At 42.7% G+C, this 72,089-nt stretch overlaps 1 protein-coding gene and 1 pseudogene across 1 annotated transcript; one reads left to right on the forward strand and one right to left on the reverse strand.

The window, feature by feature from the left end:
* Positions 1 to 23,282: 23,282 nt before the first annotated feature.
* Stx11 (syntaxin 11) lies at positions 23,283 to 55,911 on the forward strand. The gene is made up of 2 exons (XM_075948901.1): positions 23,283 to 23,633; positions 49,015 to 55,911. Exon 2 carries the CDS (start codon positions 49,020 to 49,022, stop codon positions 49,881 to 49,883), a length of 864 nt encoding a protein of 287 aa, XP_075805016.1. The 5' UTR covers positions 23,283 to 23,633; positions 49,015 to 49,019; the 3' UTR covers positions 49,884 to 55,911.
* LOC142842576 (small ribosomal subunit protein eS12-like) lies at positions 42,121 to 42,626 on the reverse strand (annotated as a pseudogene).
* Positions 55,912 to 72,089: the final 16,178 nt, after the last annotated feature.

Raw genomic sequence — 72,089 nt, forward strand, 5'->3', positions numbered from 1 at the left:
AGAGCTATGGGACAGGAAGGGACAGAGAAACCTCTGTTTACAAGTTACTGTTATTTTTCTTGATAAGCATTTTGACCTCTATAGCTCTGTACTAACATAGTGTGTAGACAAACATGCAAACAGCACATCCATACACATAACAGAAAGAAAGGAAGAAATGAGAACGAAAGAAAAAAAGAAAGAAAGGAAGGAAGGAAGGAAGAAAAGAAAAAAGAAAGGAAGAAAGAAAGAAGTCACAGAGGGAGAAGGAGAAGAAGGGCCTGGGACAAGATAACCTGAAGAATCCACCCCTACCCCACCCCCAGTTACTTAATCCCTCCAGCCAGGTGCTATTTCCTAAATTTTCTGGAGTCTCCCAAAATAGTGATAGCAAGTGGGGCCAAGCATACAAAGCCCAACTGTGGGAGACATTTCATATTCAAACCATAGCAGTGGTATGTAGAACTTGTCTTTCTTTTCTTTCCTCTTTTTCTTTCTCACTCTCCCTCCTGTAAAGTTTTTGTGACCCAACAAACCTCTCCACCAATGCAATAATCCAAATTAGACCAAATCAAGCCAAACAAGAAAAAATCCAGGTTTAATGGATGCCAGCGCTACCCGTTGGCCCTCAGGGAAAACTCGGAGGAGGAGGGAAAGAAGAACCAAAAAGAGCATGTGTTCATTCTCGGGGGGGGGGGTAGCATAAATAGCCTGTGGGAGAGGTCTTGACCCTTCCTGGGGAGGGGGGTTACTGTTTGGTGGGCTTTCTCAGAGGTGGTGTTTGGACTGCAGCAACTCCCAGGGGAGGGAGCTTGAAATGGAACTTTCCACCAAATATTCCAAAATGGGTGCCTTGGGCTCGGGTGATACTTCCAAACAAACATCCTAGACTCCTTGGATAAAGGGGTGCCAGGGAACTGAAATGATACTTCCAACCAAACACCTTCCTCCCTCTTCCCTCCCTTCCTCCCTCCCTTCCTCCCTCCCTTCCTTCCTCCCTTCCTCCCTCTATTCCTTTCTTTCTTTTTTTCTTTCCAAGGTTTTTTTGAGACAGGCATTTCTCTGTGTAACTGTCCTGGAACTCTCTCTGTAGACCAATCTGGTCTTGAACTCAAAAATCTGTCTGCCTCTGCCTCCCAAGTGCTAGAATTAAAGGCAGTGCCACCACCACCCAGCCTTTTTAATTTATGTATCTATTTATTTATTTTTAGATTTATTTATTCATAGAACATAATAGTCTACAGTGTTCTGCTTGCATGTCTGCCTGCACGCCAGAAGAGGGCACTAGATCACATTATAGATGGCTGTGAACCACCATATGGGTGCTGGAAATTGAACTCAGGACCTCTGGAAGAGCAACCAGTGCTCTTAGAGTCTGAGCCATCTCTCCAGCCCCTGACTTTCAGTCTTGGCTTTAATTTGCAGATCAGTGTATTAGGATCTTGAATTTTCTTTCCACCTTTAACGAGCAGCATGTAGCAATAGACCCCCAATTATAAGTCCATGGTTGCTGTCTCCCCCACAATTCTCAAACAGTGAGGTATGCACTGGCTGGTGTATCTCTGTCCAGATGCCATCAAATTCAGCACAGACAAAACTCCCAGCAAGCTCATTCTTACAGCGTGGAGAGGCTGCCAGCCCCAACCTTACTACCAGTGACAAGATCCTCATTGTACCACACTTGTTACCAGTGACTGCGATCTGAACTGAGTGAACAGAATTCAAGTCCTACCCTGTCCTGCCCCTGTTCTGGTAGCATCTGTTTAGGATTACTTCCTGGCCCTGTCGTCTTAGGTTGAAACTTCCAGCAGCAAAACTTAAGACAGGACTATTTTGTAGAGACCGTGTACTCTCAGAACATAAGGCGTGTGGAAAACTTAGGCAGTGCTTCTCAACCTTACCAATGATGCAACCCTTTAATACAGTTCCTCATGTGGTGGTGACCCCCAGTGATAAAATTATTTCCATTGCTGCTTCATAACAGTAACTTTGCTACTGTTATGAATCATAGAGTAAATATTTTTGGAGATAGAAATTTGTCAAGGGGGTCAATTTTTGCTACTGTTATGAATCAGAGAGTAAATATTTTTGGAGATAGAAGTTTGTCAAGGGGGTCACGACCTATAGATTGAGAACTACAGGCTTAGGATTTACTTAGCAAGGAGGTAGGCTCAGCAGGAGATTCACTTTAACTTGTGACTCCAGTGGCATTTGAATTTGGGGCATAGTGGTGTCTCTTCAATTGGGGACAAGCAGAGACTGGTTGATTGCAACCAGGACTTTTAAAAGCAAAATCAGAGGAGATAGATACTGGGCTCCTTAGTGGGAAGAAGCAATCCTGACTATTGCTGGCCACAAGAACCCTCCTTCTACACAGTTGATATCAACACCTGGTTCTCAGATTCTTTTGCAAAGCAAATGAAGCTGGGTGACTGGCAGCTTGAATATAAATGGAATCCGCATAACCCAGGATGTCAGGAAATGGAAGCTATGTAAAGTCTGATGGGAAGTCATGGGGCTTCTGGGAAATAAGTTTCAACCATCAAGATCTACACATTGACCCATTCATTCATTTAGACAAGTATTTGTGCAAATATCATAGTGTTTATTATGTCTCAAACCTTTGCACACACACACGCACGCACACACACCTATGCCTCTGTGGAAAGCAACTCCCCAAAGTGATCCTCCTAAGAGGTAGGTCTTTAGGGAAGAGATCAGACCATGAAAATAGAGCCATCGCAAGTTCAGATCTTACCTCCTGCCTTAACCTCCTGAGTGCTAGGACTGCAAGCAGTGCAATACTAGACCTGGCCTAAAGAACAAATTATCTGTCTTCACTTGCTTCAGTTCTGGGGATCAAATTCGGGTCCTTCCTCATATCATGTAACAATGTTACACTGAACAACTTCCCCAAAGTTTTTAATTTGCATGTGTGTCTGTGCTTGTGTCTGTACATGTGTGTAAACTGTGCGTGTTCCTATTCATGTGTGCAAAAGAAGGAGCTGTGTTGCGGGATAATTGATCACACTGTGAAACTTCGAGACCATATTAATAAAATTAACTTTGGATCAGGGGGTGGAGGCAGCGACTGGTTGACAGGACTTAACCATAGAAAGGACAGAGGAGGCAGGAATGTGGCTATAGAGACACACAGGAAGGAGTAGGGAAGAGGCTCAGAGATTTGTGGTCTTTTCAGTTTGGGATGAGTGGAGAAAGAGTTTTCTTGCTGGGTCTCTGGCCAAAAAAGTAGGTCAGTTGGTTGCTTCTCTATTTCTCTGAACTAGCAGGTTTTCACCCCAACATCGTCACCCCAACCCACATCTTTCTTGGTAAATAGAATGATAGAGACTTAGCTAAAACCTACATTTGGCAGTTGCAGCCGAGCCAGAAATCCCTCAGGCCGAAGTCTGAGTGGCTAGATTCTGACTGCAGGCCATGGGGCACAGACAGGAGTTAAACACCAGTGGATGCAGGTGCGCTGCTAAGCTGACAGAATAACATGTGTGTGCCACAGTGTCCATGTGAACATCAGAGGGCCGTCACACACACAACCTCTGACACTGGTCCACACCTTCCCCTTGTTTGAGACTGGATCTCTTTGCTCTTTTCCTGCTGTGTGCACCAGGCCAGCTGGCCCAAAAGCTTCCACAGATCAGCCATCCCTACTTCCATCTCCCTGTGGGCACAGGAGAGCACTATCCCACTTTTTACATGAGTGCTGGCAATTTGCACTCAGGTCCTTACACTTAGCAACAAGCACTGAGCCATTTCACCCAGCTTCATCAAGGGACCCAATCCAGCCTTTGGTTTGTTCTTATCCTGACTCAGGCATTTATGGAGCTGGGACTCACCACATCTGGCTCACAAACCTCTTCTATTTTAGGGTTCAGCTGGAGGGATGCACTCCTGAACTCAGGTCCGTGTTCCAATTCTTGCCAAACAACAAACAGACACGTGCATAAGATCATTGTGTGGTCAGCTGAGAAGAAAGAACTGTGGATGCAGAAGCTGGAGAGGGAATGGCAGAAAGACTGCCTAAGGGACAAGGGACATAACATTACAAAGGGGTTGACAAGAAGCCCTACTTCTCAGGAGGGTGTGCCTTTACAAAGCCTATAATTTCTCCTTACCATTATTTTTTAAGTTTATGGGTGTATGGGTGTTTCGCCTGCATGTGTCTGCATGCATACCACTTGAATCTCCTGGTCCTGACTCTGACAGAGGGCAAAAGAGGGTATTGAACCCATGGAAAGTAGAGTTAGAAACACTATGTAAAAACTGGAATCATAGAAACCCCATGGTTCTGGAGGACTCAAACCGGGGTCCTCTGGAAGAGCAGCCAGTGCTCTTAACTACTGAGCCACCTCTCCAGCTCCAACTGCCAGTAAGTGCTTAATTGGAAGTTTATTATTTATTTCACTCACTGTAGCTATATTTTCCTGTCTGAACTTAATGAAGAGCTAATGAAACTGGCCAATATGTACAAAAGATGAATATAAAAAAGATCATGGTCATGTTTCAGCACACAGGCAATTCCATGTTCAAGTTATTTCCATGACTCCCTGCTATCACAATAAAATTCGCAACAATTGAAACTATTCTCTTTCTTTCTGGTTTTCATGCAGAGCTGAGAGGTTGAAATAGGATGTTAAGTAGCGTAAGTGATGGAGTAAACGTCCCGGCAAGTGTTTGACAGAGATAAGTTTTAACACGCCTGCTCAAAATTGAAAAACTGTCACTTCCGTGTTTGAGCTGGAAAATAGTCATTGCTTACAAGTTGTTCTTTCTGATGCAAATGTGCGTCACCCTTGGTGTGCTAATGCAGACATGCAAACATTCCCTGCGAATGCATGTGGCTTTAGAACCGTGTGATGGATGATGGCTCTCTGATCACACATTTCGTCTCCTTTAAATGAATGCTGCCACCCACCCCAGAGACCTGACTGGGTTCTGAACCTGAGGCTTCCATACTAATTCCCCTTAGTAAATATGTATGGTGCAAGTTTTAGCTAAAAATTCAGGGGCCAGACAGTCCCCAGGCTAGACAGGTGAAGGCAGGTGTGCTAAGTGAGGCGCAGAGGAGAATGTGATTGTGGTTGTGAATATGGTGGTTTCCTGGTGCAATCAGAGCAGGGGTGGATTCATTTTAATATATTTGACTAAAGAAAAATTGTTTATGAAATGACCTAATGTCGAGGTGGCTCACATCAGGAGGCTGCGAAACATAGAAAGATGACCAGGTAACAGGATTTTGACTCTCTGCCTCTTGGCTCCTCATTCCAGACCTAAACCCCTTCCCTCAGAAATGTCTTTAGAGGGAAATGAACACCTGTGCTGCTTAAGCGGCTGCCAATGGGGTGTCTGTCATTCCTCAACTGACATGCCACACGTTCACAAGCTGTGATAAAGAGGTATAAAATAAAGGGGACATTTATAAGATGATGTGGGATTCCCCTGTGTATGCTGTGAATACCATTGGTTAACAAAGCTCTGTCTTGGGCCTGGAAGGGCAGAATAGAGGTAGGCAGGGAAAACTAAACTGAATGCTGGGAGAAAGAAGGCTCAATCAGGAGATGCCATGTAGCTGCCGCCGGGAATAGGAGCCAGAACCTTGCCTGTAAGCCAGAGCCACATGGCGATACACAGATTAATAGAAATGGGATAAATTAAGATGTAAGAGATAGCCAATAAGAAACTAGAGCTAATAGGCCAAACAGTGATTTACTTAAAACAGTGTCTGTGTGGTTATTTCGGGGCTGAGCAGCCAGAAACAAACAAGTGGCCTTGCTACAACAATAAGAGGCCCTCATCACTTAGCATTTAGCTTCTGTTTTTCAACTGAGGAGGAGAGCAAACACCTGACATTAGCTTCTGGTTTCTACATGAATATGAACACATGTGCATCCACACATAAGCACACACAGGACCACATGCAAATAAATGAATATACCACACATCAAACACATGTTTGAATCTATCTCTCTGAGTGTGCACTTTCTTTTTCTTTATTTTTAACTACTATTAGTTTTTATTGAGACAGGGTTTCTCTGACTGTCTTGTAACACACTCTGTAGACCATGTGGTTCTCTAACTCAGCGATCCCCCTGCTGCTTCCTCTAGAGTGTGGGAATTAAAGACATGTACTACTGTGTCCAGTTCTTTTCCTTTCCTTTCCTTTTCTTTTTTCCTCCCCCCACCCCCTCACCTTTCTCTCTGTGCAATCCTGACTGTCCTGGAACTTGCTCTGAAGACCAGGCTGGCCTCAAACTCAAAGATCTTCTTGCTTCTGCCTCTCAAGTGCTGGAATTAAAGGCATGTGGTACCACTGACCAGCTCCTTTTCTTTTTTAAAATTCAATTAACCAAGAAATATTTTAGTGTATGTATATATGTGTGTGCACCTGAGTGTATTTGTGTGTGTACCTGAGTGTATGTATATGCACCACTTATATTCAGGTACCTGTAGGAGGAAGCAGCTTGTTTGTCCCGGCAGCCCGGCTAGCTTACACCCAAAATAATCACACAGAAACCGTATTAATTAAATCACTGCTTGGCCCATTAGCTCTAGCCTCTTATTGGCTAACTCTCACATCTTGATTTAACCCATTTCTATTAATCTGTATATTGCCATGTGGCAGTGGCTTACCAGCAAAGATTCTAACCAGCGTCTGTATCAGGCGGAGGATCCATGGTGTCTCTCTGACTCTGCTTTCTTCCTCCTAGAATTCAGTTCCATCTTCCCCGCCTACCTAAGTTCTGCCCTATCAACAAGCCAGGGCAGTTTCTTTACTCATTAACCAATGAAAGCAGCACATAGATAGAAGGACCCCCCCACACCAGGTGCCCATGAATATAAGGCCAGAAGAGGACATCAAACTGGTGGTCACCTGATGACTGTGCTGACAACCAAACCCAGATACTCTTCAAGAGCAACAAGTATTATTAACCATGGAGCCGTTTCTCCAGCTCACAATTTAATTGTATTTGTAATTCTTGTATGTATGAAGAAGCCCTCTCTCTCTCTCCCTGTGTGTGTGTGTGTGTGTGTGTGTGTGTGTGTGTGTGTGCATGAGAGAGAGAGAGAGAGAGAGAGAGAGAGAGAGAGAGAGAGAGAACATGGCCTGACATGCCACAGCTTAAGTGTGGAGAATAGAGAACAACATGTAGAAGTCATTTCTGTCCTGTTTAGCAAGGTATCTATCTCTTCTTTGTCCCCCTGCACTAAACATCTAGACTAAGGGCATCTTCTCAGCATCTGGATGATTCTCTTGCTTCTACCCTTCTAGCCCAGAAGTACTAGGGTTGTCGATGTGTGCTGCCTCATCCTGCTCTTTACACTGATGCTGGCTTAGAACTTAGACTATCAGGTTTATAGGGCAAGCACTCTGACAAGAATCATCCTTTAGGTCCACTCTCCTTTTATCATTAGTATTAATTATTATTCATTTCTGTGCATGGGAATTTTGCCTACATGTATGTTCGTGTACCATGTATGTGCTATGCCAAAGGGGGGTCAGAAGATTACACCAGATCTCCTAGAACTTGTGAACTGCCATGTAAGTGCTGGGATTTGAACTCGGGTTCTTTGAAGGAGTAGCTAGTACTCTTGCCTGCTAAGCCAACTTTATTCCCCACTCTCTTTTTCAACTTTGCTTTACACTGAATGTTGCTGAAGTTATTTTCTGTGATTTCTATCTAGATCTCAGTGGAGATCTCTGAGAACCCTTCACACAGCTTAGCAATGGATATGGACTTACATCTCCTGCTGTGGGAGACGGACCAAGGAAGGTGTTGATCAGGGAACCAAGGTTATCAATGTAAACTACTGCTAACTGTGCCAGGAAAAGGGGCAGAGGATGCAGATTTTAGGTGACACATCCAGAGGCCACTGTAGCAAGCTCAAGAGGTTTCCTAGTTTGCTCTTTTGTGACAGACACCATAACCTAAATCAACTTGTGGACGAAAGATTTAGTTCACTTCACAGTTGAGAGCCCAACATGCAGGGAAGTCAGGACAGAAACCTGTTTATAGGAACTGAAACAGTGGTCATGGAGGAACACTGCTAACTGGCTTATTCCCCTTGGCTTGCTTGGCCTTTCTTATACAACACGGGAGAACCACTTTGCCCAGGAGTGGGACTCTCTACAGTGGGCTGGATTCTCTGACATAAATCATTAAACAAGAAGATGCCCCATAGGCTTGCCTTTAGACCGAACTGATGGAGGCATTTTCTTATCTGAAGTTTCTTTTCCCCTAGATGATCCTGACTTATGTCAAGTTGACCAAAAACTAACCAGCACAAGAGGGAACCAGGGAAACAGGGCTGTGGGACAGATTGAAGAAATATGTGACATCTTTTCATAGGGATGCCCAGAGCCCTTGCAAGTCTCTGTCTCTGTCCTTCCTTTTCTCCCTCTTTTCCTTCTCTCCCTCCATGCTTTCTACTTCCTCCTATTAGACTGAGTTGCCTTGTAAAATTGCCAACATTCTCATAAAGACTGTTTCCCGCTAACAGTTTCTCTACTCTTCATTTCATCATATTATTGACAGAATTTCAATAAATGAAGCAGATGTGGCCTAGGGATGTAGCTCAGTCGGTCTAATGCTTAACTGATACACATGAAGTTTCCCCAGAACCACGCAGAATGAGAGTAGTGGTACATACCTATAATCCCAGAACTCATGAGAGTGGGCAAGAATCCCAACATTGTTCTTAACATTCTTGTCTACACCCCTCCCTCTTCTGCTACACGGATGTTAGCAGATGCAGTCTTCTGCAGGTCCTCTTCAGGCAACCACAGCTTCGGTGGGTTCATCATGCCAAGAAAAAACTACCATATATCCTTCGGCCCTGCCATTCTGATCCTTCTTCCTTGATGCTCCCTGAATCTTGAAGAAGATGATACCGATGTCCCATTTAGAGCTGTACCTATTCTTAGGCTTTTGACCAAGTAAGAATGAGTCTATGTGATTATCACTGCCCACTACAAAATAAAGCATCTCTAATCAAAGCTGACCCTAGCACTAGTCTATGGGTAAAGTCCCGATCACTTAGAAGGTAACTTGATGCACAAACCATGTCCATTTAGCAAACAATAGCTGTAGCTTCTCCACAAAGGCCTGAGAGCTGCCCAGCCATGAGTCTGTGCACCAGTTCACAGTACCCAACATGAATTCCCGGCTGTGGATTAGGCCTCAGATCCAACCCAAGGGTGGACAGTTATCCCCGGAATGCATTTGCCACTGCTGTATCATTGTGTTCATTTTGTCTGGCTGTTAGCAGGGACCACTCTGAATAAGACTGCAGATGGCAATTCTCCTGCAGTGTCTTCTGGCACTGTGAGGACTATCCACCAGAGACAAAGCTTCCAGTTTAGCTGTACTGTCTCCTCCGTGTCCTGTGCCTAGAGGTGGTAGTGTCTCCACCATGGAGTCTTCCCGTCTAGTTCTGGTGGGCAACGAACAGCAGTGACAATTGTCATGCATTATCAATAACTTACATGCATAGTTAGGTGTTCTAAGGTCAAGTGCAGTAATTACTTCTGAGGACATGTCTCTGTGATTGTACTTTCCTTTTAACTTAAAAAAAAACCTACAGACTCATAGATAGCTATGCAAATAGTTGAGACTCCGATGCATCCTTCTCCCCCATGATGGCAACTTATATAACTATACACTATCCAAACAGGAACTTGAGACTGGTAGGTCACTATCATCTAAACTACAGCTACTCACCCCTTCAACATGAACATGAAATTCCAATTCACTATTCCGTGTGCATCTGTGAGACGTCAGTGAACGTCTATTAAATGCACAAAGTGAGGTGAAGCAAACAGGAGGGAAACTGACGCTCTCCGGAACCATAGCAGGAAGTGTTCCTCATCCACGCTGTCCCCAGCAGAAGCTGCTATGGCCAAGGATATCACAGCTAGTGTCAGAAACCTGGTGCTATCTAGGGGAGTAGGGAGATCCCTGACTTTAACTCATTTTGTCCCTTAGTATTCTGTTAACGCCTACTAAGGCTCAGAGCAGCAGGCAGAGTGGCTAAGAATAGATCTGGGATGAGAGAGAACTTCTAAGCCAGCGCCAAGGTTAATGTCTAGTTCAGCCAAACTCTTTCATTTTTGTTAAGAGAGCCTAAAGTCACTATGTTGAAAATTAATCTGACCTGGGTTCATATGTTTCCTTGAAGTCTGTTCTTTGCACCGACATTGAAGCCTGATCGACACTCACGTGACAGATACTACTAATTTTCTGGGTTTTTTTTTTCTCAAAAAGAACAGTGCCATAGAAATGATTGTTTTAGCCAAAAAAAGGTCCAACTTTCAATAAAAGCAGTGTAAAGAAATCTGTCACGTTCTCACGCCGCTACGCATGCATTTTCTACGTATTAGTCAACCTCTGAAAGCATTCTGAGTCACCATCACGCAGGACCTGCTACTGGAAATGCAATTCAGCTGTTCCAGGAGGGAAATCAGACAATGGGTTAATTTGTTATGCAAGTAATAGCACAGAGAGACACCCAGCTCAACACAGTCAGTGCCCTTTTTCAAAAAATCAGTGGATTTTGACTCAAAGAGTCCAGGCCAAAACAAAACCCTCCCTGAGCACACTGCCGCCTTTCAGGATGATTTAAAATGTCAAGGGTGCATCTGGCTATTTAGAGTGGGTTTGGTCTCCTTTCTGCCCCTACACAAGTGTTTATGCCAACACTGCTCTAGGGCCTTGAGCTAAGCAAGCCCAGGGACTTGTTTGAACTTTGACCTTACACTGAGCATACTCAGTAAAGCACATCTTAAACAGCATGCTTGGGAATGTGTCGGTCCCCAAAAGTGTTCTCCTGTAGAGAATATGTAGGCTTCCTGAGTAAACCTCTGCTTCTTTTGTTTAAGGAGAGCCTTGCTTTCAGAAAACTCCAGGAAGGTTTCCTCACTCTGCTTCTGGCTGTCATCACTGTCTTTGCCCTCACCAAGTGATAAACCCATTGTATTCGGTTACAACTTACCCCTGCTCGGGAGACAAGAATGGCTGTTAGAATAACCCATACTTGAAAGGGTCCTTCCATTTCTGGGTTTGTTATGAGGCTTTTAGAGTCACAGGCACATGGAAGGGATTAGGAGATCTCAAATGATGCGAGTGTGGGAACAGAATGGACAGATATGAGAGAACGTACTGGCAGCAACTATGAGAGCTTGGGGACTCTTCAGGAGACTTCTGTATTCTTGATGTTTTTCCATAACCAATTTTTATTTAAATCCATTCCAGTTCTTTGCTTCATAGGTAGAAAACCCTGTTGAGAGAGACCGTGCACTTGTGACTATGATGGTGTGGTAGTTAAGACACTCGTAGAATTGACAGTTGTTACTACGTCCAGCGAAGTGCTCGCTCACTTCGCCTTCCACACAGCATAGGAATTAAGGAAATAAGGACTGCTTGGGAAAAGGCAAATTAAAGTCTTGTTTTATAGTGAAAGTTTTTGGTTATGAAAAGCAGAATCAAAAACCAATGATAATGACTTACTTACCTTCTAGGCTCTGCCCTAAGTGGTCTGTCTGCATTAGTTATCATGTTGAATTCTAGTTCCTACATATGGTGTATCTTATTGTTATAAATTTCATGTGTTGAACATTTGATTCCCACTGGTGTTCCCACACTTGTTCTTGTTTTGTTTGTTCTGGTTTTTAAAGACTTGAACCTTCTTTGAGAGGTAGAGCCTAGCTAGAGGAAGTAGATCATCGGTGGGTGGGCTTTGAGAGTTATTTCCTGGCCTACTTCTGGCCTGGGCCTTTTTGGCTTTCTGGTCTACTCAGATGTGGGCAAACAGTGGCCTCATAGCATGATGGACTGAATCCCTTCAAACCATGATCTAAAGTCAACTCTCTTGCTCTTTAGTTGTTTCTGTCGAGGATTTGGTCACAGTGGTAATAAAAATAGCCAACACACTACATTTATTTCCCACACATGATGACATTTCTAAAATCAGGATGCCTCTTCCCACTGCCAGCATAGTTCATGTGACAAGCTGTCTTGATGTTTAATTTCTTTTGAGACTGTGCTTTTAAAATTATATATTATTGTGTGAATGGATGGGTATGACCTCCCATGTTGTGGTGTGTGTATAGAGATCAAGAGATAATTTTGTTGAATTGGTTCTTGCCTGCCACCTTTATATGGGTTCCCAGGATCCAGCTCAGGTTGCCAGACTTTTGAGGAAAGGGCTGTTCCTTACCCACTGAGCCATCTCACCCGCCTCAGAGGGTGTGAGCTTATTTCAGATAACCGAATATCTAGCCTAAGCCCACTTTAACACAAGTTATATACTAAGGCTCTTTGTCCAGCATGGGTCAAGTGAACTCAAACCTTCCGCAACCCCTGAAGGGAAATTTTTCCTCCTCAAGTTAATACTGAGACACAAGTAGGGTTGTTAGTCGGGATTTTCCTCACCATGACAAAAATACCTGTGATAAACAACTTAAGTAAGGAAGCATTTATTTTTCTCATGATTTCAGGGGATTCAGTCCATGGTTGCTCAGGTCTGGTAGGACTTAGAGTTTCATGGCGGGGCGGGGAGCATGCAGCAGAGAAGACCACTCACTTCATGGCAGTTATGAAGTACAGAGGAAGACGGAAATGGCACAGGGTAAGATAAACTCTTAAGCATCCTCTTCTCCCTGCCACAGCCTACTTACTCCAAACCAAGCTTTATCTCCGTGGTTGAACTGCTTACTTTCCAAGATTCCATTCAAATTTTAAATCCACCCATGGGTCGAACCTTTGATTCAGTGTTACCATGACCTAACCCTCTCTGCACGCACCCTCGGAGACTCACCTGGAGCTGCAATTTCCTAGTCTTTGAGCTGTCTTTAGAGTTAACCAAATTGACAGCCGAGTTAATCATCCCATAGGGCTCAGATTGGGACCATATGGTGTTCCCAATTGGAAGATGTCAACAGACGAAACTAGGCATGCCTAGAAGCAGATTTGAGATAGAATTTCTCCTCCCAATGCCCCCCCCCAACTCCAACTGATAAGCATGTTGATCCACTTTGGAAGTAGCAAGCCCCGAATGTGTGACAGCAAACAGAGCTGTCTTGTAACATTTCTTTCAACCTCACACACAGATTTTTATTTGTGTGTCATGAGCACATGTCAGCTTCCTTTCCTGATGACTACAACCCCAAAGAAGAGCTTGCTTTTTGTCTGAGGGGAGAGTGATATGAGGACATTCCATACATACTTGAAACATGTCCTGCAACCAGATTCTGCGTACAGCTGTGACGACATTCAGGGCCAGAATGTGAAAGTCAGGTCAGAATAAATATGGGAGGTCCTCAGCAAGAGACTCATGACACACAAACTCTACACCTACCACCAAGCACCTGGGGTGACAGTATCAAAGAGTCAGCAGAAAGGGGGTCCCCTAAAGACACAATCCTGAGAGTCTGGGAATCAAAGAGAAATGTTATTATTGGCTTCATTAGTATTTAGAAAATGCAAAGTTGTCTATTCACTAGTATTTTATATAGTAACATAATAGTAATAAAATGTAGTTTCAAATTGAAAAGTCGTAAAACAAACAGGTTTCCTCACTATTCTTCCCTGTATCATGGGCTTTATTTTCCTCTCTCCTTCTATCCTCTGCATATAGAAGTCTGTCAGCGCCCTTCCATGGAGATTTATTTCCTTAATAGCATAAGCAGTAGAGGAACACCTTGCGATGAAAGATGCACATAGTTAAATAAAATGTATTAATATTCCCGTTTTACAGATTAGGGAACTGAAACACACAGTGGTCAGTTCACTTGGCCAAATCCTCAAAAGTATCAGGCTGTGGTATGGTTCCCCATCAACGGGATTCCCCATAAGCATGAGCTGAGAGAGTCTGAAATGAGCTGCTCACTAGGGATCATTACCCATGGACAGAACTATCGGAAGCAGGATTGGGCAGCGGCAGAAGACAAGCCATGGTCCAGACAAACTAGCACCTCTGTCTACCTGCCTAGGAGAGCTGAAGCTAACGGTGCTTGTTAGAGCATCTTTAAAAGCTGAAGTAGAGCAGGATACTGGCTGTCTGGGGATGGGGTCCTTGCAGGGGAGGTGACTCTCTGTGGCTGAAAGAGACCGCGAGTGCTAAAGCTGCCAGCTGATGCATTTCTAGCGGTCAGACACCAAGTTACCTCCTGGGGGTGGAGAAACGCAAGTGTAATACAACGTCTGTTTAAAGGAAAAAGTTGGATGGATGATTCGACTCAAGCAGTCAGGCTTCAGAGCTCACGCTCTTATGCATATGTGGTTTGTTAACGTTTTTTAAAGCACATGTTAATTATACAAAATAGTGGGTTTCGTTATGAGCCTGTGGAACATGTATATAGTGGCTTTTGATTACATTTGCTCCATCACCCTCTTTTGTTCCCCTCCGCCTCACGCTTGCTAATCCCCTCCATCTTCCCACCAGTCTCTCATCTCACCTGGCTCTCATCTCAACCTAGAAAAGTTCATCAGGGTTACTTCCAAACATAGGGAAGACTGAGAAGTGGCTGCATCATTGAGGAAAACGTCGCTCCTTCCACCAGTAACCACTGACTGTTTCTAAATATCCAGTTGAGATGGGGCCTTAGGAGTCCCTCTTTTTTCCATGATGGGTTGGTGATGGTCTCAACATTGTGCGAGTTTTGTGTAGGTAATTACAGCTGCTAAGAGTTCAAGAGGGCTGGCAGATCTTTGCTTCCAGCAGGAGCAGACCCTGGTGCGTCTTCAATGCCAGGCCGGAAACAGACACGGAATCAATCTCTCTTCCTCTACGCCACTCTTTTCCAGGTAGCACGGGCTGGCATTTCTCACTAGTGTTGATGTTTGCGGAGGTCTAAATGACCTACAAAACTGAGTTTCACTTTGCTATTTCATTAGACTAAACTCTTTTCTTTTAATTTTATTTTCAAGAGAGTTTTAGATTGACTCGTCAGTAAATCATGCATCTCTGATTAGAGATGAATATTGCCGAAGAAGAAGCCTCATCATAGTGATAACACAGAGTCTCTAAGTGAGTTGTCACTTGTGAGTGTCCACTGTCCTCAGAGTAAAGAGCCTCACATAGATAACACGTGAAAGGCCAAACTTTCTACCCTTAGAGTAAGGCTTTGTGATTTTATCAAAAAGACATTAAATCAGATCTGGTTTGGGGCAGGGAATACTCTTAACTTTTAAAGTGTGAGCTGGTTTGGATCTGATAGCTGTTAAACAGTCTGCAGCCATAAGGTGTTTATATCCATGCTCATGTTCAGTGACATTAAGTAACTTTATAGTAGAGAGAAATTATCTACACAGGGAGCTGTGTGTTTCTCTCCTTTGAGAAGGCCCATTCACTCGTCAAGTTAAAGAGATGTTATGTGGACCATAGAAATAATCTCACATGTTTAAATCAGAGCAGATATCCTACCTGCAGGGTGTTGGCTGTGGGCTCTGATCTGGACAGGGGCTTTTGTTTTGTAAATGTTTCTTTGTGAGTTCGGATGGAGAGTTGTGGGGCAATGTCCTGTTTCTTAACTCATCTTTGTTCATTGCCAACTCGTAGGACACGGAATTTGACGTAATTCGCTGCAGTCACCTGCTTTCAACACACGGCACTAGTGAAGCAAGGCCGGGGGTCCCCTACCACAGCATCCTTTTCAGCCTCCCACACTGAGTAAGGGAAGAAACTGCAGCCCAGGAGAGTGGCCGCCAGCTTCTCCTGGGCAAGAGCCTTATTAGCAAGGCCACACCCTCACTGGAAGAGCCCACCGCTTCCATCTGTGCGTTCACTGCACAGATTTCAATCTGTTTTCTGTGTGTGTGTGTGCGTGTGTGTGTGTGTGTGTGTGTGTGTGTGTGTGTGTGTGTGTGTTTTAAGTCAGAGTCTTCTAGAGCCTAGTTTGGCCTCAGAGTGACCGTGTTGTTAAGGATAACTTTAAATTTCGGATCATCCTGCTTCTAAGAGCCAGGATTGACAGGATTATGCTACCACACCCAGTCTTACTGGGTGCTGGGAATAGAATTTGGTGTTTTATGAATGCTAGGGAAGCGTTCTGAGATACCTTCAACTGTTCTACATCCCCAACCTCCACTCTGTTTTTATCTGATCATTTCATCATTAAATCAGTTCCTTATTTAAAACATTTTTGGGGTTTGTGGTGCCAATAGCCGGCTTTTGCATTTTATTTAGAGTCACAGGAAGGCAACTGCACGGCTGTGGTCCACAAGTTCAGGCGCTCTAAGCCCTCAGCAGAGAAGGGATCTTCTGATCTGAGGAGTGTGGGAAAGGAAAAAGTGAGACAACTAAGTTCACAGAATTGTAACAGCAGGGTGAAAGGGATGAGGGAAAGAAGGAAGAGAAGAAACCAGTGTTCAAAGCCAAAGTCAGGCTTTCTGGTGGAGAGGTGTATCGCCCCTGACCTGGAGGCAGCGCTTCATCTAGATGAGCAGAGGAAGCGAAAGGAAAGTTGTTTTGCTTATTTGTAGAAATGACACCAACTGAGAGTAAATTACTCCCATTCAAATCCACTTAAGAAAGATCTGACTTCTCTTTGCTGGCTGTAATTCTTGGATCCTTTATCTGTAAGAACATAAACTTCTGTGCTGACCCCAAAGTCCTGGCTTGTTCACTACACCGTGTCTGTGCTTTTCTATTCAGGTTTGAAAGTGTATATTAATTGTGCATGGCAATGGGTTTCATTATGACATTTCCATACAGGCGTATAATATGCTTTGATCATATGCCCCCTCACAAACCTACCCATCCTGTTTTGCTTTGATCAGTTCTAAAGAGGATGGCAGTATTGCAAAAAGAAGTTTCCAGAAATGAGCGTTGAGCAAGAGTCTCATCAAACCCTTCAGTATCATAGGCAGAGTCACCTCTGTGGAAAAATCCGTTTTTACTACGGGTCAATGAGCAGATATGCCACAATATCTCTAGGTGAGAATTTAAAAACTCATTCTCTCTTACTAAGAACTTTTGTTCCTTTTGTCTGCTGGAGCAAGCAGAACGTGTTCAACTTCAGGTATCTTACAATATGCAAATACACTGAGAAATTTTCATTTTTTGAAGTTTATGTTAAAATAAAAAATAAAATAGTATCATTTCCAGAACTGGCAAGGGTAAAATTCAACCAAAAACAACACAGCAAAATCCATAGACTTTGATAACATAACCTTGGAAAACCTGGTAGAAATGGATAAAAAAAAATAACTTACCAAAATTAAATCAAGAAGATTTAATTAAACATATCCACAAGCATCGAGACTAAAATACAATAAACTTAGACTACAATAAAAGGTCTAGCCATAAAAAAGCAAGAAAAATGTGAGGAAGAAAGAAAGAATGAATGAATCCTAGGACTGGCTTAAGAACTCTATTTCTTTTGCCACCCATTTTCTTCTCCCCACAGAAAGGGCTTTCATGCCAAATTTAAGGTGGCTAAGTCAGGGAAATGTGTCCAAATAGCATCATAAAACAAGGACACAGTTGGATACTTGGACCTAGAGATCTATCCTATCTAGTAGCCAAAGAACTTTCTGCAATAAAAGAAAACTCTAGTCTGCTCTAGTGGGTACCCATGCTGGCGACTACTGGTGAATGATGCTAAGTAAAGTGCTTGCATATGGCCATGGTAAGACATCAGATCTAGAGCAAGATAGGCTGGGATTCCCTGAACACAGGCTGCTTTCCTTAGCCTTGTTTCACTTCTCAACAGTTACTTGTTTTTGGATTTTGTTTGTTCTCTTTCAAATATCATCATCTACCCTTCAGTGTATCCAATAAAGAGAAATCAAAGATAGGCTACTGAAAGAATTACTGTTCGACTGGTGAGTCTACTTGGGAGGGTAGCTTCAGAAGAAATTAAAGCGGGGACTGAGAGGCATGTGTGTACAGCCATGTCTTAACATCCCTCTTCTCCTTTTCCTCTTCCTCTTCCTCCTCATCACTATCAGTGCTTGGATCCAAGTCCTCAAACTCCACGCAAGTGCTCTTCGGCTGATCTGTACTCCCTGGCCATAACAACATAATTCATAATAACTAAAGGGTAGAAGCAACCCAATGTATGAAACCCTGAGGAAAATCAGGTATAGGTGTACAGTGGACTCTTAGTGAGGTTTAAAAGGAATGGGATTTGGATGTATGCTATAGGACTGTGAACATTACAGGCATTATGCTAAGTAGAGTAAACCCGTCATAAAAGGACACTTCCACAGCAATAAAATATGATGGTGCTTGCTGAAGCCTGGGATAGAGAGTAGGAGCTCGTGTTCAATGTACAGTTTTAGTCGGGAAGGTGGAAAAGTTCTAGAGATGCACAGCCATTGGGTATGACACAAGAGTGTGAATGTATTTGATGTCGCTCAGCTGTAAATCTCAACATTGCTGCAGTATAAAGTTTGTGCTGTATATACTTTATCACAGTTATGGTGCGGGAGAATTGTCTGTATTCTGTCAATCATGTTTTAAATAAATGCTGATTGGACAGGCAGGAAGTATGGGTGGGTCAACCAGACAGGAAGTAGAGGTGGGATGATGAGAACAGGAGTATTCTGGGAAGAAGGAAGCTTTTCCCGGAGTCCAGCCCAGACCACTGAAGAAGCAACATGTGACATGCCCCACTGAAAAAGGTACTGAGCCACATGGTGAAAGACCCTCAGAGAGGACCTTCCCTCAGGAGAAGACCCCTGAACCCAAGGAACAATTCGAGACCACTGACTGCAAACTGCAAGAGGTTTTTTATTGAGAATACACAGGTACCTGCAGGCGTCAGAGTCTCTTTGGAAGACTTGCAGGCCCTCAGGCTGGGCAGGGGGTCTTTTATATGGAAATGGGCGGCAGAAGCATGCATGGTTACAGGGATTCCATTGATCAGTTCAGATGAGGCTATGGGTTCACTTGGGGACAAGCTCCTCGGGGACATGAAGATATGCTAATAGCTGACTTGGCTCTATCTAGGGCACATGTAGTTTTTCCCGGAACTTTTCGTTCCCCTCCTAGGCCTGATGTCTGACCATAGATATCCTGTTTGGCAGCCTAGGAGTACCGACTTTACCTTGAACTTATACTTGTTTGTGTGAAAGCCTTGCAAAATGGCATTACAATAGCTAAGCTGGGGTCTTTCAATGGCTAACATAGATAAGAACAATGCGTTAATATAAGCTACAAGAGCTAATAAGAAGCCTGAGCTAATGGGCCAATCAATTTATAAGTAATGCAGACTCTCTGTGTGATTTTCTTTGGGACTTGCCAGCTGTGAGGTACCAGGTGGGACAGAAACCCCAACAAGCAGGTCCTCATGTTACACAGTTATAAAATAAAGCCATAGATTTTCTTCAAGGAGTTCTAAAACCATCATGGAACAGAACGGAAGTTCACGATGACAGCATGGCGGAGAGGTGCAGAGTTGCCTCCGCCAAAGATTGTAGAGGTGTCCTGTGCAGTTTATACGGCTGGACCTGCTGTCCTTCAGCATCAGTGGGTCCATGAACCCATTAGACACACCAGCCGTATCTCAGACTCCTCTGATCAACTGCCTACTTGACAACTTGACAACCGGAAGGTGTCAAACATAGAATTCTTAGGCTGAAGATGTAGCTCAGTTGGTATAGGGGTTGGCTGGCACACATTGCTACTGGGAATTCACCAGAGACTGCTCAGATACGGGTTTCAAGCAATAGAAAATCTTTATTAGCCAGCTGGGGACTACACTGGGTGTTTGGCATCCCAGTGTAGGACTGGGCCTTTCTCAGGATAAGCTTTTCAACACGAAAATCATGTTCTGGGTTGACATACTTCAGTTAACAACAACAGTTAGCCAAAAGCAGAAACTACAGAAGCCAAAAAGCAAGGTTAGTACATTTAGGGACTTTCCCAGAACCACGCACATAGATGGATTAAGTCTTTATTGTAGTTCTGGCAGGTGGTGCTGTCTGCATGCTGAGTTTATAGCCTGAATGGCACTTCCATCATGGAGTCAGTTTGCTAAAGTCTGGAGGCCTACTAAAATCTGGGGCCCTGTTACATGCATGAAACTCTGAGATGGATTCCCCACATAGAACCAGGCATGGTGGTACATGCCTGTAATCCCAGCACACCAGGAAACTGCTTCAGAAAGATCAGAAGTTGAGGGTCAGTCTTGCTACACAGGAGGTTGAAGGTCAGTTTGTGCTACATGAGGCTTGTTCTCCAAAAGTGTGTGTGTGTGTTTCTGTTGGGGGACAAATTTTATATGGCTTTGTGTGGGCACATGAGTGTGGGTGCGCATAGGTGAAGACAGTGGGTATCTTCCTCCCTGACTTTCTACCTTGTTTTTTTCAGTCTTTTGCTGAACCCCTAGCTTATCAATTATCTAGGCTATCTGATGACCTGCAGGGATCCATCTGTCTCCACCTCCCATCCTCACCCAACTCCTCCATCCTCTGCTGGGTTTGCAGAAGCAAGCCATGGTGCTCACCTTCTTGCATGTATGTTGTGGATCCTCATGGTTTCCTGGAAGATAGTTTGTTGACTGAGCCATCTCTCGAAAGTCTGCCTCCTCCATCACACACACATACATACACACACACAAACTCACACCAAAATGGACTTTTTACACTCTAGCATTCTCTATTCCCACATTATTACAAATTTACTACATGCTCTGAGCAAAATTTTGACTCATTTTTGATTCCCTGTCTCATACCCAATATCCTTTTACCAGTGAGTCCTCTTCTTGTGAATATGGTCAGAATTTGATGGCTTCTCACTTGCTCCACCACCATGGTTTCCTGGGAGTCAGGATTTTCCCGAGAAACTGAACCAATACCAGATACAGACAGCTGTCCTATACATATGCCTGGTGCATTGTATGGAATTGGCTCATTTATTTATGGAAGTCCCTAGAGATGGAAGATTCAATAGACTGGAGACCCAGAAGATGCAATCATACAGTTCCACGCTGATCCTGAAGGCAGGAGGAGCATAGGAGCCAATAGGGGAGCTCCTGTCTGAGCCTAAATCCAAAACCAAGGGGATTCCAAGGTCTCATTTCAAAGACAGGCAGACAAAGGAACTGACTCTTAGCATTTTTATTTGATCCAGGCTTTCAGGAGTTGGTGTAAGGACCAGTTGCTTTGGGGAGAGCAATTTGCTTTACTGAAACTACCAATTCAAATTTAATTCCATTTAAAATTACCTAATGATCATGCCTAGAATAATATCTGGGTACTCTGTGACCCAGTTAAGTTGAGACATAAAATTAACTGCCAGTGCTTCCTAATGTATCCACACACTTCTCCTTGTCTTTATCTATCCTCAACAGAACCGTGGAGGGAGGAAAAGCCGTGTCATATCACCCGTCGGCTAGAAATTCATCAGTGTGTCACATCTCAGTGGAAGCCGGATTGGGACCATGAAGACCCGCCTGCCTCCTCTCCATCTTTAGCCCACCCTCGGTCACTCTACCCCTTGCACCCCACCTGTGTCGATGGTTCTCCCGGAAGGCAAGTACATTCCAGTTTCAGGAACTTCTTTACATCTTAACATCTGCACTGTCCTGAGTCCCAAAGGTCCTCATCAAAGTACTCACGGATACTGTTTCCTCCCTCAGAACACATAGCACCCATTATCCTTGTTCTCGTTCTTTTTCAGATAATGAGTGCTAGGGATTGTGAGTCACTGGTAAGACACTTGCCTTCCATACTTAAGGCCCTCTGTTTACACACCAGCACAAGTTTAAAACTGTTCTTGGAAGAATTTTAGATTTACACACACACACACACACACACACACACACAACTGATGCTGTCCCATATATTCTGCTCTTGGTTCCCCTTCTATTACAATCTTACATCAGCAGGCAGATTCCTCCTGGCTGATAAGCCAGCCTCCCTATTCATCGATAACCAGTGACCACACTCTAGTCACATTACCTTAGGGATTTTTTTCATTTCCAAAGATTTATTTCTTTTTATTTTATGTGTATGAATGTGTTGTTCTCATGGACTGTGTGTGGCTGGCACCCACAGAGGCTAGGAGAGGCATTTGGATGCCCTGGAACTGGAGTAAGGGAAGGTTGTGAGCCACCATGTTGGTGTTGCAGGCAGAACTTGGTTCCTCTGCAAGAGCATCAAGTGCAGGGCCAGTTTCTTTGTTTTTATTTAACTCTATCTCCCACCTCCCTTTCTCAGTCTTCCAGTCCCCTTCTTTTGTGGCAGGTTAATTTTCCCCCTTTGTTTGTGACCTTTCAACAGCTGTGGATAATATTGGTCAGGCATGCGTGGGTGAGTTGCAAGTGGACCTGGACTTGTGGAGGCCAGAGACAACCTCAGGTTCAGTCAGGACATTGTTTACCTCCTTTGAAACCAGGTCTCCGATTGGTGGGGAACTCATCAATGATTCAAGCCTGGCTGGCCCCTCCTTCCCAAAGTTTGGCATGGGTCAGCAGACCCAACATTTTTATGTGGGTTCTGGGGATTCTAACTTAGATCCTCAAGCTAAAGGGCTTTACCCCCCAGAGCCACCTCCCAGACCGGCCCGGAGCTAGAGAGATTTATTTAAAGGGACTTCATTTGGGTTGACCTTCATGACAAAACAGGGGTGAAGAGGTGAAAGGCCTCAGGAGGAAAGTTCCATCTCCACCAGCATTTTAAGAGCATGCATCAGTGTTCCTTCTGACCTTGAGCCCTGGATGAAGTGCATGCCAATTCTGTGTGGCGTAAGCTACCTCCCTCCAACCTACTATCCATGCTTGGGTGATAGTCCCTCTACACGGCCCATACTCAAGTTTCCACGGCCCAAGCTTCATTTCCAGGAGAATAGAGTTTCTTGAAATTGTTCTGCCTAGGAGATTGTCGTTCTGGCCTCTCCATTTGTGGATCTACTTCGTGTTATCTTGTCCCTCCTGTGCTATCTTGTCCCTCAAATTCTTCCGGCTTTGGGCACCCGAGCTCTTTGGTGGTTTCTTAGCGTCGATGCATAAATCATTTGTTGGTCAAGCTGTTTCCCACCTCCTCACCGAACACCCCTTTTCTGTTTCTGAGTTTCCAGTAAGGTGCCAAGAATACTCCTGTGGGTGCCCCCACTGAGAGGAGGCGGGAAGGGGCTGGTGGAAGGCGGGGCTCAGTGTCTCAGTGACCGGCAGCCACTGGTTCAGCCATCCCGCCTGTCCTCTCCGGCACAGCTCACCCACGCTCAGAAACGGTTTCTAGCATCCCAGCCTCGGAAATGCTCTGGACTGCAAATGTCATCTGCACCGACAGGGTTTCCCCGGGGGAAGTCCGGCGGATCCTGCCCTGCCCATCTCTCCATTCCAGGGCGCGCCAGGGAAGACAGAGGAAGTTCCCGGGTGATCCACGCCGCCCCTCGCAATATCTAGGGGCGGTTAGGCGGGGAAGGTGGCTCTTGCCTGGGTTCCGGGCGACAGGTGCCGGGGCGGGAAGCGGCGCGGCTAGCGGAGGACGTCCCCGGGGCGGGGCCTGGCGCCCAGCTGTGCGGTCTCAGAGCGGCGGGGGCGGGGCCAGAGGCGTCCAGCTGCGGTCTGGGTGGAGCAGAGCTCGCACCACGGCTGAGAAGCGCAGTGGGAGCCGGCGAGAAGCGCAGGGAGCAGGACGGCCGGGACACGCGGCCCCGGTTTCCTCCGGGCGTCCGGACGCCGGATCACGGTTTGTTTTGTCTCGGTAGTCCGCTTGGCTCCTTAACTTTTTTAGCATCGAGGACGCTGGGCGCAGGGCTTGGCTGGGTTGGGGGTCTTGTTGACCCAGGGCTAGGATGCTGAGCAACAGCAGGTGGGTTTGGGGTGTGGTTCTCTCTGAGCGTCTAGGTACCTTCAGGGGGAGGCTTTGGGTTTCTCACCTAGAGCCGAAAACTTTTTAAATGTTTGAGAATATAATGAACGCTTCATCAGAAGTGCTTCAAAAATTTACGAATGTAGACTGACTTTATAGAGCTACCCGAAGCAACATTTGTTTTCAGTCGCGATGCTGAGTTTTTTTTTTTTTTTTTTATTCTGCTTTATTGAATGGAGGTGCTCTTTTCGGTTTGGTCGCCACTTTCTCAAACACATCAGAAGGGGCATTTTCGACTTTAACTTGACAGTATGACTCAGGAGCCAGGAAATACAGAAACATAGTTATCGCCTTGAAACAGCTCCCACAAAAGACCTTCCGGAGTTGTGTTTAGGAGGGAGACCTGGTAGCTTTGCTCAGGGAACCACACCACGGAATTCTGTCCGCCTTTTGACTCCACGAACATCAGCTGAGACCCGAGTTTTACTTCCTGTGACTCTCTCACTTGTTCGAGCCATTTCTCAGTAGAGGGAGGAGCTGTTGATTTTACACGGGCATCCAAAAATGAGTCACGAGGCTGCTCTAATTGAGCGACTTATTAGAAGCCTTTGAAAAGTGGGGTTGGATCACCGGAGTTAGAATACAACCAGGGGATGAGACTGCTGTTGTCAAACTGGGGCAGGCGGTCTAGGGAGTAACTATTCAAGTTCTGGGTTTCCTAAAGCGTCTTGTGGGACAACATGCCAGCCAGGATCACTAGGCTGATCTGAGATAACCCTTAAAATCACGCGCTTTGACACAGAAGCTCAGTAGAAAAGGGATTTCGTTATCCAATAGTCATTTGATTGTCATTTTCACTACTTGGTAGGAACAGGACATTTAATGGGGTGATTGTAAGTCACTCTGGAATTAACAATATTTCAGATAGTTTTCTTTTTACCAAATTAGCGTTTTCGGAAACATACAGAAGCTTTTGAAGAAGGTAGATGGTTCCTGGAGCCAGATATTAAGATCAAAGTCTCACAGTGGCTGGATAATAGTTCTTAGAAAGGGACTTCACTGTCTAGAAGCTCAGTAGAGACAGGGATAACTGTCACCCTGGGTGAGCTGAGGTCAGCCCTAGACAGCAGCTACACGGCTCTGGTCTGTTCTGGCCTCTACATCAAGTTCCACGTATATAGTCATGGACACAGTGCTATCCCGGCAGCTAAGGCCATAGGTGAGCAGATTCTTAGGGAAATTCAGCATCACGGGAGGGGTGCTATGAGAAACCTAAACCCAAAGGAGTTACCTCAGTGTGTGTGTGTGTGTGTGTGTGTGTGTGTGTGTGTGTGTGTGTTGAAATCTTGAGATTCCGAATGTTCTGGATCATTGGTGGGTCAGCAAGGGGAAGTTGGAGGTCCAGTCCCCTGCTTGCCTTTGCACACAGCCTATTTTTCACTCAGCGTGTGATTTAAAGGTACATTAGTGATCCATGACTTTTAAGTGTTCGAATTAACCATGTTCCATGTTACGGAGTAGCTGTGTAAGGGTAAATGCAGTCTGTTTCTAACCCTGGGCAGTTGTGGGCACGCTTAGTAATGTGTCTTTTTAAGAACACCGTGACTAATGAGTGGTTCCTCTCTGTAGACCACTAGAACCAAGCAGCTGTCTGCTCGTTGGTTTAGATGGGTTTTGCTCCTCATTCTGAGGGTTGACCTCCATAACTTTAGTTACCTGAATTCTGATATATTAAATACAAGATTCCAGGAATAGTAATATACTTTGATTTACTTTATTTGAGACATGGTCTCATTGTGTAGCCCTGGCTGGGCTGGAATTCACTATGTAGACCAAGATGACCTAGGCCTGCTGAGTGTTCATCATAAAAGTGTATGCCACCACACCTGGCAGTAAGATACTTCAAGAGAGGGAATGTATTCATGCTGAATTAATCATGCCGTATTAATTGTTCTATTAATTCTTGTTCATCTCTTACTGTGAATAATTTATGAATTTAAACTTTATCTTAAATATGTGTGTACAGAGAGCCGCATAAATAGGAGTCAGGCTTTCACCAGAGTCTCTTGGGCAGGGTCTGTGAGGATTAAGGTGGACTAAACATCCCAGTTTTCTGAGGCACCTAGATAGTAAAGGACAACAGCTAACTTAAAACAACTTTAATTGCTATATTTCATCCCTCCCTTCACAGCACAGAGTCACGTCTTGTATAAGAAAGAAAAGATAAAGCATGGTAGGCATTGTGTTCCTGAGCTTTGGCTTGGGCTTGACACATGATGGTATGAAGACGCCTTAAACAATGAACCTGATTGTGGATGAGGGTTATCCAGGAACTGGAGGGGTGGTGTCCCAGCAGAAGGGACAGCAGCCATGCCGAGCACTGGAACAGTATTCTGTGGTCAGGAAACTCCAGCTTGATTGCTAGGAGTGGGCTGATGGGAGGGCAGAGAGATGAGAGTGGAAAGACAAGAGGACAGGATCACAAAGGTCCGAGTGCCGCATGGGCTCCAGGACTTTATCCTGTGGGGGCCTCTGAGGAAAGAAACAGCATCAGACACGTGACTAGAACAAAATGGTGCTGAGGAGATGGCTCAGGCAGCAGGGCGCTTGCCACACAAGCGCCAAGATTTGAGTCTGATCTCCAGCACCCATGTAAGGCAAACCGCTGTCACCTGTGATCTAAGCATTGGGTGAGCAGGGACAGAAGGGTCCCAGGACTTGCCAACCTTCTGGTGTACCTCCATCGATAAGTTCCAGATCTAATGAGAGAGCTAAGGCACCATGTCAACCTCTGACCTTAGGCATGCAGACACATGTGGACCTACACACACGTGAACACGTGCACCCCACACACACGTGAAGATGTGCACACATGTACGTGGATAAACACGAACACATACACACACTCTTAGAATAGATTGGCTGGGAGCTACATGGTCCTTGAGAGATTCCTGTAATATTGAGATGAGAGCATGAACAAGGCTAGAATAAAGTGGTACTGAGACAGGGAATTGAAGGAAGGCATTGATAGAACCCACATTGTATTAACATGCAGGATCCCGCTGCCTCTTGAGAGCTGGGCAGTGAGACAGAGGGGGAAGAGGTAAGAAGATGCCTATATTTCTCGTTAATGACTGGAATAGGAGCCTCCTACCCAATGGAAGAGTTGGTGTGAGCTGAAGGATGGTGAGGCGCTAAGACATTACTTGGCATGTAATTTTACATGCCTCGGGCAAAATTTGGACCAAATAATAACTGGGATTTTATGTCAGTTAGTTTTGTGAACTTGACACAAACTATAGTCATCTGGGAAGAGGGAGCTTCAACTGAGGAATTTCCCCCATCAGGTTGACCAGCAGGCATATCTGTGGGACATTTTCTTGATTAATAATTGATTTGAAAGGGCCCAGTCCACTGTGGGTAGCACCATTCCTGACAAGGTGGACTTGGGTTGTAGTTTAAAAGCAAGCTGAACAAGAAATGGAGAGCAAGCTAATAAGAAGCATTCCTTCATGGTCTCTGCTTCAGTTCCTGCTTTCGGGTTCCTTCCCCAAGCTCCTGTCTACCCATCAGTAATGGGTTATGTCCTAGGACATGTAAGCCAAACAAATCCTATTAAATTGTTCTTGGTCAGTGTTTTAGCATAGCAACAGAAACCAAACTACGGTCAATGTATTGAGTGCTTTTGTAGTCTAGGCATTATTCTAGGCTCAATAAATAAAGTATTTTATTCCTCACTGGACTCCTGTGATAAGTTCTCTAACTACTACAAGGAAAGATAATGATTGACAGTATTGGAAATTTATCCCAAGCACCTGATCCATAGTTTCTACATGCTGACTTGCTTTCTGAAGAAGCAGATGATTAAATAACTGCTTAGACTTCATACTAAACTCAAATTACCATCATTTTTTTTATCACAACAATTATTCCCTGAGCAGGAATAGCTCCAGTCATAATACGAACACTTCCTGGCCTCTGTTTTGCTGTGTAGCATCTTTCTCCTGCTTTCCTTTGAAGAAATATGTGATCCATCTAGGAATACAACCAGGGTTACCATAAATTGCTCCAGTGTGGTGGTCTGAGTGAGAATGTTCGTGTATTTGAATACCTGGTCCCAGTTGGTGGAATTACTTGGAAAGGATTAGAAGGTGTGGCTTATTGGAGAAGGAATGTCACTGAGGATGGGCTTTAAGGGTTCAAAAGCCTGCCTCCTTCCCAGTTCTCTCTCTCTCTCTCTCTCTCTCTCTCTCTCTCTCTCTCTCTCTCTCTCTCTCTGCCTCACAGTCATCGATCAAATATGAGTTCTCAGCTGCAGTTCCAGCTCCATGCCCGTCTACCTGCTTCCATGCTCCCCACCATGGATATAATGGACGAAACATCTTTATGGAGACTAAGAGCCTCTGAAGAGTCTCAGAGCTCTGGTCTCCAGAACTGTTTCTTAAGCACTGAATATTTATTCAGCATTTCCTTTTTTTCATTATCTTGGTCAGTAGAAAGGCTGGCCAGGGGCCCGGGTGCTAATCAATAGGTTGTGGGTCCCATGGTGAAAGAATCACTAACAAATGCAGTCAGGGACATAAGAACTCCAAATCTCACACTCGTGGCTTGTGATCTGCCTGTGGGTGCCTATTTCATCTTGGTTGGACAAGTACTTTCCTGCCCCTAACTTGAAGAACCTCATGCAGTGAGCAGACCCTGGTGTACCCTTATCCGCTTGACATTAACTTGACAGATGATTCAGTTATGGTCTCCTGAGATCCTGTTTTGTACTTGGGGCATTTGAGTCGATGCCATTGGTCCTAACACAGGTATTCTCACCAGCAAGCCACTCCCCACCAAGTCCATCCCCAACTCTACACCATTCTCATTGTTTGATGGCCTGATCTCCTCTGACTTGGGTAAATACTTTGGTTTTTGTTCAACACAGTATTGACCATTTTGACTTTGGGTCCTTTAAAGATACAGACATCAAGCTGATGCTGTGCACAAACTAAACCAAACTCACCAAGTCTAAAGCTCTAAAATGTTCCGATATATGAAACTTGGTGCTTTTCAATGTTTTCTTGCTCTGTGAATTAAATATCTTGACACTTGAGATTTACCGGGAAATCGATAGTCACCTGTTGTATGGAGGGCAACTTAGAGCCTTCATAGACAACTCAACCTACCTGTCTCTTTTAAATTTAGATGTCTGTTTAAATTCCTACGGCTGCCTATGGTTCATGAAGTCCTTCTCGCAATAGAAAGTGAAAGATTTGCATTACTATCTCATGTGGGTTTGTCTTGCTTCCTCAATTCTGCTGGGAGTTTCCTAAGAGAGGGTCACTGCTATGGTTGGCTTTGGCAGGTTTCCTCAGAGCCCCCCTCCGGCCCCACCTCTCTTCTAACCATTCTGTGACTTTTGCTGAAAACAAAAACATCTGTTATCATAAGCATTTGTGGTTCAGTCTCTAAGCCTATGGGTCTTGGAGACTAGTGTATGTCATTCAAGTTCTTTATAAGGCTTACCAAGTAGTAACTTTTAGTGTGAATTGGTTTGGGGGTTTGGACTCTCTAGTTGAGACAACGACGTGTCTTTAGCGTTCACTTAGGGTATTTTCCTTTTCAGTGGGTACCAAGATACTCGGGATAAAAGTCTCCCAATAAAGTATTTCTTTTTGTGTACTGGACTGTTCTACACCTCCCTCTGTTCAAAGATGTGAAGCAATATTCTTTACAGAACTTATTGGTTAATAGTGTGAATTTCAGCTTTTTGGAATAATGGAGGAAGTAGGACATGTTCTGGCTTCAGGGTCAGCTCTGAATGGCAGCAAGCCTGCCTCCTCTCCCAGCTTCCTTCCTCACTCTCTGCTCACACCCATTGGGCTAGTGACCCACAATGTGATTTTGGATAAAGTAGGATAGTTCATGAGATGAATTTTGTATTATCACTACACTGCCCACCTTGTAGCCTCTTTATTTACTATAGCAAACTACATGAAACAATGTCTTGTTGATATTTCATGGCTCTTTATTGTTGATAGAGTCCTTTCATATGGTGTAACAGCCTGGAAGGACAGAAAGGACAAATTGTATTATTACTGCTGTCATTGCCTCTCTCTCTCTCCCCAACACCTATCTAAAACCTTTTGAAAATCCTGAAACAGCCCAGTAAACTTCAGTGTGTAGCATGAAGGTTATGAATATCAGAATGAATTGCCTAGGCTATTTCAAAACAAAGAAACAACAACAACAAAAAAAACCCCAAAGAGGTGGAGCAAGAAGGAAGAAGAAGAAAAAGAGGAATGGAAGAAGGAAAGGAGGGAGGGAGGAAGAGAGAAAAGGAGGAAGGGAGAGAGAAAGGAAAGGAGAAAAAGAGAGGAAGGAAAGTTCTGTCTTGGCTTTCTCCCATCTCAGATGCAGAGACATCAAATTCCTTGAAAAGCTGTGCTTGAAGGAAGGTCCCCTTATAGGAATCAGTAACTCTGCAAGGACAGGAAGTTCCAGGAAGGCTTATGCAGAGCAAATGTCAAGGTGCTAGCTGTAAACCTTAATGACCCTCTAATAGCATGAAAGAGGTAGTTTGGGAAGAAAGATTAAACATTCATAGATGCAAGAAAACACATCGGTTGACTCACAGAAATGGGCAATCATTTTTCTTGGAAGGGGAAGGCACTTGAGAGCATATTGATTTGGAATCAGATCTTTGCAGGAAACAGTAGTCATCTGCAGAATAACCTGGTCAGTGGGGGCACTTCACTGTCTTCTTCATTCCGGAGAAGTCTGGCAGTTGTCATTTCTGTGCCCTCTGTGTGTGCTTCAGGCTTCTGTTCAAGTTATCTCTGCCTCAGTTTCCTCTCTGAGTAAGCCATTGGGAGTTACCTCCAGCCCTATGTTCTCTAAGAAAACTTCATGTTCTCAGAGTTTGACACTCTCCTCTGAGCACCACTGCCTGGTCTTCCTCTCTTTATTGTTGAGTTTATTGCCACTGGGAGGTCAAGGACCATCTTTCACCTGTGATTCATAAAAGTGACTAAAAAGAAGCATCCTAGTGACCTTATTTATTTGAGAACCATTTATCAAGGGTCCCCATGTTAGATAATCTAGAGAACATTACAAACACAGCAGGCACGGGCACAGGCACAATCCCCGACCCCATGGAGGTTGCGGACAAGCAGAACCCAAACAGCAAGAGACTGTGTTGTAAACTGCTCAGCAGGGGAACAAATGGTGAGTATTAGGAAAGAGGAAGCGTGGGGGGTGTCAGTTCATAGACCCAGTCGAAGGTCAGAGAAGAGGTCACATTCTCAAGAAACCCAATTCACACCAAAATCAAAGCCAGGAGGGTGGCTTTTGTTACAAGGGTCCCCTTTCCAGCAAAGGGAGATCTGCTGATTCTAGACCCAGATTGAGATTCCTTCCCATGTGTATGTGGGCATGCTAATGCCCACACATTTGTACCTGTGTATGCGTGTGTGCATGATTGTGTGTGTGTGTGCGCACGCGTGCACGTGCGTGTGCATGTGCATGTGCTGGGAGGGAGATGCTGCTAAAAGAGGAGAAAGTGATTCCTCCATTTGAAGAGTGAAATCAATAGGAAGGAACAGAGAAGGAACTTTCTGGGTGTTTCACGGAATCGGCACTCTGGTTAGAATTTGGTCTTCATATCCCAATGTGTATATATAGTGGCAAAAATCAAAATCAAAATCAAACAAATTTAAAGCTCCGAAATCCATTAATTCGTGTGGTAGACTTTTAAAAATTACTTTTAAGAGTACAGGGCTAGCAAGATGGCTCAGTGAGGAAGGGTATTTGTCACCAAGCCTAATAACCTGAGTTTGAAACCCAGGACCCACATGGTGATGAACACTGATACCCACAATCTTCACACAACATGAATAAATAAATGTGGGGCCTGGAGAAAGAGCCCCACGGTCAAAAGCACTTGCTGCTCTTGCAGGGGACCCAGATTTGGTTTCCAGCATCCACATGGCTACCCACAGCACAGCCATTTGTAATTCCAGTTCCAGGGGATCTGACACCCTCTTCTGCACCACTCAGGCACCAGGCATGCACGTGGTATACATACATACATGCAGACAAACACTCACGCACATACAATAAAAATAAATCTCTATATAAACGCAATAGAAATAGCTTTTAAAATAAATTTTTACAGTCACTATGCTTGGTCTAGGAGTGTCACCCTTGAGGTTTTGTTATAAATGTCCCAAAGGGTGAAGCGCATGCACTCAGAGCTGTGTCGATTCTGAATTCTCATCTGTGAACTTGGCTCCCACACAGGGGAGAGAGGTTGCAATACCTGTGTTGCAATTGGTAACCTCCTCCCAGCTTTGCAGCTCATGATGGCTCCTTCCTTTTTCTTCTCTTCTGGCCACTTGTTGATCTTATTATCCTGCTGACTTATTTTTCCTCTGCTTTTACAAACTTATCTGAGGACAAGAAAAGTGAATTTGTTATTTTTTTATTTATTTACTTTTTTAGCTATTAGGATTTAATATTTAAACTGCAAATCATTGTGTATTACTTACTTTTCTGTGGCTGTAATAAAACAACGAGATCAAGGGAAACTTGAGGAGAATTTATTTTGTCCTTGAGTTGCAGAGGGTTAGAGCCCAGGATAGCAGAGAAACTTGGCAGCAAGCAGCAAGTATGGTGGCTGGAACAGGAAGCTGAGAGTTCACAGCTTGAATCTTGAGCACACAACAGAGAGTGTGAATTAGTAGGAGGCAGGGCTTTTTACTCTCAAAACTCTCCCCCAGAGACATACTTCCTCCACCAAGGCGACATCACCTAGGCCTCCCTGAATGGTGGTGCCACCATCTGGGGATCAAGTGCTCAAATACCCAAAACTATGGGGGTCATTTCTCACTCAAATCATCACCACACATTGTTAGTATTATTTTGATCCATAAATCATATTTGTGAATTTGTGTGGTACCTTGTGACATTAAATATACATGTACCATGTGCATGATTAAATCAAGCTAGCTAATATGCCCAGCATTTTGTTTGCTTACCTCTATGACATAAAGCGTAGACATAAATTTTAAATTTAATTCCTTATTTTTTGAGTGGGTGGAGTCCAGAGAGAGACAGCATGTGTCTTCTACTGTTTATTCTCTACCTTAATTTTAAAATTTATTTCTTATTGTTGGGGGAGTTTCATACATAAATATGATATGTTTTATTTTTTTTCCGAAAAAATGAAATGCTTTTTAGATGATAAAATGTGCTCCTTAAGAAATCAAATTATAGGGCGGTGGTGGCGCACGCCTTTAATCCCAGCACTCGGGAGGCAGAGGCAGGCGGATCTCTGTGAGTTCGAGACCAGCCTGGTCTACAAGAGCTAGTTCCAGGACAGGCTCCAAAGCCACAGAGAAACCCTGTCTCGAAAAACCAAAAAAAAAAAAGAAAAGAAAAAAAGAAATCAAATTATAGGCACATCAGCTTGTCGTCAAAGGGTAACAGCTGAGAGTGAGAATGTTCTACCTAGTCAGCATGTTGTTGTTGATATCGATCTGGACAATTTCTCAAGTTATGAATTGCTCTTAACTGAATTTTGGGAGTGTGGACATTTGTGTATCTGGCTCGCTGACAATCACCTTATTCCACACTGCTGTCCTCAGCATAAACAAATGAACATTTTTTCATTTTCATTGCTTCAGTTTAGTCTTAGTGCTGAAAGCACAGACAAAGCTTGTATTTTTATTTCTCTCATTTTGAGCTAAGTTGCTAAGTCTAGCTAGCACCTTGTTATTCTCTTCCTGTTGTACGGAGATTTCCAGTTATATGTCCTTATACTTAATTTTCTTTCCCTCTGGGATTTCTCCAGACTGTTATCATTATTCTAATGGACAGATAAAGATTTATGATTTTTTTTTACTGGTGTTTCTTTTATTGATTTTGCATTTTTAAATCTATAATTTCCCGAGACATATTAGTGAGTTTATGGTAAAGTTACAGAGAATTCAGTATGTGCCAGCCAATTATGGCAGCCTGATTAGTTTAAATTCTTATTATTATTCTGATATGCGTGTGATCACTAACCAGTTCTCTGTATGTAATTGTGATGTTTTTCAGTATTTTACTCTTATCCCTTTGTCTATATTTTTAGATTAAAAAAATGCTATTTGCTTTTATTATTGTTTTATGATGTCATGTTAGCCAAACCTCCTTTACTTTCTATTACTGTATTTTTAATTTGTATAAAAAAGCTTAAGTGTTCATTAGTTGAGGATTATTTGTTCTATTTTGTGTGTGTGTCACATGTGTGTGTTCCTCTGAACACCTGGAAGCTGAGGATCAAACTCAGGCACCGTTCCAAAGGTATATTCTATTTGTTTTTTGAAACAGGCCCCCTCACTTGTTTGGAAATCCCTGATTAGCGTGGTCGACTGGCCAGCCAACCCCTGGGTCTACCTGTCTCTGCCTCACCAGAGCCAGGGAACAAATTTGTGCCACCAGGCCTGGTTTTTTGTTTTTGTTTGTTTCTTTGTTTCTATGTCGATTTGGAGAAATGAACTCGTCACTTCACTGACTAAGCCATCACCCCAGCCCTGTGAGAGTTAATTTAGGATCATGGTCTCAACTTTCCCCTATTTCCATGTCATTGTCACTGTGAAGGCAGAACTTGAATTCACTGTACTCCTTCCTCGGCCTCCCCAGTGTGGAGATCATGTGTATGCATACCACAGCTGGCCTGGGTAATTTTCATTTTCAGGTTTTTAATTTAAAGCCTTGTGGGAAGCTTGGGTTTATTGTAATCAAAACAACACGTGAAGACTTTCTGATTCCCTTGTAAATGTGTTTGAGGATTTATTCTGGAGTGGAATCTACCCAGAGTCAATGTCAGAAAGAGACACACTCAGCAGGAAAACAGTTTCTGAATTCTCTCTCTCGTTTCCTTCCTTCCTTCCTTCCTTCCTTCCTTCCTTCCTTCCTTCCTTCCTTCCTTCCTTCCTTCCTTTTTCTTTTCTTTTTTTTTTTTCATCTTTTCAAGACAGGGTCTTTCTATAATGCCGCTCTGGCTGTCCTGGAACTCTCTACGTACACCAGACCAAACTGACCTTGAACTCACAGTGATCTTCTTGCCTCACTCACCTGAGATTGGAAGTGAGTGCCACCACGCCTGGCTCTTCTGAAGTCTTCATCCCCCTACACTAGCCCAAAGTCAAAGCATCTGCCTTCTGGTTAGTAATTGCATTGCAGAGGCAGTCTTCCCCTTTGGTGCCTCCCAGCTTCCCTCTGTCCTTCCCTTTCTTCCTCCTTTTCACTCCCCTTCTCATTCTGACCTTCAGGAAGGACGTTTATTGAGAGTACTGTAAGAGCACAGGGAGCTGATGAATAGCTAGAATCCCACCTACAATTTCTTTCTTTTTGTTTTTCCAGTACTAGGGATAAAACCCAGGCCCCTGCACCTGCTAGAAAACCACTCTGTGACTGAAATGTACCCCTGCTGCCTTTCTTGAGATGGGGTCTCATTTACTTCCCAGTCTGCCCTTGAGCTCAGTCTTTAGCTCAAGCAGGCCTTGAACTTATGATTAGCTAACCCCTGCAAAAATAGGTAATATTATGTCTATGTCTTTCTTTTCTTTTTTAATTTTTATCGAACTTACATATTTGAGGAAAACCAATTAATTCCATTAAACATGTGATGAAAAAAAACCCAGTTCTTCTTTCTCGTTTCCACCAAACTCAACCACACCCGACCCCCTGAGGTGTGTGTCTTCAGTCTCCAAACGGCGTGCCTCTATCACAATTTTCTGGGTTTTTTTTTTTCAGTTTTAGACATTGCCCTAGCCCATTTCCCCCCTTCTCTACCAAGACATGCACACCCACCCCCAGTACAACTCTTCATGATTGAAGACTGATCAATATTCAGTGATTAATATTATGAGCACACTAATTGAAGCAGAACCTTGTATTATATCCTGATTATGTTCTGGAACGCACTGTATGGTCTGTTTTCCAGATAGTTAGTTACTACCCCCCCCCCCCCGCTTGTTCTAGTCTCGTTAGCTTGGCTTTCTTTCCAATTATGCAACTCCAGATTGTCTAAATCTCCTCTCAGATGATGATCCCCCTGGAATTCTGATATCATCATCTTCCTGCCCAAGCCCACAGGCTCCTTCCTCATCTGAAAGACAGTTTTTAAGTCAGGTGCCCTGTTGCCAGTTTAAACGTTTCCTCTGTCACCCCACTCCGGGGAGCTCTTGCTGTACAAGTCTGAGGACCTGACTTCGGATCGTTGGCACCTACATGGAGAGCCAGGTATGGCAGCTCGGGTCTATGATCCCTACACGGAACAGGCAGAGAAAAGAAACCCCCAGGGGCTTGCTGGTCAGGCAGCCCAGCTGAATCACTGCAGGTTTGGTGAGAGACCTTGTCATAAACAAGAAGATGGGAAGTGATGGATACACGGGCACATGGCATGTTATCAGGGCTCAGACTGGCTTACACACGTCATGCATGATTCTTTCACAGCCTCGGAAGTGTGTGGAACTGGAAGAACCACCTTGAGATGCTTGAACATAAAAGCCCATGTGACCATTCTCTTTCTTTCTAGAATTTTCTTAACTTCTCAGGGTTGCCTTCATCATTCTTCATTTTATTTAGTTTCACCTGCATAGTTTACGAAAAAAAATTTGGTTGGTGGAATGTTCCGCATGGTTTTTCTCAGTGGCTCTGTGGGATGCCCCTATCCAGAAGAAACTTCCCAGAATCCTCTGCTTTACCAGGGAAATGTGCTCCACATCATAGCTCCAGGGTTGGTGCTTCTGAATGCGATTTTGAATATTCATCATTTGGTGGGATAAAAAGAATCTGGAAACAGATATTTTAAGTTTTTATTGTGGGCTATTTTTATAGTCATGACACATTTTTTAAAAAAAATAAGTTATTTTTTCTTATTTTATATACATTGCTGCTTTGCCTGTATGTTTGTCTGTGTGAGGGTGTCGGGTCCCCTGGAACAGGAGCTATGAACAGTTGAGCTGCCATGTGGGTGCTGGGAATTGAACCCGAGTCCTCTGGAAGAGCAGTGAGTGTTCTCAACCACTGAGCCATCCCTCCAGCCCCAAAATCTTTATTTTTATATGAGATTATTTTTGTGAGCTTTTTGTGTTCTTATAAATAGTTAAACAGGGAGGAAAGAGAGGTTTTTAGAATAGTTAGGAAATAAGTATGTAAAAGCTCAAATAGGGTTGGCAGGAAGGCTCCATCAGTGAAAGACGTGCTGTGAAAGTCTGGTGACTGGAATTCAGTCCCTGGAACCGATTTAAGGGTAGGTAGAAGGAAAAACTGTCACAAGATTGTTTTCTGACCTCAGATATAGCCATATGCGCCATAGTGTACATGTGCCCCTACAGTCCCCATTAAAAATGTTTAAGCTCAAATAGTATAGTAAGTCCTAGGTGTCAAGGTCTCTTTTGGCCATAGATGAAATGGGAAATAAGCTGTTAATAGCACACTGGCTGTATTAATAGCACTGTTCACACGTGTGGTTACCAGGTCTGCATTATTTATTTGAGCAGCTTAAGGTCCCATGGATCTCAAGAACCGATGAAAGCAGATAGCAAAGACAGAGTGTTTACTCTTTCTTATGTAAAAGCTCCTCACGGAACATCCCAACGAGTCCTCTCCCAACACTGAGGTAGGCATTCATTCATGGGAGAAGGGAGCTAGCAAGGAAAGGCGACCAAGGCAGGCCCCAGTCTCTTAGGAATTGCATCCCTTTCTTGGGAATCCCCCCTGTGTACCTACTGGGACCCTGGAAGCTGAGGAATCTCAGAGGAGGGTCATCAGCGGCACAGGTGTGATCAGAACATGACATGACGTAACAGCCAGGACTGAACCTTCAATGTCTAGATAGGGGATTCTACGTAGACCCCTGGGTCTGAGGACAATTCTTTTGTCACCTTAATATTCTTGAAGAATGAGTCTGGCCTCATCAACTCCTGACAGTTTTTAGAGACTTAGTTAAACTCCCACTAATTTCAGTTCTTTTTAGTTCGGTGGTGAGAAACCACTCTGGTTCAGGTTTTGCTGACACTGTGTGTGGTAGACAGTTGGGAGGTTGGTCTGTACCCGCCGGCTGCTCTTTACTTGGGTACGTTGAACAGTAGGATTGAGGTACACTCAAAACTACCCACTTCCATTCCAAAGCTGGCTCTTCAGGTTCTCCAGACCTCTTATCAGACTGAACCCTGGCCAAGGTTAAAGCTACCGGGTATCTCTGTGCTGTCCTGTGCCGCATGGGCAACATGAAGCAGCTCCCGGCTCCTGTGCTGCAAGGGCAGTGTGACTACAGTATTCAACAGGAAAGACAGAACTATCCACACATTTGTTAAGAAATGTGTGATTCTTCAAAAGTGAATGCTTCTGCTTTCTATAAAATTTTAGATAATAAATGAATAGAATATCATAAATGTAATGTGCAGTTAAAAATATATACTTTAGGCTATGATCATCAAATATTATGATCATCAAGATAGTTATTTGGAATATTTGCTTATATTTTCATTTCAAATTATAACAGATTTTCATTTGGAATGCATGAGAATTTACTTTCCATAAATTATGATTTTTCTATGATTCCTGTTAGCTTCTAAAACTGGGATTAAAAAAAAAGTACACTTAGGAGGCACAGAGCAATCCAAAGACGGTTGGATCAGTTAGTATCTTAACAATAAAGCACCCTTAGATAGTTATTAGTCATTTCTTATGTTTGTGAGGGTAGCATGAATTGGCCTATATCAACCTTCCACAATTAGCAACCTCTGGATGGACTTCCCTTGGTCGTGTCCAGGCTCAGTTGTAGTAATAAGGGCGCGGCGGAGGGGCTGCGTCCCCAATACCCCAGCCGCCTGCCCGGCTAGCTTATGCCCCAAAATAATTACACGGACACTGTATTCTTTTAATCACTGCTTGGCCCTTACTGGCTAATTCTGATATACCGATCAACCCATCTCTAATAATCTGTGAGCACCGGTCTTACTGGGAAGATTCTAGGTCAGAGCTTCATCGCGTGTGTCTGCCCAGGATCGGGGCATGGCGTCTCTGCTGAGGCATCTACTCCCGAGAGGAGAGCTGTCGAGTCTGACCTCACTTCCTCTTCCTCCCGGCATTCTGTTCTGTTTACTCCACCTACCTATGTCCTAACCAATAATATGGGCCAAAGCAGTTCCTTTATTAGCCAATGACCTTCCTCCATCACTCAGTCATTCAGCCCCTCTCTTCGCGTGGTCTCCAGTCGCTCTCCAGCTTCCTCACAATGTCCCCGATGGGAAGTGGCGGCAGTCAGAAATTTCATGGATACGTAGATTGTCAGACTTACACAGCAAGTCTTTTATCCACGGGGCAGTCTCACTTGCCTAAAAATTAAAAGGGACACTTATTTAAATTTTAAAAATTAATTTTAATATTTACACATTTCAAACTAGAATAGAATTACACAACTCTTCTCTTTCTCATCCCCCCAGTACCTTCCCTCAATTCCCACCCATGTCCCCTCCACTCCAAAGCTTATAGTCTTTTTCTTTACTATTGCTACATCTATGTATGCATTTGTATATGCATAATAGGTGTCTGCACAGTATAGAAATAGAACCTGCTGAGTCCACTTTTGGTTGGTTGTGCATGTTTTCAAGGCTGACCAGTGTGTTGGATAACCAGTAAGGGAGATCGTCCCTGGAAGGGGGTAATCCTCCCTCCTTCGGCAGTCTGTAGTTGTCTGTATAGCTCTGTGTTTGGGGATTGGTACCCCATGAAACTGTCCCCTTTCCATGCTCATCGATGTTGCCATTGTTCTGGTCTTGTTTGTGCCGCCATATCTAGGAGAGAGTTTCACAGCAAACACTTTTGGCACTTCTTCTATCCCTATCCTTTATAATTCTACTCCCTCTCAATAAAGAATCATTAAACTCTCATATTGTGCCTTGAATGCACCCTCCGGAAAGGTTAAATATGCTTTTGGCAAATGCACTTTAAAAAAAACCAACCCTATTTGGTTTTTCTTTTTTTATAATTACCTTGAGAACAACAAGAAAGTATTTTAAGCTTATAATCTCTAAAAGATAAAAGAATACTTTATTGCTAGATGGTGGTGGCACATGCCTTTACTCCCAGCACCCAGGAGGCAGAGGTGGTCCAATCTCAGTTTGCTGTTGTGAGTTCCAGAGAGCAGCCAGGGCTACACAGAGAAACCTTGTCTCAAAAACAAACTAAAACAAAAAAATATTTTCTTCCTTTTTGGTACACCCACTTTTAAAATCAAGAAACAGAGCATAGCATCCAGGATTACTCAGTTGAGTGAAATGATTCTAAATGGATTTGAGTCAGCGGGTTGGGGGAAGAGCCTGTGTTGTCTTTTAAGGGTGTGTTCTGATGGGTAAGCTTGAAAACAACCACGAAGCTACTGTGACAGAGTGGAATGTCCTGTTCCCAGCCAGATGACTGCAGTGGGGGTGGCTGGGCAGGAGTAAGTGGTTGAGCAAGCTCTATACAGGGCGATCACAGCTGAGCAGGCCGTGACCTCATCAAGTGTGGGTAGGGCTGTGCCTTCTGCCAACCAGGCAGTGTACCCCGGTGCGGGCTGCACCCACCAGAGAAGCGGTGCTATAGGAGCTTTTCCCAGGGTCTCCTATGGCCCAGCAAACACCTTTTGATCTGTAACTATTATCTCCTTTAATAATTATTTAAAATTTACTATAAGCCCCAGGCCTAACAGCTGGATATCACAGAAGCTGAAATAAGAGCTTGACCACTATACAAAAGTGACTGTTTATGCTCTCTTGGGGACAAGATCATTTCTGCTTCTTCCATAGTTAGATACAGCAAATACTGTCTAAATGTGTTCTTAAGTTCATATTGAAAGGAAAACATTAAACTTCCTGAACTTTGAGCATTGTGGTAATTTGAATGCCATTGACCCCCATAAACTCACAGGGAAGGGCGCTATTAGGAGGTGTGGCTTTGCTGGAGGAAGTGTGTCACTGTTGGGGTGGGCTTTGAGGTTTCCTATGCTCAAGATAACACCAGGGGCTGAGTCCACTTACTGTTGTCTTCTGATCAAGACATAGCCAACGCCATGTCTGCCTACACTCCGCCATGCTCTCTGTCATGATAAGAATGAATGGAACCTCTGAACTGTAAGGAAGTCCCAACTAAATGGTTTCCTTCGAAGAGTTGCCGTGGTCATATGGTATCTCTTCACAGTGATCGAAACCTTAACAAAGACACACATGAAAGCAGAATGAAGTCTGAAACCTGTGTTTATTAAGTGTAGGTTTAGAAAGGACTGTAGGGTTTGTTTCCCTCCCATCTTTTCCAGTTCACCTCTCTAGCAAACTCCCCGTGGTCCAATCTGAACCTCCCTCTGCTCTGCGTTCTGCGTATCCGTGTCTGATTCCCCTCACCACAGGTCAAAATACTTGTAACATATTGCTGTGAAGCCAGGAAGGATTTTATTTGTTGGTATTAGGCAAAATTTCCTTGATATATAAATTGGTTTGCTGACCACAGTCTACCAAGGGCAGCTAAGAATGGAGCCCAACGCAAAACCCTCAAACTTACTTAAACAACCATACGTTATGGGTTGGTTGGTTTTTTGTTTGTTTGTTTTTTACAATTCAGCATGTAGTTCTCCGGTGTGAACTTTGTAGATGGCAGCAGCATTGTATCACAGTGTCAAAAGGCTGGATACCCCTGGCACCAGAAACTCATTTCTTACAAGTTCAGGGGTGCTGTAAATTCAATGTCCGGGTGTTGGCAAGTTTGGAGGTTTGAATGAGATGCTCCCCAATGTCTGGGTCATTTGACCCCTCAGTCCCCAGTTGATGGCACTGTTTGGGAGATTTAGGACGTATGGCTTTGCTGGAGGAAGTATGTCACTAGAGACAGGCTTTGAGAGTTTAAAGACTCGCTGCTTTGAGTTTTCTTGCTCTGCTTTGTGCTTGCTGTTCAAGATGTGAGCCCTCAGCTTTCTGCCCCTGCTGCCTTGCCTGTTGCTTCTCCACCATGACGGACTCCATCGCTCCAGAACCGACAGCCTTGGTAAACTCGCTCTTCTCGAAGTTGTCTTGGTCTGGGTGTTTGTCACAGCCATAGAAAAATGACTAATTTGACAAGGTTTGTTTCTTCTGAGGTTTGTTTCCTTGGCTCACAGATTAACTCTATTTTCTCCTAGCTTTCCTTTGAGTGTGCAAACTTTCTCCCACTGGATTCCTTACCAGCCATATTGAATTAAGATCCATCCCCCAAAGACTTCGTTCTAACTTAATTTCTTCAATAACAGTGCCAAATACAAAGGCACCCTGACATGCTAGGGTCAGGACTTTCACATATGAATTGGGAAGGAGGCACAGTAAAGGTGAAATAATCCACATGCGATAGTTACTGGCAACCACTCTGATTCAGACAGCTAAAAGATCGTTTTGTTTTGTTTTGTTTTGTCTTAAATGAGCCAGATTTTTCATTTATTCATTTCTTGGATTTGAAGTATTCTCCAATGATATCCTTGGCCCAAGCTTCTTTGCCGTAGCCCTTAACCACTGCACAGCTGCAACCAACCACTTTCTGTGGCTTCCCCTCTTGATCGGTTTCACAGAGGCCTGACCATTCGCCTAGTTTCTTGTTGTCACCAACCTTAATCAGCTTGTTTGGGTGCTCACCACAAAGTGTCTCCACCAACCTGACGTACATAGACTCATCACAATTGGATGCAAGCCCACAGAGATGGATGTGGTGCCTGTCTAAGGCTTAACAGTTTCCCTTATGGCGTGTGCTAGGCCACTGTGGATAAGGGCCTTTTTATATTCCAATATTGACATCCATTACACCTCCAGCAACAATGCCTTCCTAGGCCATGGTGGTAGATTATGGGTGAGGTCAAATCTCGAATATACTCGTGCCTCTGCCTCCACACATCTGTGTGGCAACAGAGGAAAAGCAAGACAATGAAAAGTTTTAAGCCCTTTTTTATTGGTGGTCAGAACAAACATTGGCTTGTGCCTCTGAAAAGTCTCTTGGTGCCCAAGCTCAGGCATACAGAGTTTTTAGAGGCCAAAAGCACAAGGACCATAATTTACATCAAGTTAGATGAGTGAGGGTCAGTGCAGCCTTGAAGCATTAGTTTATGAACATAGTAATTATTTTAGACACAACATGCCAATTATTATTTTACTTACAACTTTTCTAGTTATTTGATTTACTTTAATCATTTGGTCAAGGCCCGGAAATCTCAAATGTGTTGACAAGGCAGACATGGCCATTGGGAGAGGTTAGGAGAGAGGGCTGAGAAGTGTCTAAGCAAATACAAAAATGGAGTCAGGACAAGATGGCATTATCTTTGTCATTTCAAAGGGGCATAATTTAGACTAAAACAATGAAAATTTTTCTTTTTCTTTTGTTGCTGCAGACTAAGGGTACATAAGCCTTCTCCCTTATGAGCAGAGTTATAGCTACACATTGTGTTTACAAAAGTTTCCTTAGGGATGAGCAGGGACAGTGATTGTCCTGTAGCATCCAGTGTGTCAGTTATATCGTTAGCATCCCCATTCACTGATCTTCCTGAGTCCTCTTTCCGGATAAGACAGAACATGTGTGTGTAGGAGTATGCATGTGGTGGTATTCTCATGTGTTCGTGTGTGTGCACACACCTGTGCATGCAGATGTTGATACATATGTGTATGTCTGCATGTATAGGCCAGAAGTTAACATTAGATGTCTTCAAAAATTTCTTCTCCACCTTATTTTTTGAGTGAAGGTCTCACTGGATTTGGAACTCCGGGGATTCACCTTTCTCTACTGTCCCAAGGCCACGATTACAGATTACCATCACTGAACCCAGATTTTTCACATGGGTGCTGGGGAATTTCAACCCAGGTCCTCATGTTTGGGGGGCAAACTCTCTACCTACTGAACCATATTTAGAAAATAGCAAGATTTTACGGACCAAATTCAATAGTAGGATCTGGGTCCTTATATTTAGCTAATAGAGTCATGCCACCCTTCCGTTTGAATTCTGTTAGGTAACTTATTATTGTACTTCAAGGTGCCACATAATAGTGAAAACCAATATCCATTTTCAATGGTCTTTTGTTAGTGTCTGCCTTAAGTGTTCATGTGAGAGTGAAGAGATTCTAATAAACCCCTGCCATGTTTGCATACTCCACCACTAGGCTTCCTGGATTGTTTTCACAACTTGCCAGACTGAAAGTGAGTTCTCAGTTAATCTTCATTTCCTATTCAGTGCCTCTTCATCCTCAGAAGCCAGAAGACAGTGATTATGGAAGACACTGTCTTTCTGGTAGTGGGGATGAGAGAGGCCAAGACCCATCCTTTTCTTTTGCTGCTGGTTCTGGGCCCGTTCATCTGTATTTGGCCTGGGGACCCTTAAGGTGTTCCAGCACTGCCCGACCTTCATGGTCGCAAAGCTTCCACAATAAGAATCTGTGGAATGGGGTACAAATTTGGCTGAGTACTAAATATTACAAGGAGCTCATTCTGGAAGCCCCGGTGCAGGCAGCTGCGGCACTGGGAACCCTCAGGGTGACTTCATGGTCTCCCGAGGTCTGAAATCCACTTGGGCGCCATCACCTCTTCACTTCTCGATGTGCTTTTACCTGTAATTTTCTTGCTCAACAGAAGAAGGGTTAAGCAACCCCTCTTCCTTCCCTTCCTCCTTATTGTACTGAGATCTCCCAGGCCACATTAGACGTGCACGTAAAGGAAAGTTAGAAGAAAACCAGCTTTCTGGTAGTTAGAAACCATCTTTGGTACTTTCCACCTAAGTGTTAATTAAAGCAGAAGTTACTTTAGCGACTTTATGAGCAGTTTACCAACGTTTATTACGTTGCTCTTTGCCACTGTGAAACTCTGGGTCGGCTGAATTGTCTGATTTGTTTTTATCAATTACTATAGTTTCCTCTTTTAGGATGTCATGGCACATGTCAACCTACTGACTGTAAAGCTGCTGTTGACGCTCTTTTGTGCCTTCATTTATGTTCTGATGTGCCTTCAGTAAAAACGCATATTTCAAATATTTCTGAAGACACTCTCAGAATGGAAACCTCCTGGTACACACACACACACACACACACACACACACACACACCTTGTAGTGTTCCTGATGCTTGCCTGCTGGCAGCTGGGAGAGCTTCCAAGTGAGGAGAACTTACCCATCTAGGTCTGTGCTGTGTAGGAAGAGTGGGCAGGAAGGTTCCAGGAAGGCTTTCAGTAAATGCCTGCCAAAGGGCCCGGACACTCCCTCTGCCCTTCCCTTTTCCTTACAGGTTAAGGACTTGGACCTTCAAATGCTTTTAGATCTTTACTGGTTGAGGACCTATGGTGTCAGGTAGTGAGATTCTAAACACAAGTCACTCTGTGAACATTTTGATGCCATCTTCGAGGTGCTTTGAACTCTGCTTTGCTCTTCACGCTGAGAACAAGGTGGTCTCTTCCCATAGTTCTTTCCAGCTTCAGAGGAGCAGTAGATAGTGTATGACCTGTCTACGGACAGAGTACTAGAAATCTGATATGTGTGACTCTTTCCCTTTGCCAACAGTTCCCTTCCATGATAATGTTTTGCAAGGCTTGGTCAAGATTCAAGGAAAGCATCGATGCTCTATTCTTGCTGTGTCCATCAGAATGTATTCGTTTTGTCCACCCACTTCTTGGAGGGTAGAATGCACTGAACACTACCTTAAGCAGATGGATTTGGCTCCCATTCTGTGCTAGTGAGTTAGCGTACTTCCTCAGGGAACACAGAATGTCAACCTAATAGTCACACATAGATTATCACAACTAATTATCAATCTATATGTAGCTCATAAAATTATGGAAGATATAGAACAGCAAACGGAAGTAATAGTGACCGTCATGTTATCCCATGACTCAAGGAAAACACTCTGATGCATCTTCTCAAGTCTAGTCCAAATAGTTGTGGGGGACTGCCTCCGTTTCTCCCTAGTTCCCTTTCCTACCCGAGAGAACTTGTGCTTTCCATCTCATTAGATGACCTTCTACACTCAGTGACTTACGGAGTAGCCAGCTCAGCATTTTGTGCCTTGAAGTCACTTCAGAATATCTGCAAATTTAATGTGGTGTTGGAAATATGCATATTTCACAGGCTCTACACATCTTCCCATGTGTCCTTAGAATAAACACCTACTTGAAAAGCTTTCAGTATGTGTTGCTGAGCTGTCCTCATGTGTTCTATCAGTGTTTCCCCTTTCCAGCATTTTCTTTAAAAGTCTCAGAATCCTGTATTACTTTTAAATGTTTCCTGATAACTTGGTGAGAGAAAAAGGAAAGGAAAAAAGAGGCTGGAGAAATGGTTCAGTAATTAAGACCATGTATAGCTCTTGCAGAAGACTGGGTTTCAGTGCCCAGCACTCACACTGGGTGGCACACAGCTGTATCTAACTCTACCTCCAGGGGATTTGCATCTGGATTCCTCAGACACTGTACTCAAGTGCACATACCCACCCAAACATACACACACATAATTAAAAATAATAAAGAAAAATTTAAGAAGAAAAAGTAAAAAACTCACTGATATATTTTGTATTGTTTTGCTTAATAGTGAATTTTTTATGATTATATATTTGCTATAATATTAGAGTGGAACCTGGTTCAGAAATGATATTTATGGAGACAGATTTATCTAACTTGATTTAAACTTAGTGCAATATGTACATGTATTGAAACATGATATAATACCCCATTAATATAAACAATCTTATGTTTATATGTTAATTAAGATTAATTAAAAATAATCAAACTATAGGCATCTTATCCCATTATCTGCTTCATAATTTCTCCCCAAGTCTTTCCTCAGGGTGGATCTTTTTACTGTCCAGTCAATTATTCTGCAAGGAGAATGACATTCACTGTCACTGAGAAAGCCTGGTATTGACTTTACTCGTCAAAGGACAGAAATGACATTTTAAGCAGGAAAGTGTGTTTTATTAAGAATTACCATTACAGAATAGAATTTCTACTTAGCTTACATAGATAATGTTTTTGGCAGCGGGGAGGCCATGGCCAGTGCTCGCCATTTCTCCGTGGTTACTAATCCAGATGTCCACCCTCCGTCAGCACTGCTGTATGGCACTGATTATGTCAACCTGAAAGAAGCCTTTGAGATCAAGTCCTCTGCGTGATTGTGGAGCTCTTGGGAGCTGTGCTTTGTCACAGACTATGTCCTAGGAACAGGTTTTTTCCTAACCAGAAAGCATCATATATAAGGGGAAACTAGCCCCAACTCGCATTTTCACTCCACTCAAAATGTGCATACTTAGGAAACGTGGTATTGTCTTAACAACAATTTGTACCAACCTCGCAAAAGGGACAAGGTTTCTGTTGCATGATGGATATATGAGACTATGTTATATTATTGTCGTAAGAGTGTATGATTCAAATTTTCTGTATAAATGGTTTTTGATTGTGAAAAATGTCAACAATGCTTACCAAATGATATTGGGAAAAGGAGCTAAGAAATCGCCTTAGAGAAATCTTTTTCTTCCCCTCCAGTGGGGTCTGGCTGTGTTGCCCGGGCTGCTGGAACTCATAGGCTCAAGGGTTGATCCTGCCTCAGCCTCCCCGGCAGCTGATCAACAGGTACACACCTCTGCACCTGACTTTGATGTCCAAATTTTGTTTTGCATCACTTTATTAGAATTGCCTTTATTTGGGTGTTATTTTACTTCAAACAGGTTTCGCTTTGCCACTTATTTGTGGGTGTGTGTGTGTGTGTGTGTGTGTGTGTGTGTGTGTTCCTGTGTGGGAGGGTGCATGTGCAGGAGTGTGTGCAAGCATGTTGGTGTTTTCCTAGGTCGCTCTCCACCTTATGTTTAGAGACAGAATCTCTTGCCGAAGTTAGAGCTCCCTGATTTGTCTCGCCTGACCGGCCACCAAGCCCTGAAGAGCCCTCTGTGCAATCCCCGCGCTGGGGTTACAAGTGTACACGGCCGCATCCACTGTTTCTATAGGGGCTCAAGATCAAACAGATCCTCTGAGCCATCCACCCAGCACCTTTACAGCATTAGTTTTATTTATTTATATATCTGTTTACTTATTTATTCATTTAAGACAGGGTCTCACTACATAGCCCTGGCAAGGGATGGAACTCACCATGTAAACCAGGCTAGCCTCAAATTTACAGAGATATACCAGTCTTTGCCTTTGGATCAAAGGTGTGCACCGCCATGCTCACTCATCTCTTTGGTTTTATTTCATGTGTGTGTGTGTCTGTGTCTGTCTGTCTGTCTATCTCTGAGTGCAGTTGATCATGAAGGCCAGGAGAGAGTATTGGATCACCTGAGTTATGGGTAGTTGTGAACCAGCAGACATGAGTGCAGAGAACTGAACTCAGGTCCTCAGCCAGAGCAGAACATCACCCTTAACCACTGAGTCTTCATCTCTCGTGCAGCCTGTGACGTCAAGTGTACTTTACTTTGTTTTGTTTTGTAACTCTGACTGTCCTGGAACTAACTCTGAAGACCAGGTTGGCCTCAAAACTCAGAGATCTACCTGCCTCTGCTACAAAATGCTGGGATTAGAGTTGTAGCCACTGTGCAGACTAAATAAGCCAACTTAACTTTTAAGAGTTGTTCTAAGTACAAGGGAGGGATGTTTAACAGTGACAGGCACAAAATTGAGAAAAATTAGTGTCTGTAGCAAAGCCTAGTACATTGTCTTTATTCAAAAGTTGGCAAACATTTCTGGTCCCCCTTCCCCCTTGTATCTGTATCTGTGTGTCTAATTCTATTTATTTATTTATTTATTTATTTTCTTCGAGAGAGAGTTTCTCTGTTTAACTGCTCTGGCTGTCCTAGAACTCAGTTTGTAGATCCAACTGGCCTGGAACTCAAAGAGATCCTCTTGCCTCTGCCTCCCAAATGCTGGGAATAAAGGTGTGCACCACCACCACCAAGGCTAGTGTGTCTAATTCTTGATGGAGAAACAAGAAACAAGAAAAAAAAAATAATTCCCAAAGCAATCTAAACTTTTAAATTAGTGGCTGAGTTGAGGGTGCCTGTGTCTTTGGAATACATTGTGTAGAGGCTGTGAAATACAGCCAAGAGCCTGAGTCTGACCCATAGTATGACTCTACTTGTAGGTGAAATGTCACGGGGCATTGAGCCCCTTGATGCACCCAGGGAAAAGCAATGAGGAGCACTGAGGTTCCATCCCTCTTAATGAAAAGATTTGACTGCCACTAGAGGATTCTAACCGCTGTCTCTACTTGTAGGCAAAATGAAGGACCGGCTTGCAGAGCTTCTGGAGTTGTCCAGGAGCTATGACCAGCAATTCCCAGACGGAGATGATGACTTTGACGCTCCCCACGAGGACATCGTGTTCGAGACCGACCACATCCTGAAGTCCTTGTACCAGGTCATCCAGGACATACAGGATGAAAACCAACTGCTGATGGTGGATGTGAAGCGCCTGGGGAGGCAGAACGTCCGCTTCCTCACGTCCATGCGGCGCCTCAGCAGCATCAAGCGTGACACCAACTCCATCGCCAAGGCCATTAAGACCCGGGGCGAGGGCATCCACCAGAAGCTTCGCTCCATGAAGGAGCTGAGCGAGCAGGCAGAGGCCCGGCATGGCTCGCAATCGGCGGTGGCACGCATCTCGCAAGCGCAATACAGCGCGCTGGCCCGCGCCTTCCAGCAGGCCATGTACGAGTACAACCAGGCCGAGATGAAACAGCGCGACAACTGCAAGATCCGCATCCAGCGGCAGCTGGAGATCATGGGTAAGGACGTGTCGGGCGAGCAGATCGAGGACATGTTCGAACAGGGCAAGTGGGACGTGTTCTCAGAGAACCTGCTGGCCGATGTGAAGGGCGCGCGGGCTGCGCTCAACGAGATCGAGAGCCGCCACCGCGAGCTGCTGCGGCTGGAGGGTCGCATCCGCGACGTGCACGAGCTCTTCCTGCAGATGGCTGTGCTGGTGGAGAAGCAGGCGGACACGTTGAACGTCATCGAGCTCAACGTGCAGAAGACCCTCGATTACACGGGCGAGGCCAAGGCGCAGGTGCGCAAGGCGGTGCAGTACAAGAAGAAGAACCCCTGCAGGACCATCTGCTGCTTCTGCTGCCCCTGCGTCAACTAGCAGCTGGTTTGGACCTTCACCACCTGTGCCCTGAAGGAAATGTGTTCAGGATGCCAGCCAAAGGCATCCCGCACTGGGCCGATGGAGGCGGTCCCAATGCCTGCAGAATTCAGAGCATAAAGAAAGGACGTTGGGGTCAGGAGACAAGATTTGGGATCTGGCACTTGCCTAGAAAGATGGTTGTTAGTTAGCATCCTATGGTTCGTTAATGCAGGCAGATTACCAATGGAGTTGTGTGGCGTCATTATAAGATACCTAGCACTCAGCATCACAGGGAGGCGCTAATGCCGTTGCTAAGGTCAATGTCATGAAGACTAAAAGAGGAAGTCCAATTACATATACTAATAGTATGAGCACATTATCAAAATTTGTCTTCGTTTATCTTCTCTGGAAAGTTCCTTGGTGCTATTCGATTTTGAGTGACATTCACTTGAGTATTTCTTAGTTCAATTTCGAGTAGCATTGACCTGGGGTAAACTGGATTTCATTCACTTCTGATTATTTATTTATTTTGTGTGAGCCTTGCCTGTGTGGAAACCTTCCCTCCGTTCTTTTCCGCCACTTATTAAACCACACCGAACACACACTGTTTCCTTATCTCTCTCACCTTTTGTACCTTCTACCAGAATATATATGCACATGCACGCAGTACATATACATGTATATATTCATATATATGAATAATTTTTGAAATATTTTAAGCACCAAATATTGAACAATCACTCAAATCGAACTTTTTTTTATTACTCACGTTTTATATTTTTCACAGAGACCATTTATTTAAAATTTATCTTTGTACTGAATTTCATATGATATATGTGTATATGTAAACTAATATCTACTCATTTGTGTACGTAATGGCCAATTGGATTAACTTTGCTTTGGGAAATTCTGTATTTAAATAATAAGAACATCGTTTAGTCAGCGCCAAGTGTTGCTTTGACTGTCGTGAGTGTATTTCATCCCCGACTGCATGGCCCACAGTGGGTCAGACTTTATTTTGATCAACTGTATGTGCCATTCGTGCCGATAAATGCGAGAAAAACATGCGACACAATCAGAGGTACTAAAATGACGTTCTTGGGAATAATAATTCATCTTACTATGAACCTTTCCTTGCATGCATTAAAGCAGAGAGACATAAAGTGAAATCTTTTCTTTTCAAATAACCATAGTCCACATGACACTCTAGCTATCTTTTTTACATATTTACATCATGACCTATTGAAGATAACTTATTTTTTTCAACTATTTTTAAAATTATGGTTAAATTCCCCTCCCCAAACCCCACTTCCCCCACCCCTCCGCCGCTAACTACAATGTGTGCATGGAACTCTCAACAAACGCATTTCCGTCAGGGCGCTCCGAGTTACAGGAGTTTTACACTCAACTAGGTGGTAAAACTTTTTCAGGTTTTAGAGATTTGCTTTCACTTCAAAACTCGGAGGTGATGTTCCAGACCATGATCACACACCCTGTATGTCTTCTGAACCGACTTATATGTTCTTAAATACAGGAGTGATTTTAGTTGGGAGTTGTCTGTCTTGAGCTCTAAGAAGGTAGTTTTATTTTTACTTGTTTGTTTGTTTGTAAGGCAGGGTTTCTCTGTGTAACAACCCTGGCTGGCCTTGAACTCACAAAGATCCTCCTGCCTCTGCCTCCTGGGTGCTGGGAGTAAAGGCACGTGCCACTACTACCCAACAAAGGTAAAGTTTTAAAAGAGAAAAGGAGCAGGAGGGCTTTGGGGCTTGCTGGTCTATTTATGAGCAAGAAAATCTAGCCCTGTGAGTAATTTCACTTTGATAGATCGATATGAGAACCATACAGTCTGAGCCCCATACAGTTCTTCTTTGACTTGCCCAGTTTCTTTATCAGCTCACTACTGGGATGTTCCCTTTCTCTAAAGAAGAGGGAGAAGTGTCCACATGATGCCCAGGGCCCAAGTTTTTATTGTAGAAAAAAGAGTCTGTCTATGGGGACTACCTATTCTCTGCAAGAAGGAACAGTCCATAAATGTAACTTGTTTGAACTCTGGAAGAACTTTTTTTCTCTCTTTCTCCCTTCCTTCTTTCCTTCCTTCCTTCTTTCCGTCCTTCTTTTTCTTTTTTTCTTCCATTTTTTAGAGCCATTGTGAAAGTAAACAACTTTCTGTGTCTGCATGATTTTTTTTCTGAGATAGAGTTTCACTCTATAGTCCCATCTGGCTTGGTACTCACTATGTAGGCCAGGGTGGTCTTAAACTCACAGAAATATCTTCCTGCCTCTGCCTCCTGAGTACCACTGAACCTGGGTAGAGCACTTTTTTCCTAATTAATCCTAATGATAAAGCAGTTTTCATTGTGATAACTATTCTAATCCTGTTTGCTTCTAGTCGACTGTGCTGTTCTGTTCTGTTCTGTCCTAGTATTCTATTCTATTCTGATGGATCTGTTCCATTTTGATCTATTCTAATGGCTCTATTCCATTCTCTTCTTCTCCTATTTCAATATATTCTATTCTATTCGATCCTATCCTGAAAGATCGGTTCCATTTCATTCTACTTCTATTCTATTCTACTCTACTCTACTCTACTCTACTCTACTCTACTCTACTCTACTCTATTCTATTCTATTCTATTCTATTCTAATCATATCCACAAGAAATCAGTTAAACACGGTTTGGCAAGGACTTGTCCCTGGGGTTCTTCCCAACACATGAATCATAAACTCCATGAGGAGCTCTCTGGAAAGAGATCAAGGCTGGAGCACAGACCTCAGAGGAAGACATCAGTTACCTCTCCCATATCCTCCATAACACCCCCAGCCTGCCCAGGAACTGTCAGTGAAATGCCAGCTTTGCCTTTGGAAAGGGTGTTCAGTCCCTGAGAGATGCTATGAGGTTAGTTCCTCCTCCTCGATATTCACTTGGCAGACTCTGAAAGGTGACACTGAACAAGACCTTATGGTGATGCTACAAACTTCAAACACTAATGCCATTTTGTGCATAAGAGAAGAATATGGTCGCAATGAAACTTCTTAAGAGCAGAAGATGGGCCCAGTGAGATTCACAGCAGGTAAAAGGACTTACTTACCTCAGAGTTTGGTGACAGGAGCTCCATTCCTAGAGCCCACCTGGCAGGAGAAAACCGACTCCTATAGGGAGTCTACATGTATATTCTCTCCTCTCTCCTCCCTCTCTCTCTCTCTCTCTCTCTCTCTCTCTCTCTCTCTCTCTCTCTCTCTCTCTCTCTCTTTCTGATAGGACCTTATAATACAGCCCACACCATTCTCACACTCATGATCCTCTGATCTTGGCATCCCAAGTGCTGGTAAACTGTTCTGACATGTGCAATGGCTACTTCTCACTAGCTAAGCGCTAAAACTTTTAGATATAGCCAAGCAGACTAACACAACAGGTTACAGGTGAAAACTCCAGAAATGAACAGGAAACTCCTTCATTCGACCTCATTCGGGATGTATTTGTATACACCATAATATGGGTAAAATGTTTCAAGGGCCAGTCATCCAAATATTCAAACTCAAGCCACAGAAGTTACGTGACTCATCAAGGTAACAATTTGGAAAGAGCGTGTTGCTTTCTCTGTATACCAATGCCATTACATTTCCTTAAAAGCAGTATCTACAATGCCCTGGGTCCAGTCCCCAATATCTTCCCCTAAAACACCTGGCTTAAGTTTTCATTGTTGTGCTAAAAATTCACAGCCAAAAGCAGCTTGAGAGGAAAGAGTGTTTCAGCTCACAAGGCTCATGTGACCGAGAGAAGTCAGGGCAAACATTCGAGGAAGGAGCTTGGAGGCTAGAAATGAAGCAGAAGCCATGGAGGAGTGCCGCTTGCTATCCTGTCCAATCGGCTTTCCTATGCCATCACCCACAGTAGGCTGGACCCTTCTCTATCAAACATCATCAAGAAAATTCCTCCAAAGACTTGCCTATGGGCCAATCTAACGAGGCATTTTCTCAGTTGAGATTCCCTCTTCCCAGATAACTTTATCTTCTGTAAAGTTTTAAAAAGCTGACTGGACTGGAGAAATGGCTCAGTGGGTAGGAGCAGTGCTTGCTCTTCTAGAAGTCCTTAGTTCAATACCCAGCAACCACATGGTGGCTCACAACCATCTATAAAGAGATCTGGTGTCTTCTTCTGGCATAAAGCATATATGCAGATAGAACACTCATAAAAAGAAGAAGAAAATGAATTTTTGAAACTAGCAAAGACAATTGCCATAGTTTAAAGCTAAATGTCGTATGTAATTATTTTTCAAACTATGTATAAAGTTAACTACTGGAGACTGTATACCTTAAAATTAAAACAGGGTGTATTTGTTGGTTTCTTTGTTCCTGGCCGACAAGGGGTAACTTGGTGGAGGAAGGATTTGGGTCAATCCTAGGGGGATACAGCTCATCATAGCAAGGGAGTCACGGCAGAGCATACTGCAGCTGTTCACACAGTATCTGCATCAGGAAGCAGCGAGTGATGAAGACTGTGAACAGCAGCTCCCCTCTCCTTTTCCTGCAGCCAATAAAATGATATCGTGTATATTTAGCGTGGATTTTTCCATCTCAATCAATCTAATATAGATAACCCCTCAAAGGTGTGCCCAGAAGTGTGTCTTGTCAACAATTCTAGCTCCTGTCAAGTTGACAGTCGAGATTAGCCATCCTATAGGGCAACAGTAGTTTACACATAAACCCCACTGCTCTATTTTCTGCTCTCTCTTTTTTCATTGAAATTTGCAAAGTATTTCCAATTGCAGTGTGCACCCTATCTGTTGGTAGTGAACATGAGAGTTTGGAATCACAAGAGGATTTGCTCTTAAAAGAGTGGCAAATCCCTGCAATCAATGAAGCATGGCTGTTGGAAAGAAAACAAGAGGAAGACGCCCCCACACCGTGTTGTTTTCTCACCCAATACACCTTATGCAATGGACAATTGTCCTTATATAGAAGAAACTTCTGCTAGAAGAGCGTACGTTTTCTGTAATTTGTAACAATATTTGAACTTATTCATTTGTTTGTATGTATGTAAAGAAAGATACATTGAATAGATGCCATCAAATGACAGCAACTGGTCATTTTACCTATATTTTAAAAATTAATTTTCTAGTTACCATACAAAATAATGTGGGTTTATTTTTAGTTACTATGCATGATAGTGGGATTCGGTGCGGCATTTTCATACATAAATGTCATTTATTTTGTTCTTATTCATCCCTCTTCCCACCTCCACCCATCCTACTCATCTCTGCTGGTCCCCTCCTCCCTCAAAGAGCAGCCCCTCCCACTGCCTTCTGCTATCAGGTCACGGGCATTCCATTGCTCTGTTTCCTTCCTTCCTCCTCTCTACACTAAAATATTTTCCTCTTCTCTCTTATTTATTTATGAAACACACACACACACACACACACACACACACACACACACACACAAGGAGAGAAAAAGACAGATTTTAATCTAGACTCTGTCAGAGAAAGCATGTGATGTCTGTCTTTCTGAGTCTGGCTTATCTCTGGCTTTTTGGTTGTCTTTTGAGACAGGGTCTCTCTACACCGTTCTGAATGATCTTATGCTCACTACAGAGACCAGGCTGACCTTGAATTCACAAAGATTCTCCTGCCTCTGCCTTCCGAGTTCTGGGAAGAAAGGCGTGCATCACCATGCCCGCCTGAGTCTTGCTTATTTCATTTAACATAATGCTCACCAATTTCCCTTAAAATGTGGTAATTTTATTTTTGTTTATGGCTGAATTAAATTCTGTTGTGTGTAGTGTCATACTTATTCATTCAGTTATCTATTGGTGGACATCCAGGCGGGCTCCATTTTCTGGCTATTTGTGAACAATGCAGCAATAAAAATGGTTATTCAAGTAGCTCTGTTACATGTTTATTTAGAGGCCTTCAAGTATGCACTCCACAGTGGTATTGTTGATCTTGGTTGTCAACTTGACCAGATCTGGAATCAATGAAAAAAACCAGCTGACCACAACTCTGCTCCTGTGAGGCTCTTTCTTGGTCAGGTTACTTGAAGTGGAAAGACCTACAGTAAATGTGGGCAGCGCCTTCTGGTGACAGCCCAGACAAAAGAAGATGTAAGAAGAAAACATTTGCCTGTTTGCTTTTGCTCTTGCATGCAAGTCCATCTACTCTGTCGCTGCTGCTACTACATTCCTTTGTTGATATCCTAACCTGCCGCGCCAGCACGGGCTGGAAACAGGAGTCTCGGCGGAGGGTATCCAGGTTGAATGAATACACAGAGCACAAGGTTGAGGTGGAATGGCCTGCTTTATTCTCTGGATGGGCTGGTTTTATACCATGGCACCAAATGAGGAGGGGGCTGAGAAGGGACTGTAGCCTGACCCTGGCAGGGATCAAGGACCGATCACCATGCACTTAAAATTCCTTCCTTCCCTGCTCCAGGAGCAGAGGGAATTTATTATGTTTTCCTTGCAGATAAGCACCTCAAATGGGGGCAGGGATATCAACTCGGGGCTGCAGTTCCCACACTAACCCAACTCCATCAGGCTTTTTATATGGACTGGAGGCCGGCAGTTGTCTAGGAATCCCCAGGCCTTCAAGACTCCGTTGGTACGTCAGAGACAACTGGCCTTGTGGATCAAACGGCTACTGGTGTGAGGCAGCTGTCCTTGAACTGCTCAGACCATATCCTGTAAGCCAGCGTAAGAAATCCCATCTTCATTCTGTCAGCCTGTTCCTCTAAAGAACCCTACCTACAACGCTGGGTCCAATGGTCATTCTCTAGTGTCAATTTCTCTAGTTACATTCATATTGATTTCCTTAGTGGCTGCACCAGTTTGCATTGCCACCATCGATGTACAAAGCATCCCCTACATCCTCGTAAGCATCTGTTGATTTTTGTTTTCTTAATGATTCTGAAATAGAATATCAAAGTGTTTTCAATTTGCATTTCCCTGACAGCAAAGAATATTGAATAATTTTTCAAATTCTCCTTGGCCACTCGTATGTGATGTTTTGAGAACTGCCTATTCATTAGTCTGTTTCTTTACTGTATAATTAGATATTTTGATATTTAATTTCTACATCTCTGCTAACTTCCTTATGGTGTACAGATAGCAAATATTCTTTTCTCATTCCATAGACTGACTCTTCACTCTATTGACTTTTTAGCTGTTTTTTTTCTATTTATGTACTTTTTAATTCATTGACAGATTCATGCAATGACTTAAGGAATTTTATTCCTGTTCACTCCCTATGACTCTCTTATTCTCCTCCCACTGAAATCCCTCTTACATGTCCTTTGTGTGTGTGACCGACTGAGTGTAAACGTGTTACTTGCATGAGCACGGATGGGAGATGATTTACTAGAGAAAGGGCAACTTCTCAGTGGCTACACTTCTTAAGAAAGAAAGAAAGAAAGAAAGAAAGAAAGAAAGAAAGAAAGAAAGAAAGAAAGAGGGAGGGAGGGAGGGAGGGAGGGAGGGAGGGAGGGAGGGAGGGAGGGAGGGAAAGAAAGAAGGAAGAAGAAGAAGAAGAAGAAGAAGAAGAAGAAGAAGAAGAAGAAGAAGAAGAAGAAGAAGAAGAAGAAGAAGAAGAAGAAGAAAAGGAAGGAAGGAAGTCCTTTCTCTAGACATTAGCTGCTGCCCCTAAGAAAGAGATTGGACCTCATGAGCCCTTCCTCCTTTCATGGTAGAATGTTGATGGACTCAGTGTCATATAAGTCTTGCACAAGTCATCTCAGCTGCAGTGAGTTTATGGGTGCATCAGCCATGTCTTGTCTAGAAGACACAGTCTTGCATCAGCCCCCCCCCTCCACTCGCGGGTCCTTATTTTTCCATCGCCACATCCACAATCTTCCCTGATCCTTGGAAGGGGGTGGGTGTATCATTTTGAATGGGAAATGCCCTCTATAGTCTTAGGCATTTGAACACTTGTTCTCCATTGGTGGTGCTATCTGTAAGGTTTTGGTGGTATGGTCTTGCTAGAGGAAGTAGATAACCAGGGGTGGACTCTCAGACTGAAAATCTTGTAGCACTTCCAGTTCACTCTCTTCTACTTGTTTGTGGTTGAGAATATGGGTTCTTGGCTTCCTGTTCCAGACCCCAAGTCTTCTGCTTGAGTAAAACATTCCCCACCATCTTAGATTCTTATCCCTCTGTAAGCCAAAATAAACTCATTCTTCTGTAAGTAGGTTCTGGTCATGGTGTTTTGTTACAATAGAAAAGCCAGTAATACAGTTGAATAATGATATAGATGTCCTGTATAGGGCCAAAGAGTCCGCTGTCATTTATTCTCTTTGACCAGTTATGAGTCTCTATATTAATCACTGTCTGAAAGTCAAAGTCTAAGGTGGATAATGCCAATCCCAAAAGCCATAGGTTATTGAATTTCAATCTTGGTGTCAGATGTGAGATACCTCATGAGGAGTTGTTGTCTAGAAAGGCTCCAGAGGCCCCAAAACAACACAGGCTATTGCCACTCTTCTTGGTTGCTCACCAGAACCAGACAGTAATAGACGATTGCTGAATATTTCATTCGGCAGAGCACAGAGAAACCGTACAGAAGCTGAGCTTCCTCTCAGCTGTCACAATGAAAACATCCTGCCAGGCATCTCCCAGGCATCTGGGAGGAGAAAAATCAATAGTGGCTTTTCCCAGCTTTGGACCTTACATACTACAATACCACTTGTCAGGCAAGATGTGCCCACTGCTGTAATACAACTGTCACAGGGGTATCCACCTGATTTCTGATTGACTCCAAGGCCCACTTCACAACGGGGAGTCAGGCCTGACACTGTGAATTTGGTCCAAGGCCTACGCATGAGGAATGAGTCTATTAGTTTTGTTTTACTAGGTTGACATTTCAAGTTACCTCTTACCCACTCAGGTTTATAACCATAGACGAGTGCTGTCCTCAACCCTGAGCAAAGAAGCTTTTGTTTGCAGTGACTAGTGGTCAATATAGACTCATGGCTGCCCAAGGTTCCGAGAAGAAGTGACTGACCAGTGCTTGCTCTTAAACGGACAGCTATACCTCCTGCAAGGTTCAGGGGACATCACTGTAAAAGGGAAGGAAACAATTAAGAACCAGAGAGAGGCAGGAGGACTATGAAATGTCATGGTACTCATGAACTCACGGCCGCTAAGACTACCAGCTGAAGACTGAACTGTCAGAGGTCCAATCACAGATGGGGGAGGGGCTCACAGGGCTCAGCCCTGTCTTTGGGGGTGTGGTGTCACAACCGCAGTTAAGATTTCTGGAGAGGAAGTCATTGTATTCAGCGATGCCACCACAGGTGGGTTAGTGATGTCCCAGTGATGAGCTTCATGCCCATGCTTGTGACCAGTTAAACCCAGTGCATTGCAAAGAGGGAACAAAAAGACCTAAAAGCAGGATGGAGACTTGAGGTGGGGATTAAGAGTGTTGGGGGTAGATGTGAGAGTGTGACTTAAATGTAGTGCGTGTGTGTGTATGCACACGAAAGTGTGTGATTGTGCATGTGTGTGTGAAACTATTAAGTAATAAATTAAATTTTTTAAAAGACAGTGAAAGTGAAGATCTAAGGTCAGTCCTGGACCAGCACAATCCCTGGCCCAGAGCCCAGGAAGGGCTGCTGTGCCGCAGAGCTTGGGAGAGATAGTTTGGGGAAGGTATGACTCTGGCAACATGAATAGAAAGAAAGTTGCAAAACCATTTCATATGGAAGGGATTTTTTTTTCATTCTCTTTTATTTCAACCATATAAAAATCTTTTCAAAAAATTTGGTGGGGTGGGGCTAAAGTACAGATTAGTAGTAGTGAGTGTAGTGATATTTCATTTGTATTTTAAATAAATAAAGCTTGCCTGAAGTTCAGAGAGTAAAATAGCCACACTGACAAGGCTTACAATGTAGGCAGTGGCGACACATGCCTTCAATCCCAGTAGCCACACTAGTTTATCATAGGAACTGGGCGGTAGTGGTACATGCCTTAAACCCCAGCACTAGAGAGGAATATAAGATAGGAAAAGACAGCTCTCAGACACAGTCTCATTCTGAGATTCCTGGAGGCGGGATCATCATTTCAGACTGAGGTAGAAGTAAGAGCCAGTGGCTGGCTGTTTTGCTTTTCTAATCTTCAAGTTGAACCCCAATTTCTGTCTCTGGGTTTTTACTAATTGTGCTACAAGTATGTGCTTTGCATTCTTAGAAACTTGGATTCCATCAATAATACAGAAAGGGGGGGGCACAAATGTATTGACTTAGTTCTAACCTGTTCTATTCCTCTCAATATGTAATTTAGTTAGATAATTGTAGCTGGAGGCTGCTTGTTCGTATCTGAAGCTCCATAGCTGAACCTCCCAAAAGAGTCAGAGCTGTTCATGCTGGTGAACCAGGAAGCTGCCCCTTTTTAAAGAAGAACTGCAACTTTTTACTGACAAAGCTGAATCAGAAAACTTCTTAAAGGAGCCATGTCTCTGCTTGCTGCCAGCAAACAGAGTAAGAATCTGCATTAATCTCTCTCTCTCTCTCTCTCTCTCTCTCTCTCTCTCTCTCTCTCTCTCTCTCTCTCTGTGTGTGTGTGTGTGTGCGTGTGTGTGTGTGTGTGTGTGTGTGTGAAATTTCTTCCCAAACTTTCTCAGGTTTTACATGAATTAGCTGGTACATGTTGGCATGCCAACTCCTTCAGCCAGTATCCTTTAAGATATCAGCCCACTTGGTCATACCCTCTTATACTATAAATGCTGATGTTCTTTACTGGCTTCTGGATTTGGTTCCTGTTCCATGTTTGTGCAGAGGACTGTAATCTATGAGTCTACCCCTAAATAAATAACCCTTCATTATACTCAATTCTGACCTAGTGTGAGATTATTTTATAGCTTCCACCATCATCTGACACCCACATGCATCCCATCTCCATGTCTACTAGGACAAGCCTAAAAGGCCCAAAGGACCTGTAGGTCTCCTACCCCTGCCTGCTTGGCTTGATTTCACCTACTAAGCAGTTTTTTTGTCAAAACCCCACCACGGCAGAGCTATTGCAAGACCGACTGTGCATAGTCATCCCCTCCCCATCCCCCACCACTTTCTCTGCCATGCAGTCACAAGTGCCAGCTTCCGGTTTGTGTTCCCTGTTCATGAGTTCTGGGCTCATGGATATTCTAGACACTAAAAACTCTCTCTGTGTACAGAATTAATTCAATTGCTATAAATTTGTCAAGCAAAGTTTATTTGTGAGTATCTAACCAGGCACCAAGGTGTGCCTGCTGGTTGTGTCTCCAAGCCATGTGACTGCAAACGTGACACCTGCTGGTAATTAAAGATTATTGCACCTACAACAATTTACTGAAATCTAATGAAGGTAAGTAAATTAATGAATTTGAAAGTTATACAATTGTTGACAATTTAAGAACCTTTTTTAATACTATATATGGCATTCAGCAAGGCTTATATGGTTTTTCTGATACACCCATTTATTGGATATTAGGACGTAGCTTTGTTTTTCATATTGTATCTTTTCAGGGTTTTTCTGTGGATTTGGAGCCTGTCCTGGAACTAGCTCTGTAGACCAGGCTGGTCTTGAACTCACAGAGATCCGCCTGCCTCTGCCTCCCGAGTACTGGGATTAAAGGCGTGAGCCACCATCGTCTGGCTTCATATTGTATCTTTAAGAAAATGGTTTGATAGTGGAGCCACGAATGAGTCACTTTTAGAAATGATACAGTCTTTGCAGACTAATAATAAACAGCTAGCTGAAAATATTAATAGTGTTGAAAATAATAACAATAATTTGACAGACAAAATTCAGTTCATGTCAAAGGGTACTGAGAAAATATCTGAAAAATTCATACTGTTGAATTTGACAATCAAAATCTGTTAAAAAGTTATGATAGGTTAGCAAATAGAGTATTTTTCCAGGAAGGCAATCTGCACACTATCCAAATAATGTTCAAGGATGAGATGTTATCGTTACAGGAAAAACTTTATACCTTAGAATCTCATGTGCAAAATGAGAACCAGAGGTTAGGTGCCTCAATGAAATCACTAGAAATATATATAGGTCATGAGATTCAAGCTTTACAAAAAACAGTAGTAAAAAGATTTGAAATGATTGAGGAAATTATTGGAGCTGATGAGCAGGGAAAGGAGGCACAAGAACAGGATTTAACATTGCTAGCATATGTCAGAGATGACTTACCCAGGGTTTTAGCTTCCTGTACTGTAATCACCTCTGAAAAAACATCATGTTCTAAATGTCAAAAAGGATCCAAAAAATGTAGATGGATACCTATAGGTATAAGTGATCTAAAAGAAATTAAGTAAGAAGTAGTATCTTATGACTTGCATTCATCATTTTTTAGGGAGATGGTAAAGACATGGACTTCCAGCAATAAGGCTTCAATTAGTTTTAGTGGTCCTGGAAGATGGTCCGCAACTACTGTGGAAAGGCTGCTAGCTAGAATAGTCTAGAACAATTCTCTATTCTGTCAATTATGTTTTAAATAAACACTGATTAGTCAGTAGCCAGGCAGGAACCATAGGCAGGACAACCAGACAGGAAGTAGAGGCGGGGCAAAAAGAACAGGTGTATTCTGGGAAGAAGGAAGGTCTTCCTGCAGTCCTGTTCAGACACCAAAGAAGCAGGATGTGACCTGCCCTGCTGAAAAAGGTACTGAGCCATGTGGCTAACATATACTAGAATAATGGGCTAATATAAGTTATAAGAGCTAATACGGAGCCTGAGCTAAGGGACCAGTCAGTTTTAAAGCTTATGTAGACCTTCTGTGTAATTCTTTGGGACCTAATGACTGTGGGAACTGGGCAGGACAGAAACCCCAACAAGCAGGCCCTCATGTTATACTAGAAAAAGAAAATTTTAGAGCAATAGAGAAAAGCAAAAGAACTTGAGGTTTTCCAAGATCAAATTCTTCTTGAGGGCTCTTTTACTGACCCACAGGATTAAGCTTTTTACAATGAACACATTTTGGCCCTATGCCACACAGTAGCCTTAAATGTTTGGGTCAGGATTCAAGAATCAAGTAAATTAATTAAATCATATACCAGGGTTGAACAGGGCCATAGAGAAACCATTAGTGCCTTTTTACAAAGATTAACTAAAGCTGTACAAATAGGAGCAACAGATCCAGAATCTAGATTAGTACTTATTAAATCTCTGGCTTTGGAAAATGCCAACTTAGAATGCAAAAAGATACTTGGGTCTTTAAAGGTTAGATCAGCACCAATTGATGAATGGATCCTGCATACAATGAACATTGAGACATATGATTATACTACCAAGGCAATTTCCAAAGGTATGAGGAGACATCAAAATGCCAAAAATTTTAATTGTGGTATAATAAGATATCTGAGAATGGATTGGAGAAAAGGAATTCTTAGAAATAATGTCTCCTCTGAGAATGGCAAAAATAGAAAGTCTCAATCTTCTGGAATATGTAGGAGGTATGGCAAAGGCCGACATGAATGTAGATCAACAAAAGACAAACAAGGCAAGCTGATACACCATTGGGAAACTCCTTAGAGGGGCCTCTCTCAGACCCTCCAAGTCAAACGCTGTCCAGTCATTCACAGTCACCATGGAGGACAAGCCTTACTAGGAAAATTTAAAAATCCAGTACCTACTGTAAAAAACAATAAAGTTCTGGATGATGAAATAGATTTGGAGGATGAATCAAAAACTACAGTAGGAAATAGGAAGCATATATTTTGGTAGTCTTCTATAAATGATCAAAGACCAAAACTTAAATAACATTGTAATTGAGACCAAGGTGTGGATGTGACTATCATTACTCCAGAATCTTGGCATCCAAATTAGCCTCTTCAAGAGGCAGATCTTCAATTCCTAGGAACTAGAATCCTATCTCAAGTGAAACAAATCAGGATGTGGGTTGAATGCATAGGTCCAGAAAGACGAAGGCAGAAGCTGTATGTGACTAATATTGCAGTGAATTTATGGGGTCGTGACTTGTGCAATGGAATACCCAGATTAAAATTCCTGAAGTCCCAAAACCTCATGTTTCTGGGTCACCAGCCATTCAGGCTATACAAGAACATGAATCAACTAGCAAACTTTTAGAGGTACCAACAGCCCTACCTTTAAAATGGTTAACTAAGAAACCAATATGGGTTAAACAATGGCCTTTAACAGAAGAAAATCCGCAGACTTTAGAAAAGCTGGTGCAAGAGCAACTAGATGCTCACCATATTGAAGAATCAACCAACCCTTAAAATTCTGTGTGGTATAGAAGGTCCTTACTTCTATGTGTTGCATGTATTGGTTAATGAATAAAGAAACTGCCTTGGCCTGATAGGGCAGAACTTAGGTAGGTGGGGAAGATGAAACTGAATTCTGGGAGGAAGAAGGCAGTGTTGGAGAGATGCTATGGAGCCATGGCCAGAGTCAGACATACTGAATCTTTGCCAGTAAGCCACTGCCATGTGATGATATACAGATTAATAGAAATATGTTAAATCAAGATGTAAGAGTTAGCCAATAAGAGGCTATAGCTAATGGGCCAAGCAGTGCTTTAATTAATAGAGTTTTTGTGTGGTTATTTCAGAGCTACGCTATCCAGGCAGATGGGATAAAAAAAGCAGCCTAGTGCTCCCTCCAACACTCCCGTATTTGTTGTTAAAAGAAATCTGAAAAATGGAGAATGGTGACAGATCTAACAGCTGTTAACAAGGTAATTTGACCTCTGGGCTCTTCATATTCTGGAATTCCTCTACCTTCTCTATTACTTAAAGGATGGCCTCTTATAGTTATTGATTTAAAAGGTTGTTTCTTCACTATACCTTTATAAGAACAGGACAGAGAAAATTTTGCCTTCATAGTGCCTACTTATAATAATTCTCAGCCTACTAAAAGATATCAGTGAACCATCCTCCCACAAAGAATACTAAATAGCCCCACCCTGTGCCAATACTTTGTGAGTCAATCATTGGAAATAATACATAAACAATTTCCTAAATATATAATTTACTGTTACATGGATGACATTTTGCTCTCTGATTCAAATTCAGATACCTTAGAAAGAATGTTTGAAGAAGTAAAGAAAGTTTTGCCTAAATGGGCATTATAAATTGCTCCTGAAAAAATACAAAGAGGAGATTCTGTCAGTCACCTAGATTATAAAGTAGGTTTACAGAAAATTAGAAGACAAAGGGTACACATTAGGACAGACCAATTTTGGACTCTTCCAGCCTGATCTACAAGAGCTAGTTCCACGACCGGAACCAAAAGCTATGGAGAAATTCTGTCTTGAAAATCCACAAACAAAAAATAACAAAAAAAAATAATGTTGTTAGGAGACATTTCCAGTCTATGACTAGTTGTTGGGATAACACCTGATCTAATAATTCATTTAAACAAACCTTAGATGGTGACAAAAACTTAATTAGTCCTAGGAAATTAACAGGTGATGTTGAGAAAGAATTAACTGTTATTGAAGAGAAATTGCATATGCACATGTGAGTTGAGTGAATACAAATCTTAATTGCATTCTAGTCATATTGCCTTCCAAAATTTCCCCTACAGAAATTTTAATGCAGAGGAAAGATATTATCTTAGAATGAATCTTTTACCACATAAGCCAAGCACAACATTAAAAAAATGTAGAAAAGGTATCTGAATTAATTATAAAAGGGAAATTGAGACTTCATAAACTAGCAGGTTCAGACACAGCAGAGATTATAGTGCCTTGCAATAGAATTAACCTTATAAAGAAAACTACTTGGATTTTTCCTTAATTGGTGCAACACATCAATAACTGGAGCCCATATAGTTTGTACTAATGCAAATAAATCAGGAAAGGCAGGTTACAAATCAGAAGATGTAAGTGAGGTGGAACAATGCCCTTATAATTCTGTCCAAAAGTCAGAATTATATGCTATTCTCATGGTACTAATGAATTTTAAAGAGCCTCTCAATATAGTTACTGATTTTCAATATGCAGAAAGAATTGTCTTGCATATTGAAAACACTCAATTTATACCAGATGATACAGAATTGATTTCATTATTCATGTTTAAGATATAATCTACAATAGGCTTTTCCTATATACATAACACACATCTGATCCTATATGGGTCTTCTGGGTCCTCTAGCACAAGCTAATACAGAAAGTGATCAATTATTGATTGGAAATGTGCTGAAGGACTCAGAATTTCATGAAAACATCATGTCAATAGCAAATGCTTAAAGAGAGTTTTCTATTACATGACAATAAGCTAAGGAGATTATTAAGAGATGTCCTACTTACTCTTTCTATATCCAAACACTGCTACCTGCATGGAGTAACCTAAAGGGTACTCAAAGGAATAAAATCTGGCAGATGTATGTGTTTCACTTTGCAGATTTTGAAAATTAAAATATGCACGCCACAACATTGGTACTTCTTTGGGTTTTCAATGGGCAACTGCTTTGAGTTCAGAATAGGCTGAGTCAGTAATTATGCATTTACCAGAAGTTATGGCCATCATGGGTATACATACACAAATAAAAACAGATAATGGTCCAGCATATGTCTCTATGAAAATTAAACAGTTTTTTGTTTATTATAATATAAAGCATATTACAGGTATACCAAATAATCCTACAGGTCAGGCACTTATAGAAAGATCAAATCAAATATAAGGAATATGTTAAACAAACAGAAAGTGATCAAAAATACCCCCAGAAGTAGATTTTACAATGCTTTGTTAACCTTGTACTTTGTTAATGCTAATGAGAAAGGAAGAACAGCAGCAGAGAGACATTGAATAATAGGGAAAAAAACTTCTGAATTAAATCAGTGGATGTATTTCAAGGATGTGTTGATCTCAAAATGAAAACAAGGCTGTGTTCTACATTGGAGAAGGGTTTTCGTTCTTGTTTCTACAGGAGAAGAAAGGCTATGGATACCATCAAGATTAATAATGATTCAGTTTGAAAAAGAGAAACCTCTTGTGACAGAGAAATGGCAACTCATCCACAGAGTTAACAATCATACAGGTGGTAAGAAAACCTCATAAGGGTTGGGACATGGTTCTGTTCTTGTCTTTGCAAGAAAATACTCATATTCAAAAAAATGAGAAACCTTGGACATCTAGATGCCTAAAGAGCCTAAATATGAAAAGATCCAGAAAAAAAAAAACACCAAGCAAAGAGAAATCTAACTTATGATGCTGTATCACCTGGTCAGTAAATTTGATTATCTGATCATGTATACATGTCTACTTAAAAATCAAAGATGATTTTTGAGTTGAATAATGGTTATCCTTCTCAAAATCCAAACATCTTATTTAAAAAAAATCAGAGTGTCTATCTCATGTCAGGAACCATCTGGTATGGAACAAAAACAAGAAAGAATTTTTTAAAAAAAATTACTTTTTTATACCTATTTTTGTCTCTATCATACCTTTTGTTGAATAATATCTATATAAATAATGTTTAAGTTTTCCACAATGAGACAATGAATTTTTGTGCAGTAATCTTTGAAGTTTCCAAGAAGAACCAAGTGGCTTGCATGATGCCATGATATTAATAGTGCTACTTTAAGAGCTTAAACCAAAATATCCAGGAAATATAGGACGCCATGAAAAGGCCAAATCTAAGAATAATAGGTATAGAAGAAAAAAAAGAAGTTCAACTCAAAAGCACAGAAAATATATTTAACAAAATTATATAAGAAAATTTTCCCAACCTATGGAAAGATATAGCTATGAAAATACAAGAAGCTTACAGAACACCAGATAGACTAGATCCAAATAAAAATTCCTGTCACCACATAATAATCAAAACACTAAACATACAGAATAAAGAAAGAATATTAAGAGTTGCAAAGAAAAAAGGCCAAGTAATTTAAAAAGGTGAACCTATCAGATTGTATCTGACTTCTCATTGGAAACAATGAAAGCCAGAAGGTCATAGTCAAGCATTATGCAGACATTAAGAGAACACAGATGCCAGCCCAGACTACTATACCCAACAAAACTGTCAATTCTTCAAGACTCAGTCATACCACTTTTATTGGGTATATATCCAAAGGATGCTCAATCATGTCACAAGGACATGTGCTCAACTATGTTCATAGTAGCTTTATTTGTCATAGCCAGAACCTGGAAACAACCTAAATGCCCCTCGACCGAAGAATGAATAAGGAAAATGTGGTATATTTACACAATGGAGTACTACACAGCAGAAACAAATAAAGTTTGAATTTTGCAGGAAAATGGATGGAGCTAGAAAACATTATTTTGAGTGAGGCAACCCAGACACAGAAAGACAATTATCACATGTACTCATTCATAGGTAGTTTTTAAACATAAAGGAAAGAAAATCAGCCTACAAACCACAATCCCAGAGAACTTAGACAACAATGAGGACACTAAGAAAGACTTACATAGATCTAATCTACATGGGAAATAGAAAGTAGAAAAAGACAAGATCTCCTGAGTAAATTGGGAGCATCGGGACCTTGGAGGAGGAAGGTGAGAAGGGAGAGGCAGGAATGGGAGCAGAGAAAAATGTAGAGCTCAATAAAAATTAATTTAAAAAACTAAGATAAATAAACCAAAAAATAGGTAGATTAGTATGAGCTTACTTACACTAATAATAATAGTGAGTAATAGAGTGGATACTTGTAAGTTATTATTTATAGGCAATTTACACTAGTATAGATTCTTGTATATTGATACAAATTATATTGAATATGCTCCTATTTCTGTTTGCAATATTTGTACACCTAGGCAAAGTTATTTTGTCATATTGTATACATGCAAGCTTTTACTTCTGCTTAAGACATTTTGTATGCTGATACAATTTTAGGATATATTTGTCATATTGCACTATATATTTCTACCTCTGATCATTGTCCTCATTTGCTGCACAGTTGTTTAAAGATTGTTGAATATTTTAATATGAAGTCTTAGTCTTTACTCTATATAGATATTAAATATTATATGTTTCTAGTCATCCATATTTGTCTTACTTATAGTTAGACTAATCAGGTTCTTTAGATACATAGAGATTATATTCCACATAGATCGGTAACTATCAACCACTTCAAAGAACTATAGACTATGGCATTTAAAAACTTAGGGTTCTTTTGATGTGAGACACAATTGCTTCTGGCAGCACCGATCTATTCCTGAGAAATTGTTGAGCACTGAAGACACTCCACTTGGAGCTTGTTTTCTTCTTGGCTAAACTGGCCTTTGGGCAAGGAACTATCCATGCCTTGACCACTGACAAAATTCACAGTGTCCAGACAGGACAAGCAGGATACAAGAAAAAATACTGCCAAACCTTGCCAAGATGGGGCAAGTCAGTTCTGAAAATTTTCCTACCTGTGAAAATGGTTTAGGCCTTAGCCAAAGTTGGTTGTTCCAATGTTGCAGATGAGACTTTGGTTGATTGCCCAGGTTGTCTCTGTCATTTATTGCACATGTTGGAAGTTACTTGATTGTACTTCCTGTCTATTCAAGTAATTATTTCCCTTCTCAGATCTTGAATGGGGTTGAAGACTAGATAGCTAGTCATAGTTACTTTCCTCTCATGACTTGGCTAAGCTATTCTAATACAAGACAGATTCCTTAGGATAGGATAATTATTGAAATATTTAACTTATGTTTCTTACTTGATATAGTTTATGGTGGTTGTAATTCTAATTTTTATACTTAATATTTGTTTTTATTGTATATAGTTTTGTATTAGGCTTAGAACTCTCTTATTTAATGATGTGGGAGTGTCATATATCAATCTGTTGATTTCATTGGTTAAGCAATAAAGAAACTGCCAGGCCCATTTTGATAGGCCCACTCTTAGGTGGGTGGAGTAAACAGAACAGAAGGCTGGCAGAAAGAAGCTGAGTCAGAGAGTCGCCATGATTTCCCCACTCCAGGCAGATGCAGGTTAAGATCATTCCTGGTAAGCCAGCTCGTGGGCGACATAGATTATAAGAAACGGGCTAGTCCAGGTGCGAGAGTTAGCCGAGAAAAGGCTAGATATAATGGGCCAAGCGGGATTTAAAAGAATACAGTTTCCGTGTAATTATTTCGGGGCATAAGCTAAGCTAGCCATGTGGGCGGCCGGGGTGCCCGGAAGCAGCCCACCGCTCCTACTTACAACAATTTAAACTAAAGGGGAGGTGCTGTAGGAACTCCTTCAGCTAGTAGCCTTTTAAGATACCAGGCCACTTGAGGGTGACCTCTTATAAATGCCTAGGTAAAGCACATGCCTGCTCTCCTTCCTGGCCTCTGGATGATTGGATTCCTGTTCCTCTTTCATGCAGAGTACTATAATCTGTGAATGTGCCCCTAAGTAAATAGCCCTTTATTATTCTCAATTCTGAACTAGTGTGGTATTATTTTATAGCATCCATCATGAGTTAATTTATGCAAAATGAATAACTGCCTGCTCTCAGTTGTGAACGGCTATGTTTCAGGTCAGTAGCTGTAGCCCTTAGTCCTAAAATAACATCAATCACTGAAGATGCATGTGAGAATCGCCCGAGAAACCAGTCCGTTCCTGTGTGTATTCCGGCCCCATGCATCCCATATAGACTGCTTAGACCCACAAAGCTTGCTATTGCCAGAATACCTATCAGGAACCTGCAAGGTGGCCCAGTGGGTAAACACACTTGCTACCAAGCCCAAGTTCAGTTCCCAGAACTCACATGGTAGAAGGAGAGAATCACCTCTCATACACTGATCTCTGACTTTCACATGCTGCCTTCAACACAGGCATGGCACATATACACAGACACACAGACACACAATGTAATTTTTTCATTTGTAATTCATGAATCTGTGAATTAAATAGTTGCAAGGCCATTGTTAGTCTGCAGGATCTAAAGAGCAAGGAATGGATGTAGGAGGATCCTGAGCTATACCTGTTAATGGGAGAACTCAGCTGGGCTTTGAGGCACAGACAGATGTTTGGGTGGCAGTTGTCTTTCAAGCAGCAATCCGAGAGTCCTCACAAAGAAGAGGGCAATCCAAGGAATGTCACCCTCATTAAAAAGGAGTTATTTAGTCTCCACGTGACAGACTCAGGAATTTTTCTTGCTCTCTCTTGCACATAGGAATGTTTGACTAGTTCATTCTTTGCCTTGCCCTGTGGTTTGCCCTGGTGCAATGCTCCCTTAAATGGACATAGTAACATGGTCTCTTCATAATCTTCAGCCACACTTTGCAATCTGGTTGATGGGGCTGCAGGGGGGGTGAGGGGTAACTTGTCAAACAAGAAATGTCACTTAGTGGTAAGGCATGCATTTGGGAGAAGAAAGCCAACTATTAAGGAAATTCAAAAATCCCTTTTTCTACACTTCATCAAAAGGACTTCCTGCACCAGCCATTATCAATGTTTGAGGTAATTGTTCAAGGAGTTCTCTGTTCCAGTGGGAAACCACAGTCTCTGCACTCACAGCTTCCTCTTGGTATGGCATTAAAAATGAACCCGCAGCATGCAGTGCGGGATTTGCAACCCAGACAGACCCCTCCTTTTCTTGTGGCTACCAGTTAAAACAACTTGGAGTGAATATTTCAAAGTTAATCCAGTGGTATTAATGAGTGCCATGACCAATGCCTGTCAACCCAACATTTGAGAGACACAGGCAGGAGGATTACCATGAGTTTAAAGTCAACCTGGGCTATGTAGTGAGTTCCAGGTCAGCCTGGGATATGGAGGAGGGAGGGAGGAATGAATCTCATAATAAATATTTACAAGAGGTTGTGATAAAGAAAAAAAGTGGCAGAAAATAGATTACATAGATGATAGATAGATAGATAGATAGATGATAGATAGATAGATTATACACACATATATACCTGTATACACACACACATTTTATATATATATATATATATATATATATATGCAATATATATATATATATATATGCAGTGTAGCTCAATGGCAGAGTGCTTAGAAAAAAGAACAAAAGAAAATAGGTTTTCTATAAAAAAGCAAGAGAACCCTAGATCCTCCTAGATTTACCCCAAGAGGATGAGTCCAAACCTAGAAGAAGGGAACTGAAAAACAAAACAGAGAAACAGACATTCCGAGGGGGGGCACTCCACATATTTTTTGCAAACAAAGTGACTAACTAAACCAATAGACAATGTAAAGGCCTGCAGAGCTTTGCAAGCCCCTAAAAGTATCAAAGCCATTCTGACCGTCACCTCCTCCCCACCGCACTGCTCTCTGATGGATGAAACAGGAAGGGAACAGGGTGTCAATTCTATTTAGTCTATTGTTTCC

This window comes from Microtus pennsylvanicus, chromosome 1, assembly GCF_037038515.1.
Source record: "Microtus pennsylvanicus isolate mMicPen1 chromosome 1, mMicPen1.hap1, whole genome shotgun sequence".
NCBI classification, from domain to species: Eukaryota; Metazoa; Chordata; class Mammalia; order Rodentia; family Cricetidae; genus Microtus; species Microtus pennsylvanicus.

Bases quoted from the DNA above. Each gene is read 5' to 3' on its own strand.
- Stx11 (XM_075948901.1), top strand. From the start codon at position 49,020: ATGAAGGACCGGCTTGCAGAGCTTCTGGAGTTGTCCAGGAGCTATGAC.